The 70,781-nt window shown below is 40.0% G+C and overlaps 1 long non-coding RNA gene across 1 annotated transcript; it reads left to right on the forward strand.

Moving 5' to 3' along the window:
• The first annotated feature begins 11,472 nt into the window (after positions 1-11,472).
• LOC310886867 lies at positions 11,473-50,535 on the forward strand. Its single transcript, XR_014575513.1, has 3 exons — positions 11,473-11,999; positions 41,271-41,381; positions 48,664-50,535. It is a non-coding gene; the product is annotated as an uncharacterized lncRNA (long non-coding RNA).
• The last annotated feature ends 20,246 nt before the right edge of the window (positions 50,536-70,781 follow it).

Raw genomic sequence — 70,781 nt, forward strand, 5'->3', positions numbered from 1 at the left:
CAAGGATTTGTCTAAATGGGAAAGAATGGAAAGCTAAATAGCAATAGGACATCAGCCAGATAATGCTACGACGCAAATTATGTAAATAATAGTTCCCTTGTTCAGAATACACAGTAGACTTCCTAGTGAAAGAAGGATTTGATGCTAGTCTAACAACTGATGTGTTATAAAGGCATCAGAATGGGTTGATGGACAAGTACATACAGCCACATCCAGTTATACAAACTGTGCTTTAAATCCTTCCCCATCAAAACCCAGAAGTGTAACTTATATGGCTGGGCTTTGTCCATCATGGGTCAGAGGCCAACATCTAACCAGCCATGATGATCATCCCCTAAGCTTCTCTTTTCCTAGAAAACCTCATAAAGTGATAGTTGGCAAAATAGGAGATTTATTCTAGCAGATATAACCATACAAAACATCAGCAGTAGTGGGATTGGGTTATAAACTACATTCTCTTAACCTGCTGGCAGAACACTGAAACCCAAGACCAATATTTTAATAAACTGGGTTAAACCCTGATTTAAAAAAAAAAAAAAAAAAGACAAACTCTCCGCCCAGCATGTTACACAACCTTGGCATTATATCATAATTTGCTCTGATTTGCTAATGAAGACTAATTAGTCATATAATTCAGCATGACTATCTGCTCTGACCACTGTAAATCCCACTGTCCCTCAAAATCTTATTTGCTGCCTTTCCCTTCTCCTCTTTTAAGCCCCTGACTGTTACAAGTGCCTTTTATTTAAAGAGAAATTGGATACCTACTGTGTACCTTCTTGCAGGAAGCCCTTCAATATATACTGTCGCAATTTTCTCCAGGAATATACTAATAATTACAATGGCTAGGGACTTTTACTATGTTATCTAAGAGAAAGCATCAAACAATGAGAAGTTACTTGTTAAAGTCCAGAAAAAAAAAAAAAAAGAGATGGTGATGAGGCCATGGGGTCTTCTAAAGCAGCGATGAGCTGGAGAACAACCAAGAACATTAAAAAAAAATAATCAGAGAAGGAGAGCATAGGCAGACACCTGCTGATAGTAGCTGGGAGAACATCTCTGCCATGGAACTTCTGCTATACTGAGCAGCATTAGATGCAGCACCACAGCATTTAGGACTTACTGGAATCGTTCCCACAGCTGGGAGAAACAAGTGGTGTATGTTGACAAGCAGGAGATAGAAAGGGCACAAAAACATGAGCCCGGGAAGAAGCTGAAGGAGCTAAAAAACATGAGATAAGGTTTGCAGTTGGTTTACAGGGGGTTAGAAAGAACCACACTAATAATCAGTGAGCTGTGAAGCATTACACATTCTCAATTTTAGAGCAGAAAAAGTATAATTTTTAATTCAGGTTCATGGATTTACAGGCCACATTAAGGTTATTTCTGCTCAGCAATTTAAAATTTGGAATAGAATTAAAAAACCTGTCGAGGCAAGAAATCCAACAGCTAGATTCAAATTCATGCTCCATGCAAATCCAGCATGACTTCCCCACAATCAAGGATAACCGTCTTTGCTGGAGTTGAGTCAAACAGGAGGTGGGCAGGCAGATGACTGAGAGCACCGACACGTTAGGAGCTTTTCATCTTCGAATTCCGTGTTGCTCAAAGCATGAGCTGGACCACTGCTGCTGACACGTCCTTCAGCCTGCTTGCCTTTCCACCCCAGGGTATCACTGTTTCTGTTCAGAGGGGCCTTTGACTTCCCTGTCCTTGATGTAGATAAAACTTTTAAGCTTCATCCTATTGACTGGACTGACTTCAGGCTTTTGGAATATGTTCTTAGACATTAATTTCCTTTTTACTGCCCACGCCCAGAGACAACTCTGACTTTAGCACACAATCTCAGGCTACTGGAATATTAGCAAGACCACTACAGATACAGGAACCATCACTCTTAACTTTCGTGGTGTACAGACTACTGAAGAGGGCAAAGTGGCTGTCACACGTGCAAGCAGACACAGTTATGTTAGGAAGCCATCCAAGTACTGGCTTGGTTAAGAGGTAACTGTACGAAGGCTGGTAGTGCAGCACTCAGCTAGCACCCCTAGCAAGTAGAGCAATCAGTTCAGGTACAGGCATGATAGGTGCACTTTACTTCTTTATCTAGGGGCCTTTAAAGTTCATTTTTAAGCTTCTCACATTGTTACTCAGTTAACCAGGCTGTAGATTACTTTCAGGTGAGGCCTCTTCCAGTCTCTTAAAACTCTAATTCAGTGCAAAAGGGTATTATTAACAAAGAAAGCAAGTAGTGGCATGACTCACTAACCTAGTTGTGAGATAAGTCATGAGGCAGAGAAGTATTTCACCCCCTTTCTTGCTGAACACTGAGAAGCTAACAGTAAAATATTAATTAGAAAAGGAGCTAAAATTTGCAAAGGCAAAAACATCAGGAATCATGTTCTGATCTCTAGAGTAGTTAAAAAGCAGAACACAGTATCTAGGGAGTAACAATTGATCTGTGGGATCTCTATTCCACTAGAGATTTACAAGGGGAGATGAGAAAAATGTGAGAAGAGTTACGTCTTACTGATGCTGCCTGCAAACACATGACCACAAGAGATTCCTTTCAGTTTTGTCTTCCTGTAATCGCATGTTGTGGAAGGCTCTGTAATTCTGTTTTTACTGAAAGACAAATGCAAAGCTTCAGAGAGTGCCTGAATATGAACACACCATTTCACTCTACTCCAGGATCTGGGAAAGCGATTAGGATCTCATGAGCATAGTCAAGCCTCGTACTAGCTTACTACTGCAAAACCTCAAGTCTCGCTGGAGTTGTAATGCCTCATTTTAACTATTTGAGTAGTGTTACTTGCAAATTGCAACAAGGACTCTATAGAAAATATTTTATAATGTTCACAGAGACTTAATAGCTATTACTCCAGGTGCTGAACACTGCAGGGGAGATTTCCCTTTTCTCAAACATGCAGAATATTGGATTCTATGTAATATTGGATTAATGTGGAGATTCTCTGCTGTCTTTCAGAACACCCCAATGGACAGAAAACCACACAAATTCAACTCGGCTAGAAGCCTATAGAGCAAACAAAGACAAGGTACGACACCTGAGAAATCCAGGTCAACTTCAAGGGCTGGAGCAAAGGTGTGGGACAAGTAAGGAGAAGGCAGGGAGGAATGCTTTATAGTACCTCATTACAAAAACATCCTTGGTATTTTCACCCCCACAAGGCAACCATGAGATACAATTGCTTAGAGCCTTCTAAACAGCCAAATCATTTCCAGCTTGCACTGTAATTTAGTAGGTAGCTAGCTGAAAAATCTTCAAGTCCAATTAGACAATAATTGCATGTTTGAATTTGAGCAATTTGTACAGAATAGGACAATTCAAATCTTTCAGAGGACTTAGCTGAATAGCTACTATAAACCTATGCCCTAGAAACTGTCTAAACCTCCCCTGGCACAGCTTGAGGCCATTTCCCCACATTTTAACACCTGGTGCATGGGAGAAGAGCCCGATCCCCACCTCACTACAACCTCCTTTAAGATAATTGTAAAGTACAATAAGGTCCCCCTGAGCCTTCTTTTCTCTAAGCTAAAATTAAATTAAAAACCTGCCTCCCTGTTTCTAATAGGCTGTTTACACTAGCATGGCTCAAGAAGCACCATGGTCACACTACAGGCACTGTTGCAAACTTCCACCAGCCCAGGCTCTTATTAAGGAACCACAGCAGTGCCCCAAAGCAGCACGAGCAGCACTGCCTTGTGAGGAACCCCAGTGGAGAGCTCACCCTACACCTAACAACCAGGACACCACCAACAGGGTCCAGTCACCCCATATCTGAGGCAAGTCAGACCTGGAAGCAGCACCAAGGACCCCATCCAGCACCCCCCACCCAGCACGTGCTGGTGTGATAGTGCTGTGTGGGGACTTAATGGGGCTGGTGACCAACAGGGAGCCCATGGGGGGAGCAGTCCTGGGTGGGGCTCATCAGAGCAATCAAAGGGGGCACTCAAAGCCCCCTGGCTCCATCAGGTGCCTGGGAGGTGATAGCAGCAATACTAGTCTAGGTTTTCTCTAAATAGCAAATATTTTTTTCCTTATTTCTAAAGGCAAACATTTTCACAGGTAAGATATTCCTATTAAAATCTTCAGTTAATACAAGAGAAAATCAGAAAAATCCTATTTTAAAGCTGTGATTCTTTTTGGAGGGACAACAGTCCTTTATGTGTGAGCCCTTACTTAATAAGTTTGTGAAGTGATTGCTTTAGCTACTGTAGTCTTTAATCCCCCTGTTTGCAAGAGCCGTGTTTGCATTTCAGCATCTTACTTTGCTACAGAAGATCTATGCTGGGAAGCTGCTTCTGTGTCAGTGACAGAGAACGGATGCTCTCAGCTTTTCTGTCCCTTAGCCACTTGCACATTTTCAGAGTTCTTCAAGCAGTCTTTTCACATATTCTCTAGAACAGCTGAAGATTACATGTTAGTGGCAAAGGCCTATCTTCTTATTACCTATGGCAGCTTGAAAATTAGAGTAAGTTAAGTGTGTCACACTGCAGTTGAGCTGGGAACAAAAGGAGAAAGGGAAAAAAAAAGGAAAAATCTAGATCAGGAAGACTTTAGTCAGTCTGTGTGGGTGAATGTGGGCAGATAATGTAATGGAAAAGCAAATATGCTGCTAAAAGAAGATTTAACAAGTTTCTTCTTCAACAAGGGGTGACAGACTCATACCACTAACTCACAGTGAAGAGCAACTCAACAGATAATTCTGAAGAAGATACCTGAGGTTCCTCTTCCTGTGAAAAAGCCAGCATTCCTAACCTGCTTTCTCATGTACTCTATGAGCTCTCCCATTTGATTTTTTTATTATTCTGGTGATAATAGTTCTCCTATTATTCTCATTTTTTTTCCTCAGGGCTTCTTACTTAATTTTTTTAATCAAATCTCCATAGCATTAAGGAATATAAAGGAATAGAAACAGTAGAGCAGAGAGTTGGTTTCCAAGGTTTCTCTTTTTTTTTTTTGTTACTACAATTAGGAATTGCAGAATGATATTCACCATATAATGTATCAGTTAGTGCCAACATTCATGTTAATAAATAGATCTTTTGGCTTCTTCTGTGTATGTAAGGATCTGTTCTTAGTAGAGCTCTGTGGGGCTCCCCCAAGATACTACGTTAAAAATGTCTTTGGTCTCAGGTTGGAGAGGTACGAGATTAGCCTCCCTCTTCTTGCCTTATCTCATACTTCTGAGGATTTGCATCCCTCTCATTTGAGTCTGGATTATAGGTTCACTGTCCAAGAAATGTTGCTTCTGCTGGCAGTTGAATCCCTTGAGATATTCATCCATCATCTTTGTGCTCCTCCCTTTCTTTTAATTTCTCTTATGCTTTGTGAGCTCCTGCTTATTAACGCAGCACCGGGGAGGGTCTTGAGGCTGTTCTGCAGAGCGGCATCGAGCAGGATGCTAGCCAGACGTCTATTCCAAAGAGCTAAAAAGATAAGTTCACATACCAGCATTTAAACTATCTCCCTTCAGACAACTGCCCTTCAAGGGACACCTCGGATGCCTCCATCTTTTCAATGAAGATTACAGGCCAGGAAATAAAAAAAAATCTAAGTAGGTGTTAACACTCAGAAACTGCAGTAATGAGTCTAGTTAGATAAGCTGGGCTCGCTGGTGAGCCAGCTGTATGGGACTGTTTCCAATGAAAAGAAACCTTCCTCAGACACTCAGATAAAGGCATTTTGCAGGCTATGTAGTTTGACCACTGTTATCCATTTATGCTTAAATACTGAAATAAGGGGAAACAATTCTTGTGTGTCAGTCAATCACCGTATAGCTTCCTGCATTATTTCAATTCATTTCAAGGCAACTGGATACAATTTCCATGATATTAAGGATTACACAATTATCAGAGGATGGACACTTTGGTCGGACAGTCTTTCTGATTTGTATGGGGGCAGTTTAAAAAAAATCAAAAAAAAAAAAAAATAATCAGTGAGTTATCCTGACCACTATAGAAGTCTTCCGGGCCACAGGAAGAAAGAGAGAGACAATTTTGAGGTTACTGACCATTTCATTTCTTTGATTCCTAAAGCACCTGCAGATTGCCTTAGTTTAGATGTGGTGTTTATCAGGTTTCCTAACCCTTCTTCAGAGGAATTTCTCCCTTCTTCAGGGAGGGCTTTTCAAACAGGTGTCCTGAAAGTAGAGGAGGCAAACACAGATTATGAAAAAGGGTCTGATACAAATCTCATCCAAGTGTGGATATCCAGAGGAGCAAAGACCGAAACAGGCCCCTATTTGCGGTTGTCAAAGTTTAATTTTAAGAATGCTGCGTTTTAATTTGGCACACAGCAGGCCTCCCAGCCATGGAGCAGAAGTATGAGCAGGGAACTTAGAAGGATTAGCTGGCATCTGCTGTGCCTCAGCTCTGGCTGTTAGAAAATGAAATGCAGCAAGGGAGGAGAAAGAGAAGCACGGTAGTGCTGCATTTCCAAATCTCCTTTATTTTCTAGTTTACCACTAATTTTTCAGTTGTTAGCTTCTCTTTTTTTTCTTTTTTCTTTTTTTGCTCTGAGAGCCAAGAGCCTGTAGGAGAAAGTCAGGGCCTATATCTACCCATACAGAATTCAGCTGTCTGTTGTCACTCACTGTAGAAGACTTTAGGCACCATGTCTACAGGTTCTGGCTGAAAATTTACTGATGTTGCATTGGTGTTACTGAAATTGGAAGAGTTAGTTTCGGAGACAAACCTGGCTTTGAGATGCTAATGAGCATTGAAGATGGCAGTATTTGAACACCTCAGAGTCAATTTGGTGGAGGGACGTCAAGGGAACAATACAGAGATTGGGGGTGTATACTTTTAGTTCATTTTCTTCACTGTGGTAGCACTTATTCTTGGAAATTAATTGCAGACTGTTGCCGAGTACAGAGCACTAGTGTAAATGTGTTCCCTGCATTGAGTGCTTAGTAATGATAATAATTAACAATAGAGACATGCAAACAGTTTTCGTTTAATAGTAGAGTTGCCTGCAAGTGTTTCCATTGTTAAGCTCTTGTCAGAGCTTTGTACTTTTAATTAAAGGGAAGCTGATGCTGGTAGAAAGGTGTTGGATTGACATTGCCTGAAAATGAAATCTTCTGCTTAGCTGCTAAAAAACAACAGACAGAGCTACCTGAGTATAATACATACTCAGCTACTTTTAGAATAAATTTGGGAGAGCCAAGCTCCAAACTCATCTAGAGATATTGCTTGTGGATTTAAAACATTGTTCAAAAAATGACTTAATCAACAGGTGGGAGAGTTTTGCATTACGGACGGGGTTTGGGGAAATCTGGGTTTTAATTCCTGCTCTGTGACATGTGCTAGGTGACACGTGGCAAGTCACCACAGCTCCTCAGGAAGTTCAGGACATCTAACACTTCTAGGATGCCCTGCTTCAGGTCTGAGGAAGGGATGAGCTGCGCCTATGAAAGCATGTGTGTTTCTCTCCATGGCTGTACAGGAATTTGAGACAACTACCTCATCTGTAGTGATGGTTTAGTTCACCAAAACATAGGTATCTGAAGCAGAATTTCATCTTCAAGATGCTTTTCATTGGAATTCTGAGATTTCAGATGTTAAGACTGAATTTTTATGTCCTGAGTTGAAGATCCAGCTTTTTTAGCCTAAAGCCTGCATAGACTAACATACTAAGGAGTAACATTCTAGGGCAGATTCTCAGTGGGGAAGCACAGATATCACTTTCACTGCCATTTTTAAAATCATGGTATGGTATTAAAGCAGTGGATTAGTTACCAAATCTATGAAGGCACATAGTTAATGAAAGAAGTATCGCAGAGATAGTGAACTTCACAGGAAGGGGCAAACTTGACTTTACTCTTAATATTTCATTATGCTTCACGTGTTGGAGGATTTGTCTTTGCATTCTTGCTGTAAGAGATTAAATGGAAAAAAATATTTCCATTAAAACCAAAATAAAACATGTTTTTAAGTTACATCAGAATCCATCTTGCCCCTAAATCTCTTGGCAGCACTGGAGTTTTAGTATTTCCATGGCTACAACTAAATCCATTTCCTAATTCACACTCCAGGTAACAATCAAGATGCCCTAGCAACTATAATCTCTAAACCTGAAAGACATCAAGTTTGCATTTAGTTAACATGTTTAGGAAAAAGTCTTTGGTAGAAGACTTTTCAAAACTCCCCTCTGAATCACATGCTCATATAAATATTGGCGAACAGTGTAGATTATGTGCATAATCTCCTTATATAGCTGAATGCCCTTTTGAATTTTGCCAGTCTGCTTCTGCATTGCACTTGTGATCCCCGGCATGACAGTCATATCTGGATTAAATAAAACGGGATAATACATCTCATCCCCAAAGCAAACCTGATCTTTGCTTTCAACATTCTGTTTTGATCTTGCGTTTTCGTTTTGCATACATATATATCTTTGTGTGCCTCTGTGTGTATGCTCATTTTAAATCTGCATATATTCCTTCATATAATGTTATTCAAGCTTAGTTCTAACTGCTTTGTTTTTTCAAGTCACGTCATCCTTGCTGGAATCACCCTATCCTATTTGATGGTAATCTTCAAAAACCTAGTGCTTAGATATCAGATGCTTACGTAATTTAGCAGTGAAGAATCATTTGCTAGTTCCTCTGACTTCAGTTGCAACTATTGGTAGTATCACATCTGCTTACTTTAGGAGCAGAAGGTGTAATAGTTACCCAAGTTTTCCTAGAATTAAGGAGAGTCAATTGGATAAAAAAAAAAATAAACAGAACACCAGAAACACCAGGAAATATGACAGGCCACAAAAGCCAAGGATGTAGGGAGGTACAATGATCCAAAAGAACTTTCAAAACCAATTATTATGAGTTTATTTAAAAGCAAATCACCGTTTAAGAACCATGTGGAATAGAAATAGTTTCAGTTTCATGATTCACTGTGATGAAGAAGTGTAACTTTTTTGTCTTACCCTATGTTTCAAGAAACAATTTCTCAGCCTCATGCCAGAGACAAGCAACATAGCAAGATTTCAGGAACATGGAAACTGAATTTAACATCAAAATCTTGGGAAAGACTGTTTGAATTTTATAATCTGTATGTTCCAGACAAATTCATAACTAGCACGGTAAAAACAATATATTGGTATAGGTTTTTTTAATTGAAATGGGTTTTGTTTTTAACTAAAACATATACCCTCCTGGTTGTGGATTACTAACAGGTGTTTTATACCAGTCTCTCTCTATTCCTGCTACAGAGGAATAGCAAAGTAGCAAAACCATCTTTATTCCACTCTATCATTTTAGCCATACCCATAAAGTGCTGTAAGCAATCAGATGAATTCTGATACAAGGGGTCCCAGCCTGAACCAGGTATCTGTTACAGCTTTGCTAATTTCCCAGTGAATGATCAACCAACAGTTGTAGCAGCTGTGATAAGAGGATTCTTGTTTACAACAACATTCCAGATAGCCTGCTTTTGTTTTAATAGCACGTTTTTCATCTTCAGTCTAGGAGTCTGTCATAGAGAGGTACTATAAATTACTGCCACAGCATGCTCCTTACCACCTACAGTCTTTCTGTGGCGATATATGACCCATAAATCTTACTGACATTCTTTTCCATGGCTCTTTTAATGCTCTCCCCTTTCTCTCTCCCTCTTCTCCCCTTCTGTGAACAACTCCAACATGTTTTTTTTTTGTTTTAAAAAAAGGACAAAAAGCATGAAACAAAATGGAATCAGATTCTGTGGGGAAACCTGGTTGTGAACACACTAAATTAATCAGCTCCAGATAAAGAGACCTGCTTCTTTACGCACTTTGCAGCCTAGGAATTGCTGAAGGCTTTGGCATGGAAAATAAGCTCATTTTAGCACAACATCAGTAATAGATTTGGTACTAGCATTTCAGTAATCCAGTTCATTACAGATTTCTTTCCAGATATCACTCAGTGTTCTGGGTAAACGGTTGCCACATGTTCCGCAAAAAAAGGAATTACATTAACTTTTTGGGATAACTTCATGTCATTGAAGTAAACTTGGTTGGTGGCCTCTAGAGATCCATTATCAGTTTCAAGCACACTAACTCACAAAGAGATAATACATACACACAAAAGACTGTAAGAATTAATTTCATTGCATTTAGAATGGATAGATTCTTTCCAAACTATTAGCAAGAAATTGCTTAAATGATCTATATAATAATTTCTCCCCAAATCTTCCCATTGGCTCATTGGACAATTTGACAATATCACAGATAGATGCTTCTATTATTTCTTACTTCATTATTTATTTTGCTTTTTGTTCTGTTACATTTATTCTATTTAGAGAGTAACACCTCTGCCAACTGCAGTTTAATTGGTATCTAAGTCCTGGCCTGCATTTACATTTTACTAGAATAATAATGTTGGTAAGGATTTTTTTAATAAAAGAACTATGCTGCTATGAACACTTTTGTGGATGCAATTAGGTTAGTATAAAAGTGATTTATACTGATTTAGTTCTTCCCCTACTCTATGGTAATAGCTATCTAATTATAAAGTATGTTTATACTGACACAATTGTATCCACAATCCTGGTACGCTTTTTCATTCTTCATTTGTCTTAATGTAAATTCTGTCAAAGGAAAATGACACATGCACATACATACACCCACAAGCAAGATCATCAAAGTCCTGAAAATCTATTTGGTCAAATTCATCAGAAGATAATTCTGTCTCTGGGGCTTTAATCTCTAAAGAGCAAGATCAGTTTGCGGTGATCGTAACTGCTTGATTTGCATTGCAGCAGCCATAAAAGACTCCCACAGTGCATAAAAAAACACCATTTGGGGAACTTCCTTGAAGAAAATTGGATCAATAGCACTGTAAGGAGCTAAATTGCTGTTACTGAAAATGTATACTAGATTAACTTAACCCTTTAAACTCTGCATACAGCAGATGTAATAAAACTCCTAAATCAACCTGTACTGATGAAAGAATCAAGAGTATCTGCCACACAATCCTGTGATCTCCTATGGAATAAACAAAGCTCTGAACAGACGGCATACAGTGAACTGATAGTGTTTCTCTCTTTTTTAAAAATATGCTCCTCAGTAGGCACCACCTGGAATATAGTGCTCTGTTCTGCACCTCCCAGTGCTTAAAGGCCAGACTACACGGAGGGAGGTAATCCAGGAGCATTTGGAGATGTTATAAGGGAAAACAGAGCTTAGAAAAGGGGTGACCCAGTTAGGGGGCAGGACTGTGGACACTTAAAAAGTCACCACGGTTGTTGCCAGTTCGCAACAAGCCATAGTGATGGTGGCAAGGAGTGTCTTCCCCCAAAACCTGTGCTGGGCGAAGAAGCGGGGTAGGGCAGGCCCTGCAGGCCTGTTACTGGCTTTACCTGGAGCAGCCAGCAGCTGGCCCTGGGCAAGGCTGCAGGGAGAAGGCTCGCTGACAGAAACCTGCTTGGTTTAAGGTGCTTATGGAGACCTGGGCTTGCTGCGGTGGCAAACGTGAGGTGAAGCAAGCAGCATGGGAGAGGTTTAGTAAATATACGGCTTGCTTAGCTCTCATTCTGCCGAGGGCAAAAGGTGCTCCTCCTGGGCTCTGGCTGAGCTGCTTTTAAACCGTGTTGTGTGGTGGGACTCTTCAGGAGCAGGGAGAGTTCTGTGTGGGGTTAGGGACCTTGTGGGTCTAGGGACCTTAGGGGATTTGTGGGTCCTGCCCCGCAGCCCTGCCTGCGGCGCAGAGTGCAGTGGTGACCTGTGTGAGCTCTGGTAAAACCCCTGCAAGCCCTCAGGGTAGAAGAGCAAAGCCAGCCTTGCAAAGGAAGAGCAAATAACAAAGTTAAAAAGCAAGCAAACTGCCTAAATCAGCCTGTTCTTTACAATGTGGGGTGGGCAGGGAGCCTTGCTGCAGGTGCAGGCCCAGCTGGGCACCTGCCCCAGGTGCTGCTGCCAGCACAGGGGCCATTAACAGAAGGTTCTGGAAAGGACAGGGAGCAAGGAGTGTGCTGGGCTGTGGTGCTGAGCAGAGGTAAGCAGCCTTTGTTTTTTTTTTTTTAAAATGGTATTTAATGTGTATCTTTTAAATCGAATCATCGAATCTGCTGCCTTCTAATGGGGGGGGGGGGGGGCTTCTTGTGTTGAGAAGTGGTTTTTTTTGTCCGTGGCTTGTAGGAGTGTGCAGCTGGGAGGTTTCTGAGACGTTAAACACAGCTTTTTTTCTTGGTGATTTTCAAATCCAAGCCTGTGTTTGTGAAGAAGAGAAACTTTGTATTGAGAATTCTGTGCATTTCAAGCAGTGTGCAAAGGTGGAAGTAGAGAAAAAAACAAAACAAAAACAAAAAAACAGAAGGTCTATTGCGCAGGCTGGTGAAAGTGTTCTTGAGTCTTGCTCGGTAATTTGAAAAGTTAAGTGGATTGCAAGCAGAGCAGTCAGAGCAATTAGCTGAGCTAATGTGACCACGATAAATGTAAAAAGTAGTCAATGCTAGTGAAAGAAATTGGCTGTTGTTGACGTCCAAAAAATAAATAAAAAAGGGCCATTATGGAAAGGTCAATTCAGGGGAGTAATATTCAAGTAGATGCTAAAAGAAACAATTGCACTAATTGATGCTTAATTTTATGAATGCTTCAAAAGCCATGAGTGAGGTGGGAATTAGGCAGCAAAAGGAAAGCTCAAAAACTTTGAATTTAAGGCGTCTGAAATGCTTCTGGACCGGGCTGGGTGAGCAGTTGGATGCAGCGCTGTGGCATGTGAGGTTCGCTGGTTTTGAAGCGTTATGCTTCTGTGTGGAGGAGGAACATGGCAGGCACAAAAAGCCTTCCTTAAAGAAAGCATAAAGCGTCCAGCCCATGGAATAACATTGCCCACAGGCTCCCCGTGTGTATGTTTTATGGAGATCCTTTCCCTTATGCTAACCATCTGTTAAGTCAGCCACAATACAACGGTCGAATTCTTTAGCTTGCTGCCGTACCCCCCAAATACAGCCTTTTTTCTTGCAGGTGTGAGTTTGGTTGGGTGTTGCTTCTGTAGAAGGTGTCAGTTACCAGTGTGGTTTATTTTTTTGGGTGTCTTTTAATAACTTGTTCTGGATGTGGTCAGTGCCAATCAGTTAAATTGGATCCCAACTGACCTATCTGGTCAGTTAATTTTATTTGTTTTGATCAGATTAAGTTCCTTAGTACCATTCAAGATTCAAGCATTTCTCCAGTCATGACTTTTAATAAAGATTAAGCATAAGCAGTCTTTTGGGTCTCTGTATAAAATGTTTTATAGTAACACCAAATTGCAAGGGTATTTAAGTGTTAAGAATGAAGAAGGTGAGTTACGTAGATGAAGTGCTATGGTAACTTTTCATGTCCAAGAATAAAGATTAAAATAAAGGGATTCTAGAAAAAGTTACTTGAATTGCCCTTAAGCCATACAGCATGATCTAATTCTGAGATCATAAAAGGAAAATCCTCCTTGAGGCATGCCCACAGTAGAGAAGTGAGAGAGAAGGAATCCTACTGCCTGCTGCTGGTAGGCAAGTGGCTGAGGATGGAGCAGAGCCACAGCTGATCTTCCTGGTCCCCCCTCCTGTGCCAGGGGTTGTGAAGAGATGGCCAGACAGCCCAAGGTCTTCCCATTGCCTCTCATCCCTTTCCGCTGATATGCTGGTTCGTTCCCCGTGCAGTCCCTGTTAGGCTCTATATTTACTGGGGAGGAAAATCTGCCAGGATCTGGCTGATGCTGAATTGCAAGAACGCAAGAAGGAAGCTAAGGCTTTTCCGAGATGCCAATGGGACAGCAAATCAATATCCTTGTTCAAAGAGCAGAATGAGCGGCGTTTAGAGTGAAACTAATGGGAGGGCCAGGAAAGAAAAGCCTCAACTGCTGTTGCCATGACAAATAATGACAAAAAATGACTGAAGCATTTTAAAGGTAATGTTGCAATAGAAGATAACCTGTGAGTTGCTTGTTTATAATTGGGCTGGGCTCTGTCAGCACTTGTTAAGGCTGAGAGCAAGCGCTCTGCAGGATGCGCAAACAGTGCGTGCACAGGGTGATGCACAGAGGGGGAGATAAAGCTGTTGTGAAAAGGCGCTGAATTTAATTCTCCTGGAAGCAATTTTTTTAATTCGTGCTGGGAGGAGTGCAGGTAGGCAGCCTCACCTAATGCCCAAAGACAATTGGTAATTGGGAGTCCTAAGCTGTTTTGGAGAGGGGAATATAACGCAGCAGACCAGATAACGAGAAGTTGGACTGTCTTTCTGTTCCTTCATTTGTTATTTTTGTAGTGTATTGTTCTGGGAAGTTGCTTTGCTTTTTTGTCACCTTTTAGATGAATAACATCTATAAAATAGGAGTAGTGGTGTTTTGAAACGTGTGAGGGAATGGAAGTTGAGGGGGAAAAAGAGAGAAGAGAAATGGTTGTTGATGTTTGGTGTTTCCCCACTGGGTGAAGGTTGAGGGGTGAGGCATTGCTTGCCGCTTCAGTAATGATAATGAGTCGGATGAAGACGTGCACTTTAGTATTACAGAAGTGCTGCAACAAGTATAACCAGCAGGACTGCAGACCTATCACTTTGCGTTTCCAAAGATGACTTAGGTGTGTATGAATGAGTTTTCTTTTTCTCCCATTCATCAGAATGAATTTTAGATGTAGTCAACGTGGAGCCTTTCTCTTAACTTCTGATCCATACCCAAACTCAAATTTTAACTTTGTGGCACTGTGAGCCTGCAGACCTTTTAAGTTTTGTTTTGTTTTCTCTCTGAGAAGCATTTTGAGATGGATTACTTATGGCTTCTTCAAACAATACTTACACAACGGTAGTTAGCTGCCTATTTATTTACTTAGTCCGTTTCCCCACCCAGAAATACATTTCTCCTGTTTTCCTTTCCCTCCCACTCCACCACCTACAAGAATCGACAGCTTTTAAATAGTACTTCAAAAAGTTAAGTTCCTGTGCACCACTGTGTGGATGAGCAATTGCTGTATGCTGCAACTTGAGTTTGAGGAGGATGCAGAAAGAAACCAGTTGTGGGGCTGTGGTGGTTTTATTTGTTTTAAGTCACACCTGGTTGCATTCTACTTGGTGGCAATTTATCTACACAATATTAAATGGCAGCAGCATGGTAGATTTTTATTATTATTGTTTGTGAATGTACGAGTAACTACCAGAACTGAAATGTAAAATAATATCTAACAGATATGAAGAAAAGCTAAGGGTGGCCAAGTGTGCATGGAAAACTAAAGGCATCCAAGACTAGTGTTTTGGGAGCTACAGGCTTAAAATTTATATATACGTATACTGTTTAAAAAAAAAATCCTTACTTATTGGTATTCTGTTACCATATGCTGTACCTTCCTTGTGTTTTGGGACCGCTCATTTACTAACCCCATGGTGCTGATAGCAGGTGTCAGTACAGCTGAATCTTGTAATCCAGGGAGTACAAAGATTGTCAGCAGAGACTGACCCAAACCAAATCCCTGTTTGTGAGATCACAGACAAGATACCAGTCTAAAGTCAGAATTTACCATTGATGCTTACTATGGTGGAAGCCAACTGAGACCTTAGGGAAGTTCAAATCCTATATGGAGCGCTGTCTGGGTGTTGTTTGAATAGTTGTCCTATTGAGATTTTCTGCAATAAGCCAGGCCAAATTTACACATACAATTTCCAACAAGGGTTTTGATTCGCTTTCTCAGGGCTTTGGAATGAAATTGCTTTGGCCACAATAGCTTTATTAAATTCCCTCCGCTAGTTACCTTTGTAAACTGCCTCTCATAGGACAGTGTTATGAGAATAGAAAACAAGTCATCTGTCTGCACTGGGATGGGGTGGGCTGTTTGTAATTTTAAAATAGTCAGTACTTTCTTCCGTGTGATAAAGGCTTTAATGGCAAATTTATTGCTGTATTCAAAATAAAATGTGTGCGCTTTGGGAATTTTTCCCTTCTTCAGTCATTCCAAATAGATCGTGTATTTTTTTTTTTTTTTTAAAAAGACTGTAGGCACCTCATGTTAACAGGCTGGGTTTTAGGCACTGCACAAATACTGGTAGCTAATAGTTTCTTTTTGCAGGTTTGAAGACTATGCTGTGTTCTTTGAGAAACAGGCTGAATGAGCTAGTACCATTTTCAATGCAAAAATAATCCTGTAATATAGGAAGTGCATAGTGGTTAATACTCGTACTGCTCCCGTTGGCCTGTAATGACCACAGACCGTCAGAATGAAATAATTCCAACGGGGAGTGACTTTACAGCAATAATAGTATATGTGAAGGCATCAAACATTCATGACCATACCTGAGGCTTTCTAGTCCATAAACCTTCTTTGAACTCAAGTAATAGAGTTATCAAAAAGACAGAGCAACTGTTCGTCATAAATGTGCTATATTCACAGGCTTTGCTGGAATGCTGTAGTATATGGGGTACATCGGTGTAATTTGGTCTAGTGTATAACAGATTAGCCAATACCCAACTCCTGTGGTGTTTTTTTTTTCCCTTTTTCTCTTGTTGTTTAACCCTAGCTGGCAGCTAAACACCACACAGCTGCTTACCTACCCCTAAGCAGGATGGGGAAGAGAATCAGAAGGGTTAAAGTGAGAAAACTCATGCGTTTGGATGAAGTCAGTTTAATAGGTAAAGCAAAGCTGTGCACACAAGCAAAGCAAAATAAAGAATTCATTTGCTGCTTTCCATTGGCAGGCAGATATTTAGCAGTTCATAGGATAGCAGGGCTCCATCGCGTGTAACAGTTACGTGATAAGACAAATGCCATAACTCAGATGTATTTTCCCTCCCAACCCCCTTCCTTATCCTTTTGCTCAGCTTCTGTTGCCGAGCGTGACGTCCTGTGGTGTGGAAGGTCCCTTTGGGCTGCTGGGGCCAGCTGTGTGCCCTCCCGGCTCCTCGTGCACCCCGGCCCACCCGCTGGCAGGGCGGTGTGAGGAACGGAAAGGCCTTGACCCTGTGCGAGCCCTGCTCAGCAGCAACTAAAACATGGGTGTGATTCCAACACTGTTTTCATCACAAATCCAAAACATAGCACCATGCCAGCTACCGTGAAGAAAATTAACTGTATCCCAACTAAAACCAGCACACTCCCTTCTGAGGGTAAGCATTTTATGTGATTCTGATTTGTAATCCTTCTAGGGTATATAGACCATGTGGAACTTTGTAATGTCATTTCTATTTTAATTGAAAGCCAAAAAATGCATGTTCTTGTCTTCACTTTTATTTCCAGAGTCTTTCACAGGACACTTTCTTATACCAAGACTGGTATATTTAAGATTTTGTCAATGTGGTAGTTGTCTTCCAAATACTGTTTGGACTGGATCTGTTAGTTGACTGACTTAGTATATTACGTGATTTAAATGGAATGTTACGTTACGTGAAGCTTCCTACAAACCAATTATACAGCCTCATATGCCAGTTGATGAAAATTGTGTTCTCGTAATCCATGTCCTGCTGAACCTTCTGAATGTGGAGAGGAACTTAGTGTGCCATAGGCCAATGTAAAATATCCTGTACAACAGTGAAATCGATGCACTGGGCTTCACTCTCCCTTGTAAGTGGCTATTAGAGAGGTCAGGAAATACATACAGATGGTGCTATTTATAAAAATAGTTTTAATAGAGTCCTATAATGTGAGCTTTTGCTTCAAGTTTTGCCAGTAAAAAGCCCAATGAAGTCAGTGAAATGCGTGCTGTTACTTACTCGAACAGATTTTCAGATTGTGCCTTCAGGAAAGAGATGACAGACTGTGCTACAAATTGTTCTCATACAACAAGGCATTTTAGCAGTACTCTAGGCAGCCTTGAACAAGCTTTATCAGAGGGAAAAAAAAGGTCAAATTATAACACATTGTGTACTTTTGACGCTGTGATTTTTTTATTACATTTTGAAAGAACTTGGGATCCCCTACTGAAATCGTTGTTTAATTGTGTCTCCTATCTTTGTAGAAAAGGGTCAGAAATTGACTTTAAAAGGATTCAGATCTTTTCTGTAGGAAAATACATTTTCTAAAGTCAGAGGGGTCTTTGCAAGAAGCAGGAGTACCTGGCTATCAGTTCTTACCGTTGTTTCTGTGTTGTATGATACTACTGGAATGGAATTTAAATTTCAAATTTCAAATAAAAGTATTACTGTTCAGAAGTATTTAAAAAAGCAGCAACAGCAAAAGCCTGAAACTAGATAAATTTCATTTTTTTTCTATTTTGTCACTTTAAAACAGGGAGAATAAAAGAACATCCCCAAGTTCAGTCCATGTTGATTACTGAATTTCAACTTCAAAGCCACTTTTTGTAACTCAGTAATAAACTTCCAAAAATGTGATGGTGGTGTGGAAATTGCTCGTGCAGACAGGCTCAGGTAAAGCTGTTAGCAATTGTCACTACAACACCTGCAGTGCAAGTGGCCGGCTGATGAAAACAGTGGAGAGCTTGTCTTGTGTCCCTGTTGGGGAATAACAAATCTGGAGGGGATCCAGCTCTAAGTGAACCCGGCACCCATGAGCTCTGCAGCACTTGCAGTCAGATTGTCTATGTAATTAGCTGTCTCAATCCTTTTTTGAAAACCCAGCCACTTCTGTTAGGTACTGAAGTGAGAGCTCAACTGTTTATCAGATACAGTGCTCCCTGCAATTGCTCATCCCTTTTGGGGATGAGACTTCCGATCAGGCGTGTTACCACACCTAGGGGAGCGTGGGGGTTCCTAGTCACTGGCTTCAGTGAATGAAAGCTGCAGTTCCTTAATTAGGCCGCTTTAGGGGCTATTAATATCACACTAGCTCTAGCTGTGAATGCTTTTTAGAGGTATAAGTTAAAGGTGTTTACCAGCAGAATCAGTGTCAAACCTCTACCGTTTAGAGTAAGTGTTAAATTTAATGACCCGTTCTGTGGCTCTGTCCCGTCCTTTAACCACAGCGTGACATCCGCACGCAGGGCTGACCGATCCGAAAGTTCATGCTCTGAAGCTGGATGGGAGCTGCAGCTGCTTTATGTAAGTGGCCTTGACAAGCCGTTTTCAAGGCCAGTGGTGCTTTTTATGATTTGGCGTTGTTCTGGGCAGGGTATTTCTCTCGGGCAGGTTTCCACGTCCTAATATATCCTGAGCAGGAAGCGCCTCTGAGCTGTGCTACTCCAAGGAACTCAGTGTTTCTATCCTATGGCTACGTCTGTCCTGGGTTAATGGTTGCTTTAGCCTGCCCTCAAGATTGCACTCAATCAAGGTTTGTATTCTAGAGCAGACAGCAGTTTGAGCGTGCTGTCCAGAAGGATAATTCAGGATGTATGCAGGCTTGTGGGATGACCATGAATACAGCGCGTGGATGGGGTACAGACCATGCAGTGTTTGTTATCCCCGTTACTCAACAGTGCAGGCATAATGTGCAGCTCTGTCAGTCAACAGAAAAATGCTCCAGAGTCTTCCCCTGCCCAAGTTCAGGCACTGACATTGCTAGCTGGCCTAAAGAAAGGGAAAGGATAACCTCAGGATTCTGGAGTTTCAGCCGACGTGAGTCAGTGAGGAAGTGGGAAATTTCTTTCATTTTTTCCTTTTTCAGTTCTTGAAGTACACTTGAAAGAAAGCAAACCTGGATTCTGGCACTGGGCTGTAGACTACTTACTCATTGTGCTTAGGACAGTCATCAGTTGGCTGAGAAATAATCTACCAGAATAACAGTTGTCTTTTAGTGTGAGAATCCCGGAAATCTGCAAAGATCCACGAGGTCGGAGTCTTTTTAGTGTTAGCATTTCTGAGTCAGGCTCAAGGCCTGGGAAAAATCATAATGGCTTTGTTTCCAGACATCTTCAGTGCTAGAAAAGAAACCAAATTATTCATTAATACTAATAACTTCTGTTATAAGTTGAGAGGGACAGCAGCGGATTTTGATGTAGCTGATACCAAGCGCTAGATGATCTGATGTGACTGATGATCCTGGCTCTGTACTGTCTGCATGTATGTATGTTTCCTATTGGGGACATCTAGGTGGCACTTTAATAATAGTAATCTTAATATACTCCTTGGAAGTGCACTGTAGCAATTTTAAGGGCATTAAAAATGTCCTGATGTTACAAACAAAAAAAACCCACCTATTTGTGTGCTTTGTATCCAGTTAGATTTGTGGGAATCCCCTTGATATTGTGAAATGCAGAATGTGTCTGGGACTTAGCTGCATTCAGAGTCTGTCTCTGAGATCTTTGCATCCACAGTGCATTATGCTTTTCACATCTTAAGAGTGAAATGTGGTTTGAAAGCACTTTGATTAATAGGTCCTGCTCAAAGCCTTGTCTCTGGGCTAGAGAACCGGGCGCCTTGCTGTTTCCATGTCATTTGCAGAGCAGTCTCTTGTTGTGTGTGTGTACTCGTACACGTCAGCGTGGTGCTGCCTGTGGATTGCATTAAATACTTCACCCTACGCCTGTCTAAACTTCTAAGCATTACAGTTGTAGACTGTGCATGTAAATAATTTATGAAAAACATTGTATGGATTTTAAGTCTTACCCTTTTAGCATCTGCCTTTTCATCTCTGAATGTTACTTGTGTATTACACGGCTGTGATAAATTGGCTATTTAGTGAATTGGTTATGGTGGATTTTCAGGAGAAAGCTGAAGTAGCTGTTACTCACGTAAATATGCAAAACTTTGCTGGTAACAAACTAGAAAAAAAGGCTAATTAGTATAATTACTGTCATTATGATTCTAATTTAACTGCATAGACTTGCACTGCAGCAACATCAGAGCTGTCACATTTGCAAACTGCATAATTATATGTATTAAGTTCTGTCTCTGTTGCATCCAATATATAAAATGTGCTGTTACCTTAAATTGCTCCAAAAAAGAAGTCAAAATGTCATTAAAGGTCTAGCTTGATTTTTCTTGATTTTTTTTTCTGATTACCAGTGAAAGGTGAAACAAAAAGCTTTTCTAAATAAACGTTTTATGAATTCTATCGAATTTTTTAAATAGGTGGTGAGTTGAAAATAACAAATCTGAGTGTACAAGAATGTATTTATACATTCATGCCTATGTTTCTAAGTCCTAAATCCTACTGCCACGTACTTACTGGTAGCACAGATCGTCACTTGAGTGTCAGAAATCCTATCCCACCAAAAGTTTCATAATAAGTGTCTTTCAATCTATCTGTTAGGGAGCAACTTTCTCTAATCAGGACAGCGTGAGTACTGTCTGGCTGATGTCGCGTGGCATTCTTCTGGGGAGGTCATATAGAATAATGTCAACTGTGAAATCTTAAGTGGCTGTAAATGTGTTGCGTATTAAATTAAACATTCAGTAAGATATCTTAGAGACTCCTCAATTACTTAGTTCGTATCTGAAACTAACCTGAAGGGAGAGGTGGGTGTTGTCAGTGCTTTGGAAGATAGGATACAACTTGAAATAATTTTGATTCATTGGGAAAATGTCCCTGTATCAAAAGGATGACATTTAATGAAGACGAGAAAGGAGGAAACAAATGTAAAGATATGTAATATGGAATAATTAGTGAGGAGGTAGAGGATGTGGTGTTACGAACTGAGTCGAAATGGGATTCAGCTGCAGAAAAGGCAAATGACGTTTTTGGATATTGGACCCATATTGCATGTGGAACACAGGAGGTAATTATTCCACTCTGCTTAGCGTTGGCGAGACCTCCCCTGGGGGAACGGTACATGCCTCGGGTGCTGTTGTGTGGAGAAGATAGTTCGATGGGGTGGAAAGAATCCAGCGATAAGCAACAAAGAAAGTAAAAGCTCCCAGGGAAAAAATGACTTGCAGGAAAGGTTGAAATTACTGGGTTGATTTATTGTAGTGGGGAAGAATAAGCAAGGACCTGAGAACAGCCTTCAGCTGTGGGCAAAAAAGCACCAGGCTTGGGAGGTTTTCATGTTTACCAAGGGACAGGCTGGAGCTTGCACCAGTGCAGATCTTTGGGTAGATGCTGGTGGACAGATGCTGGTGCTGGTTCCATGGGGAGTGGAATGTGCCCCATCTTACTGAGAGGAGTCGTGATCTTTCCCTCCACTGTAAAATTTTAACATAAACACTCATGTATCTGCCAAGTCTGGCTTAGGCAGGCGTGTGTGATCCTGCCTCAAGAAAAGGTATCTTGAGGTGCCTTCCAGGGCTCTTTCTGTGACCTTTTATTTTAAAAACATATATATATATATATATATATTTAAGAGTAGCAGCCTTGTAGAAGTACTGCAGAGATCTGAGTTCAAATTCCTTGGTTCCTTCCCTGCAGATACTGAAAACACTGCAGCATAAATCCTGCGTTGCACAGCTCTGCATCTGTGCTGGTGGTTCTTAACCTTTGCAGACCTCGTGTGCTGCAAGTGGCAGAAGCACTCCCTTGTTCCCACTAATAAAAACCCTGGAGGCATTTTTTTATTTCCAGTCCTTCAGATAAACTCCCTTCAAACACCAAGTGACAGATGTTGTTCGTGTTGACTCCAGTGTTCTGGAAAAGCACTCAAATGTTATTGTAACTGAGATAACGTGGAGCAGAGTGAAGTCCATTCCTGTTCTGCTTCCACTTAACCGTAACAGCGTTCCAGGTGGCATCCATCACCCTTAGAAAAGATGGACCTTGCACAGGCATGACGAGGGGCTTCGTGTGCCTTGTAGGAGGCTTTAAGGACTGAAGCCAGACTCATTGGCAAGGCAATACACAGCCAATACGAATTGGGAGCCTTTACAAGAGTATGTAAAGCCTAGCGTGTAAGTGCATGTTTAGAATCAAGTGTGTGCCTAAGCATTTTCCTGAAGGAAGGTGAAAGAAAAAGTGCTGTGCCGGGATGATGACTCAGGTCTTTTTGCCAGCACAAAAGAAGATAAAATGAGGCTTTAAAAGTAAGCATGGAAAGGTAGAGCTTAGGAAATGCACCCAAACTTTAGATTCCTAATGGCTGATTTAAGTAATTGTGGTACTTTGTGTTTTAAGGGCTGTCAGATTCTGGATGGGATTATACATAACTGTTGAGGTGTAATGGCTCCATTAGGTGATAATTTAAGGACCATGAATTACATCTGGTGTTCTAGCAGATATGGCAATCCTAAGTCTGTCCCATACACACACACTTCATTTAAAAACAAATGTGTTAAAATGCCAATGCAAATTGGACCTAAATTCACCTGTTCAATTAGTTTGGGTGAGATCTGTGACCTGAACTTCCCAGATAGGTTTGGCTGACTGAGTTGCAGTATTGAGCAAAAAGAAAATATATATATATTTTGGCATTAGCAGGGATGCAAGTTTGGGCAGCCCAATTAATAACAATGTTTGTTTATTCCCCATGAGGTTTTTGCTCCTTTTGAATGAGAGATTGATAGTTTGATTTCACAAAGGTTTTCACATCTAACCAAATTAGCCGCTGAAGACCTAAATCTTTTGTGAACTGAGCTGCACTGTGGGTTTAATTTCTAGCATGCAGATAGTGCAGGTGCCACATTGTGCTGGGACTATGCTGGATTAGAGTTGTGTGTTGATTTTCTGACCAATGTGGTCAGTTTTTAGTTTTTTGTTGTTTTTTGTTTGTTTTTTAAGTAATGTATCATTACAGTCATTTTCAAAAACACGTGTTGTGTTTGTTGTTCCTTCATCATATGTGATGAGGAACCATTGTGTAACACTTTGTCCAGCGGTGATGCAAGTTAAATATATGTTACACAGCAGGTGACCTCATGGATGTTTTCATGTATGAATTTCCATGCAAGAGTGAGCTCTGGAATTGCCTGAAACTGGATGAAAAGTCCAAAAGAGCTCAAGGGATGCCACAAAGAATTATGGAGTTTCTATTAGATTTCTGTATTCAAAAAGTGAAATCCAGATCTGCCCCAGCAAGAATTAAGTGCTCTTCAGCAGTTGGCACTATATTTCAAGCTATTGAGCTTTGTTCCTTGCATAAATGAGTAAATCTTTGCAAATCTGCATGTCCCAGGGTTGTGTACTCTCTGTCCATAGCCTTCTAAACCTACTGGTCTTGAGGAGTCATCTAATGACTATAGATAACCTGGTATCTTCTTTTATCTGAACTGAATCGCTTCAACCACCTACACAAGACCGCGTCACAAACTATCAGCATGCAGAAACTATGATTCAGTGCCTCTAATGATCAGGATATTAGGTATGATGATAATTTAAAAAACACATTTTGTTGCTAGGGGGATTTGGTTTTGTAAAGCTTGGAAATTGAAAGATAATATCTGAGAATCCCACTGATAGTGTGACTTCAAGGACAAAAAAAAAAAAGGCTTTTAATTCTAAACTAAATAATACAAGAGCTTGCCAAAGAACTTCAAGAACCGGTACTGCTGTTAGTCTATAGAAGAGCACCTGTTGGTGTAATGGTATGCTGTAGTTGCCTATCTAATGCGCAGTGCTCAGATAAGTGTGTATTTGGGTGAAGTGGGATCTCGGAGAAAAATAAACACGAAGTTCTCTGCCTCAGTCCAAACCTGCTGTGAACTGCACGATCAGTTTGTTTCTCACGCAGCATTTCAATCTTCAATGCCACACGTGTTTCGGGAATCGGGCTGTTATTTATCACCGAAGTGTGGAAAGGTGGGTGCAGGGATGGTGCCACTTTTCTTTTGTGCATGGCTGATGTTCCCTGCATAACGCACTCAATCAGCTAATAACACAGACAGAACTTGCCGCTGCACCTCAAAGCAAAATCCTCCTGAGCTTCGAAGCTGTTGGGAGACCTGAACCCCCGATTACAGCTCTCACAAGAACAGAAAGAAATAGGAACAGATACGTGTTTTGTTGTGGTCCAAGTCCAGTTTTCATTTTGAATTCTCTAACTGGAGTTCAGGCCTTGAGACCGTGAGATGTTGCACAGCCTTCTGAGCCCCCAGCCCTCTTTCCACAGACCGAGGAAGTGTACCTCTGAGACTTCCTTACTTAATATGTATTTATGCTTCTGGAGCACTCATGACAGTTTGTTTTCTCCCCCCTTCTACATAAAAAATGAGTTGCTTTTGTACTGCTCAGCACTGTTATGAATATTTATCCAGAGGGTTTATTTTTGTTATTCTAAATTTGCCTGTATCCTTTGTAAGAAGAAAAATGGGATATAATTAATCTCTTTGTTAATCTTGATATTTGCATGGAACAAGTGAAACAAGCTCTTCAAACCACTTGCTCCACACTTAAGAAGTATTTACTCTGCAGTTCAGAGGGAAACTTGAGGGCTTATTTATTTATTTTTATCATTTATGATTCAATACACACAGTGGGAGGCAAATTTCCTAATTCCCTCGTGAGTTTTATCTGGTTCACTGTAGCGGTTGGAAGATTTCACAAGTAACCTCCAGAGAGGAGCGGGGAGTTACCAGGTTGGAGGGGGCAGCCCGTTTAACACACGTGCAGTTCACCAAATGCTGCAGGCCAACTGAGCCCTCTCATTACACACAGCCCCTGTGCTCAGAATTGCTCAGAATCTGTGCTAACGGTGGTGGTGGGAATCCACAAGTGAGTTGAATCCACAAGTGCTGTTGAAAATGGTCTCTCTCCTTTCACGCCCATCTTCACTTCTCTGTACTGCCTTAGTACGGAGATGCGTGTTGCAGGATAAAGCCCGTGGCTGCCTGGAGATTAGTCTATGTGCTGTTGTCTTCCTTTGGGATGGAAGCGCTGGGGGTTCAGCTTCAGAAATGAAACCGTAGCCTCTTCGTACTTCGTGGGTTTATGCAGCCTTGCAGTTGGACCTATTCCTCATGCCTGTACTGTGTATCAGGTGTGTGAAACTGATTATTTCTCTCGGGTTGTGTACAGCTGCTACATACTTGGCTCTCACTGATGTGAAGATGAGATCGGGGTTTCTCCAGCCTTGTGCAGCATTCCATAATTCATCGCTCAGTGGTGCAGGTGGAATATGGAGGAAGATATGTCTTGTACTGTAGGTCAGGATGCATTGAATCGTTGAATACAGATGTACTCATTTCACTTATATCACTCCATATGAAAGCAGTATACTAGCCTTGTCTAGAGTAAAATCCAGAGTTGTGTAGAATAAAATAAAATGGCATGCATTACAGCTGTAATAAATCTAACTTTGTTTTTCATCTGACAAGAATTTTTTCAAGACTGCAACAGCAGTAGTCTGTCTCAGAGTGGTCATCGCCAAATCATACATTGTACCTTCCTCTGCTGGGCTTTTGCTGTTGATTACTTAGTTACATTGGCCATCAGCAGAACAGGGCTTGTGTTAGAGCCTTTATAACCTAAGGGGAGGGAGGAAGTGGGAGTGTTGCATGAGAAGAATGAACAATTAATTGAATGAGCAATTAATTCATCCAGAACCACGATGCAGATTGGTGTAAACAGCATGGCAGTGTAGCAGGGAGTGTAAGCAAGGGCAAAGTTGAGATCGTGCTGTCAGCTGTTCAACTGGGACATCTCACCTTGTCTTCAGTGAACGTTAAAAATCTCATTGCCTTCAAGAGCTGGGCGGTGAGTCCAGCTGCAGGGTGGCACAGTGAAGTAATGGGTTAAGTGTTTGTGTGCTGGGTGGCCGCCAGCTGACAGCAGTACAACTGTACTTTCTGTACAATGCCATACGATTAGTAGGTACAGTAACAATTGTTTTCTAAGAAATACCCTTTATATTAAAATTTGAACCAAAGTCAGCTCTGGTGTCTGACTTCAAAAGACTTGAAATAAGGATGAGCTTGGCCCTCCATCTGAAAAATAAATCAGAGCAATATTGAATCTTTGTTGGAAATGGTAACCCCGCTTTGAAGGCTCCTGTTTTGTGAAAGGTTCTTTGAAGGCATTCATTCACTCTGGAATGAATTCATGCTATTCATTCTGCCAGTCACAGAATAAGATATAATAGCAGTCACTCATGATTGCTGTCATCTATCAACAGTTCATTACATAGCAGTTAGACTGAGGATACAGCATTTGTGAAAAACATTACTATACCTCTTGAAAAGAAAAAGCCAGCGACTTCATGTACAAATATACTTGGCCTGTTTCTCTTCAAGACTGGGTGTCTGTTATTTTGAATGTTTTTATCAAATGGTGTTGCTGATACACTGAACAGGTAATACACCACTGGAAAACAGTGTTACTCCAAGGAATCAATTTATCCCGGTTGAAAATTTGACAAGTTCTGGACCATCTCCCCCCAGCTCCTGACAGCGATTCTCTGCTCTGTGCAGTGACTCATACCAGCACACAGATTTCAGCCAAATTTCCTCCGAGTAGGCAGGGAGATGGGAGCTGCCAGTTGGTGTCAGGCATTTCTTTACCAAACAAGTGGGATTCTTTTTGTTGCTAAAATGACTCCTAGTAGTCTGATAGTGTATGTGGACAAGGGGAACCAAAAGCAGCATAGCTGGCTAAGTACTGTTCTTCAGTCACCGCCTGGACAACTGCACTGAGTTTAAAACATTAACTGAAAGGGCGATGTCTCCCTAAAATCTGATTTTTCTGTTAGTTATTGCAATATTACAATCAGCTGAGCAGGAGTAAAGGTGACAGGAGGAACCCCCAAACAATAGTCACTTTGTGCACCGATGTTTCTTATCTACAAATAATTTTAGAATATTTTGCTGCAGTTCAGGAATCATGTATTGATTCATGCACGTGATGGGACTGATAACTGTATGGAAAAATCTCTAAAAAGCAGTATCTAATGCTTATGTAATCATTTTAATCAGTAGCTCTCAAAGAACAAGGTCGCTGTAGCTATTATCGTTTCGCAGGCAGGGGAACTAAGGAGAAGAGAATGACTACATCTGACTCGAGATGCTTTCTTTCACAATTGGTCAAGAAGCACCCTTTAACTTTAAAACAAACCACTAACGTGCGATGTGTCCCTGTAAGGTATAGTGGTGCCACAAAGCTGTCGGGCTGACTGCTCATCTCTCCTCGCCCCTTCTGCTGTATCCTCACCACCTCAGGTCATTGCTCAGCTTCGTACTTCTTGCAGTGCAGCCAGGTGGGGCGGCGTGTTGGCTGCGTGTAGCCCCCACCCCAGTTTACCTGCCTGTAAGATGGACGTAGGAGTCTTTCTCTGCGTAGCTTACAGTGCTTAAGCAGGGTTTGTAGTAAGGTTTGAATTGCTTTATCTTCTTTGTAGGTTAAAGAACATGCAAAACACTAACATACAAGCTAGAATGGACACCTTAGCTGGGAGTGTAATTTCTCCCTAGTCTCTGAAGAATAATTGAGTTAATAACTAGTTAACTACTTGCTAATGTATAATTTTCTCATTTATACAAGTAAATTGTAATTAACACATATGGCCTACAGATACATGCAGGGAAAAAAAATTAATTTTCTCCCTCTTTTCCCAAGTATGGATGGATTAAAATGTCCTGTTTTGTGGGAATTACATTTTAATGAACTCTAATATGCACAGATCCTGTTAACATAGGCTTTTTTATCAGTTCTTTTAATTATGAGGATCAGCTTGAAGCAAAAGAACTTGAAAAGCTTTGGGGAAAAAAAAGGGGGGGTATCCTCACAGCTATATTTGAAAATAAAAGCCTTAGGAAAGTATTGACTTTTTTTCTTGTGTTAAATTCTTGGAACCATTATGTTTGTAGTTATCTTTTGAGTCAAAACTTTACAAACATCAGCTAATCCATGTTGTGCAGTTTGAGAAATATTTAAAGCAGAAATGGTGAGGTAGGGGTAGTGAGAAGAGTGGTCCCTAAACCTGTTACCTCCGGTGTTTGATGTAAAAGGGTCAATACCCGAGGATTTACTAGGGACACTTTTTACATAAGCAACTTTTACGCATACTGAAATTGTGCAAAACTGCTGTTGTGATTTGACGAAGGGCCTTTTTGTCTTTTCCCTGCTAGAGTTGTTTCCCAAGAGATTCTGATAGCATATATTGTCACTCGATCCAAGCCGCAGAGACGGACAAACTTGCTGTCATCTTTTTTAATTAACTGAGCTTTGCATGTGGTGAGAAAAGATCAGCAAAACCTAACCAAATCGGTGCAGTTCTTGGTCCTGCAAGCACGCATCCTGCTGAAGAAAACTCAAAAGCAAAGCACGTTCAGGGAATGCTGTCTAGTTGTTTTTGCATCACTTTATCTTTTGCATGCTTTTTGCTAGTAATAGCAAGCTCTGCAGAGCATGGAATTAGTCTTCTGCCCTTTTTCCCATCACAGGTACGCAGGCAGTGCAATGTGAGCATTGATCTTTGGTTTTTCCTTGGTGTTTTTGTTTTTTTCAGTGCAAAAGATCAGTTGGGCTGCTTATTTTCAAAACAGAAAGCCACATCTAAAGGATTTCTGCAGCGTTGCTAATAGGTCTTATAAAAGGGGTGTGTGGAAGATAAGGCAGCCTAAAAGAGCAGCTTTGAGGCAGGTTGGCCTTTTCTGGCGAATGTGAGTGTTCAAAGGGTTCCTCCCTTTATATGGATAAAAGGAAAAATGGCTCTAATGGCCTTTTAATTACAGTGTCATGGCTGTTCTCCAGTGCGTCTAATGGAGAAGTAACCCCAGTCCGACATGTTATCAGACAAGCATGAAAAAGTGCTTAACGTGCTCCTGTTTGCAGATGCAATGTTCAGTTTATGTATGTTGCAAGACAGCCAGGTGACCCAACTGGATAGGGTTGCCCTGATGCAGTTGCAGTTGAATTCGGAATTAAGCAAAATGGGTATAGTATTTCAGTTATTACCTCCAGACTATCGATCACGGAACCATCACAGGTTATCACATAATACCGTTTGAGGTTCTCTACCTATGCCAACGCTCAGTATCTAAACGTGGGGCTGGTGTTACCTGCCTGTAATGTCCCCTCGTGCCAGCAGGTGTCCCTTCAAGCTCACCAATGCTCTGCATTCAGTGAAGAGCTGCTGGGCGAGGGCTAGTAACAGCAACAAGTTATTTTTGACCAGGCAGGGTAAAACCTCAGAGCTCCCACGTTTGGCTGAGGTTCCAGCGGACAGAAGGGCGCTGTGGGAAGGGTGAGGTCTATCACGGAGATTATCCGGAATCAAACACCTCACGTGAACACGCCCAAAATTTAGGAAGGTCCTTCCACCTGGAAGGAAGAGGTGATGATGCAACAAATGTGCATTTCTCTCAGCTTAACACAGTGCATAATCCTGAGCTGCTCATAGGCTATTTATTTGCTTCCTGCCTGTAAAGGATTGATAACGTTGGCTTCCTCCCAGGATATCCTTATTTGCTAATGGCTGTGATGGGCTCAGATAACTTGAAGATGAAGTCTTTAGAAAACATAGGCAGATTTGTCTTTAAAAGTCAAAGCTGAACACTCCCGAAACCTGTTATCTGAGTTGGTTTGCTAATTTGATGGATATTTTGAAGTTATTTTTAGAGGTGCAGCTTGCAGAGTTCATTAGGGTTTTTGTTTTAGGAAAACAATTCTAAGCGATAACAAAGTGCTGTTGAGGTGACCCATGTTCCACAAATCCGAAATAACAGGTTTTGTAGCTGACGCTCGGGATCTGCCTGTGAGTCAAATTATTAGTCTGTAACATTTCTGGTGTGGGTGAGGTTGCTTAGCTGGTTTGGATATTTTTGTTAATCGTTTAGTAAGTTCTGCTGCTGTGCTGGTCTGGCGCTACTCGGAGGTTGGGTGGTGTGCTGGAGAGGCTCCTGGGCCTGCCTCCACTTGTGGCAAAGGAACGGGAGGTCGAGTCCTGGTGCTCCTCGTTTGTCACGATGCATCAGTGTCTGTGTAGTGCTGAAGGAAACCCAAGGGCAGTAGATGCGTAGGACAACGTTTTGATTGGTGCTGACTAATAAATGACACAAGACAAGTTTGAAACTACTTTGTCAGACTAGGTGACTGACAGACCTGTGGGGAGCAGCCTCTTCGTTTTCTAGAGGGATGTGTGCAATAATGCACCGAAACGCTTCTGGCTCTGATGTGTAGGGGATTGACAGCCGGACTGGTAGATTTAGTGGATTTGACTTTGTGTTTTCACTGAAGGTAAGTCTGAGCACAGTCAGACTGTGCATGCTTCATCATATCAAATAAAAATACTTCCCGTATGTGTGTGTGTGCTCTCTTCACCCCCAAAAAAGATTGTAAGATCTTAAGGGTTTAGATGCCATCTGGACCTTGCTCAAACTAGCATAATTCATCTTACTATAGAAAAATAAAAATGTCATTGGAAAGAGAGAACCTACATTCTTTTTATTCTTTTGTTTCAAATGTAGGCTTTTTTGTGTGTGTGCCTGGCATGTAGTGCCTTCTTCTTTTAAAAGATCTTTTTAGAGGAGTGGTAGTAAGCTACAAGTTTTCTTGAACTTCTTTTACTAGACTGGATATAGGTACTTTTAAGTTTGGTCTCCAAACAAAATGTCTCTATAAACAATATTTGTCTCTATAAACAAAAGGCCTAGCATGGGAAGAAGCAATGAACTGTGTCAATCTCTCTCCAGTGTGACATCTCCCTTCACCCCAACCTCACACCACAATTTTGGGGTTACTTACCAAATAGCAGTGGCAACTATTTCCCATAATGTTGCATTTTGTATAGGTATCTTTATGCCATACTGTTCTTCCAGACTTGTAAATAAATGCCTCGTTGTCAAGGTGATAGGCATTTTATGATAGTCGCTTGAATAAATAAATATGCTGGGAAATTAAGCCTCGTAAGTTTGCCAGTCGTGGTTAATATTTCTTCTCTGCCTGTTGCTGCTAACATGGAGGACGTCTGAAAGCAGTCATTGTTCTACCTTCAGCAGAAGCCTATGTATAAAAAAGCCTACATATAAAACTGACCTTGTGCAAAGTGCAACGTTGGCATCAGGTAGCAGAGATACAGCGGAGGCTTTGGAACTAACGCTGCAGAGGTCTGTGCCAGCACCAGGTATTTCAGGGAAAGATTTAAGAAATCTGTACCTAAATGGAATCAGGTTATTCAGTGTATGCAAATGCTTGTTCTTCACCACTTCATCAGCAGTGAGGTATTTAAATATGCTTAAACATCTGGCTTATTGGTTGGTCACCGCCTACTTTCCGAGTATTCGTGTTGAATCTTATGGGATGAATTACATTGGTCAGGCTGTCATTTCCACTTACCTTCTTTCTTGGAGTGAAGGCACCCAGCTGAAAAAACACCTCTCAAACAATTTCTCAAGATTTTTTTCACTGTCTTATTCCCTTCTTGAATTTAAACACCCCAAGGAAATGAGAGCAAGCCTCAGCTTACCATTATGTTTTTGTTAATTTGCCTAGCTAGGGGTGTTCTGTTTCTTCTCAGATGTGTGTTTATGCTTCCCAGGGTTTCTAGACTGCCCTGCATTACAAACAGTGAACTCATCCATATGATGCTGTCATTATCAGACTTGTAATAAATTCCTACCCAGATGGACTCCATTTCTTCTCTTCAAGCCAGAAGCTGATGGAAACTTCTCCCACTGCTAGAAGCATAATGTACGGAAAGAAAAACTTAAAAACATATGATAAGTTGTTACCCTTGTAGACAACCTGTGACCGCTTCTGTCACAAGAGCAATCTGGTCATCTATTCACGTTGTATTAACAGTTGGTGTTTTGATATCTAATTCGTGATTTTTGTGTTTAAATCTTGACTGCTGTTGACTGCAGAAAGCATACTATGAGGTTATCTTAAATAATGTTAAAAATCTAAAAAACGTTACATTAAAAATTAATTACAAAGTTAATTAAAATAAACAAATATGAAAACTCAGTGGATATTGGAAACAGCCAGCAAAACTATATTTTCTGCAGCATTTATGCAATGGTAAAATTTACTGGAACTTTGATTTTTTTTTCCTTTGTTTTGACAAGCTAACTGCTTTCATTTCTTTTCCCATTGGGTCAGATACTGCTGAACTACACTGAGAAATGTTTCTTACTCTGCAGGGGTTACAGTCTAAATAGACAAGACCAGTACAAAATGAAGCACATAGTGTCTTGCATGGGGTCCCACTACAAATCGGTGACAGAGGCAGAAACAGAATGTTTATATATATTTTATATATAGATATATATTTAAAGTTGGACCCCATCCCTCACATATCTAAAACCTGATCTTTCTCTTTCTTCTTGGCTATTTTAACACTGCCGTAAAACATCACTATGATGCATGTTTTGTTTCAGTGCTGCTCCTTGTCTCATCTTCTACTTGAGTTGTATGTGCTGTGGGGTAATGGTTTGTCCTTTGCTATGTATTTTTGCACAGCCTAACGTTGTGGCTTCTGCAAAAACAAATTTTTGTACACGAGGTATGAACAAAGTTTGTTTAGTCCCATGAAAAATAATTTTCACGTGTTCATCATGATTATCTCTTACTAACGTACAGATTCACACGTGTACACAGTGTAAGAAAGAGAATGGTGGTTTTCCACATCTCCCAACCCAAACCAAACCATCAGGCTCAGTTATTCTGAGAGCCACGTGTTGCATGGTTTAGCAGAATCCTGTAAAGGTCAGCGCTCTGTGGGTTTTGGTGACATTTGTGAATCTGTTGGGATAAGGAGTTAGGCAGCCCTGTGGAGCAACAGGGGCTAGAAGAAGAGGGAAAGTAATTTTTAGAACAGCTTTTGTGTAAGTTTGAACTGATCTGGCTCAGCAAAGATAAACAATTTTGTTTGCTTGAAAAGATTAAATAGAAATAGCACATCAGTGCAGAGGTCGCCGGTTTGACAGGGAGAAGCTGAGACATAGTAAGATATTGTGTAAATTAGTTTTTCTTAATTTGAAGTAACTACAGTCTCTGCTATTTCATGTTACGGCTGTCAGCACCTAGCCCTTGTTTTCCAGTAACCATATATCTTATCTTTCTCTTTATGCTTATTTAAAGTAGTTTAGAAAGTTAATCCCTTATTAAAACTGAAATGTACCTCTAGGCTGAAGTAAGGATGTTCACCCAACATTTTATACCGGTTTAATTGGTGTGGTTTGATATTACACTTAAATTTGATACAAGGCCTGTGTGTACCCTGTGCTGTAGGAAGATCAATCTCATTTGCTCTTTATTTCCTCTCATGCAAGTCAGCACATATTCTGTTTGTGTTCTTTTTTAATATGAAAACATAAGAAGATCACGCATGAGATACAAAGGATCAATATTTTTAACTGGGGAAAGAAGAGGGAAGGAGGGAAATCCATAAAAGCTTTTTTCAAATTTGGAATTCAGATGGGAATCGGGTGTGTTCTGTGCATGAAAGCTGCCAGCTTCTGCTGCTGCCAGAAAAGGCAGTTAATAATTGTGAGTCTTAAAGAATACTCCGGTAGTTACTGTGCATACAGCCTTAGGAAAGGTTAATTTTTCAGTGTATCTCATTGTGGACACATTTCCCGTACTTATTTGCAATTCTTTTTGTTCTCTTTCTTCTCTACATTTGTGAAACTCTTTTACACAGAACATGAACAGAAGGGGAAAATGCAAAAATAAGTTCTTGTGTATTTCTAGAATTTACTCCACGTGTTTTGTCAAGTTTTAATATATTCTTCATGAAATAGCATGATTGCATGTGTTCAAGGAAAAAAAAATTGCACAGAGAAACTGATTTTAAGTCCCCAGACTGTGTGAGTGAGTAGCAGGAAAAAACCTGCAAGTTAAATGGTCAGTTCAGTAAATAACGTTTCACCTCCATTGCTACTTCTCAGTTATGTAAAAGAAAGTAAACCTGGGTTTGGTGAAATACTGTGCACTTAATCTATGTCTTGTTTGCGTTGCACAGGTCGGTAGTTATGTCCATGGAGCCATGATGTTTATTGCTTCCTTGGATATAGTACAGAGTGGGAAAACCTCCTACTTCTGCCAAAAAGGATGGGGGTGTGTGGAACGCATGATTCATGGCAAGCTACTGCTGCTTAGCATCCTGGTGTGCTTTCCTTTTCCTATTGCTGCTCAATGTCTCAAACCCAGAACTTTCTCTATGTATTCGTATATATGAAATTGTATGCCGATCTCATCTCTCACCATTTGAATGAAAGGAAACGTTTTTCCTGCTGCCAGGATGAAGCTTCTTCATGAGCTACTCTGTCATGCCATATTCAGTTAACGCTTTCTCCTTTCAAGGTACTGACAAAAGACACCAGAATGCTTTTAGACTGTGTCGGAGAGGTAACGTAGGGGATCCGTGAACAAGCTCTGAACAAACTAGCTGGCTTCAGCAGTCCAGCTGTGATAGCGCTTTATACGGACTAGTTTGTTTGGAAAGCTGCATTTGGGGCCTCAGACAAGTGATTTGAAAGGAATTCTGGTATCCATATCGCATGGCAATGACCCTTGTGAACATGAAAAATAAGTTACAAGGTCAGCCAGAGTGAGAAGGTTACCTATTCGTTTGGGGTAAAGAAGTCAGAGCTCTTTGCAGCTTACCTGGTGGGGTTTTTGTGCCTTTTTTTTTTTTCCCCTAAGATTCCAACAACAAAAAACCAACAGCAAAACAGTAATGTTTTGGCTTTTTCCCTCCATTAGTCACCAGAAAGCAAATATCAACAGCATGTTACAAATTTGGAAGTGGTTCAGGCATGATCTCTCTCTCTCTATCAAGACATGCACAGTATGCCAAGGGCAAAGACTGCAAGTAACACTTCATTGCAGATTGCTGTCGTGCAGTGTTCCAAAGAGATCTGCAGATATAGCTAATAAAAGAACTTCCCAAAGCCTATGGTTTCAGATGAGGTGGGGAGGAAAAAAAATGGTAATTGATCACATTTTTCTGTCCATTAGTTGGGGCAATGTACTACATAAATAACCAGTTTTGGCCTTTTCTCTGCCCTTTCTTAGTAGCAATAGTCTGCTGTGAAAGATGGAGAGTTAAAGAAGACAGGACAGTCTAAACAAATAGCAGGAATTGGATCGTTTTCCTTGCAAGGTGCTCATTTGCTGTGGGATCTGCAGAACATGCGGTGTTAAGTGCAGTTGTTTTCTTAACTAACTGTAAATGCACCTGTACTGCAGACTGGAGTCTAACACAGAAATGGAAGTGAGGTGAAGGCCAGTCGGTTCTGCTTTGGAATCGTTCTGCTCTTGCAGAACGCTTTGCTATGGGATCAATGCTGTTCTGTCTTACCGAGCTGATCAACTGCCTGGAAGGTTTGGAGGGCAGGAGGTGGCGAAGTGGTGATAGCAGTTGACCTGCTGGGTTTTTGTCTTTTTTTTGTTTTGTTTTCCACCCCCCACACCTAGTTATCATCTTACTTGGATTCCAGTGCTGAATCATAGTGTGTCAGGGTATGTTTATTACAGGTGTTGCTGCTTTATACGTTTTGCTTCTCTCCCCCTTCTTTACTGCTACCCTTTAAGAACCATGTTGCAGGTGGAAAATAATTTCCCGCTGCCTTGTATAAGCAAATGTTTGTGTTGTCTGTAAAGATGCCACAAGAAAACAGAATAGACCTAGGAGAGAAAATAGTACGTGACCTTAATACATAAATAAATAAAAATTCCTGTTGTGGTTGAAATCAAGACCATAGATTTATGGTTTAAATCAGTGGCAGTTCCACTGGTATTTGTGCTCTGAAGTGGAGCTAGAACATCTTAGCACAATTCCATTTAAAAATCAGTGTGTGGATACAGTTCCTCTGGCTTTGCGGAGCAGCTGCTGGCTGGCGCTATGGGTGAAGGTAATTTGGTAGCTTTTTTCAGAGCATGTGCCATCTGTGATGAGACTGGGTTCAAAGTTAATACAGCCCATACGTCGTTCATACAGCTCCAGGATTAAACTGTGAAAGGGAAAAAGGAATAAGGCGAGAAATGAAAGAAGTATAAACAGTTTATATACAGTATTAAATTGTGTTAATGTCAATAAAAATGCAAACTAAAACCAGCCCTGTTGAACTAGAATACCTGTGACCACCTGATATTTCTCTTAAACTTTTCAGTCACATTGATGCAGTTGCTAGAAACAGTCAGGGGTTTTCCAGTCACTGTTCATTTTAAATGGTTTTAACAGCTCGGGAAGTATTCATGAATTCAGATTTCCTCACTCTCCTGATCATGTTGCTGGCTTAAAATTCACATTTAATTAACCTCTTTGCCCAAGGCATAAATCAATACTAAAACTCCAAATACTACCCATACTGATAGTGATTTTCATTTGGAGGGAGCCTGCTGAAAATTAGGAATTAAGATGCCTGAAGGAAAGGAGCAAACTAGTTGTGTGAAGCACAACTAACTCGTAAACTGCAATAATGAATGTCCTTGGATGGGATGGGAAATCCATTCATTAAGGTTCCCAGGGAAGAAAGTGAGAACCAGACTAAGGTGAGCATGATGCTGCATTCAGGACAAAATTCATTTGAGGGGCTGGACTTGCATTAAAACACAATTGCTCTGTACTTTAGAAGTCCTGAGGTTCCTAGAATGGTATTTCAAGTAGCAACAGCAGAGAGCAAAATAAACGAGAATTCTATGAATTCGCATGTCTGCAAATTTTTGTTACAAAAATTGTGTATGGTGTTAATTACTCCTTTCTATTACTGCCACCTGGTAATGCTATAATGTATTTTTAGTATAGCAGCTCCTGGGAGTGCAGATCTGTGTAATTGCATTGTGAGAGGTATGGGAGACACCTAATGTGACTAGGTAACACATACAGAAAGAATATCATGATTAGGTTCCCTAGGGTTGGGGAAATATAGTACTCCTTAACTGTTACACAAATACCCTTGCACCCAACATAAAAGTGGTTGCAAGTACTGTTACAGAGACTAAACAATCCATTTAATTTTCATTTTGTTAGCGCATTTTGCGGAAACTTAATTCTTACCGAGTGATCAGTAGAAGGGGGTTCCTATCTTTTTATCTTTCAAGAAGAATTTCTATATAGTTCTGAATTTTTTACTCTAAATTTCAACATCAGATTTATTTGCACAATTGTTTTGCTAAAGATAAACCTGGGGGGGAAAGGGGGATGCGTTACTGCAGTGAGTTTAAAATTCTCCTTGATCTATTGCTAAAGCTTGAGTACCCCCTGAAATAATAATGAATGATAATTGAATAAATAATTAATTATTATCTGGGATTTAATGAGATGATGAGGTAGTAGAGTGAGGTTGTTTACTGAGATATGATAGTTGTCACACCTGCTGTAGTCAGTATTATTTTGCCTGAAGTATTCAAATCTCTGTGTTCTAAAAATGTAAGAGCTGCTTTCTGTGCCGGTGAATCAACTGTATTTTGCAAATGAGCTGTCAACTAAGCAATCTCAAAGCACTTTAGGCTACGTTTCAGGAGGATATTCTTTTATATTCTTTCCTGTAAATATGTGAGGTGAGTATTGGCTTTACTCACAGTATATACATAGGAGTCTTAAATCAATTTGGGTCTCGAACAGTAGTGATGGACAATCTATTGGAGGCAAGCATGCCTACACAGGAGGTTATGTTTGCATTGTGGCTCTCGAGGTTTTTCCAGCTTTAGTGCAGAGGTTTTTTTTCAATTTAGCAACTAATGAAATGGAACCTTTATAGAATTTGAAGTTTTCTTAGAGCAAGGGACCTCATTTCCCTCTGTCAGATAGTTATAAAGCAAGGACAACTGTTTTTTGAGGGTATATGACATCTTTATTCCAATGTGCTAACACGGAGTGCAAAGACTGAAGCAGAATTTGTTGAAAGTTAAATTCAGCTGCGGTGTCGTTTTTGAAGTTCATTTATACCAGGATGGCATGGGATATTCTCTTAGCAAAACGGTATCACTGCAAAACTTTTTTGTTGTTGTTTTTGAGTGGTGAAATCGTACAGGGAATCATTTCAAGGCTAGTTCTGCAAAGGCTTTGAGGGCTCTGTGGTCAGCTTTGCACTTGCTGTTTGCAGATGTTATTTCAGGTGGACCTTTGATTTACAGTAAATGCAAATCTACATACTTGAACCTTCAGACTACTTGAATTACACACCTCATTTCACTGGAATCAAGTGGTTGGTATATCTTCAGCAGAGCCATTAAATAAAGTCTTGGCTCAGCAAAGTATTTAACCACGTGGTTAAAGCTCAGCACACTCTTAAGTCCCTCGATACTTGAGGACCTTCAGGCAAAATTATGTCATCAGTTATACGCATGTTACTTCCTTGGCTATGATGGGATTGCTCAGGTGTAATGACAGCAAAAAGGGGGCAAAACCAAGGCCATTCTATGTAGTTTTGTTCATTTGGCTCTTCACTGATTTCAGATGTTCTGGTACAAAAACTTGGATAGAGTACAGGTTCAGGTTATGTTAGCTCTGCTTATTTCTAATGCTCAGGTTGGACGAGGTCTTTAGGTCTTAAAATACAAAGCTGAGTTTATATGACCGTGTAAATGAGGAGCAGAGAGGGGAACCCACCACGCTTAGGACATACTTAGCTTATCAGGAATCAGAGTACCAGTAACTATGGAACCTCACAGTGCTCTTTGCTCGGAGTCACTGCTCAGAGCGTGGCAACTGTTCTGCCCTGGCTGGCCAAGTACAGTAATTAGTCCCATGTTCTTTATTACCTCTCTTCACATGCAGGTAGGTTCTTTTACCATCTTCCCTTCTGTTTTCTTTAGACTGAACAAAAGGCAAATAGCAATGTGTAACAGCTTTCTGCCTGGAAGTTCTGAATATTTTTTAGAGTGGATATGTAATATCTGGGGAATAGGATTTTTCTTTTCTTTAAGAAGAGTGGCTGGTGCTGTTAGGCTTATGCCAAAATCTACACAGTTTTCACTTTAAAAAAAAAAAAAACAAACAAACAACCTTGCTAGAATCAATACAGTGTTGCTGTTGCATTCATCCAGCGAAAAGAAAATAGGGGGTTGAGGAACACTGTCATGCCTTTATCCTTTAGTGAGTATCCCCGATCCAGTACCTGAAAAGTTGTTTGTAGGCTGAAGTCTCTGTGCTACCATCCCAGTTCATAACAACAAGGTGCTTCAGAGCTCAAAGAGCAACAGTTAGAATATAGCTTCCTTACGTGAGAATGAATCGTATTCTGTAATAGTCTGCTTCGAACGCATTTCTTGTTGAAACAGCCTCACTTGCATATGCTGCTTAGGTATTGAGTATTTATTGCTTATGTAAGCAGAGTTATTTTGCTTTGTATGTTGAGGATTTTTGGTTTTCTTTCATTCTGACTCAAATGTCAAAGCCTTCTGTTGTTTCAAGACTCACCCTACAATTCTCTTGTTTCTGGATACGTGTAAGGAGAGGCATTATGATTATTTTTGAGGGTGGAAAATCCTGAAAGGATGGTAGACAGGGAGAAAAAAAGAAGAAAAAGAAAACAAAACATGTGTACTGATCAATTGACTAATTCTATATGTCATACATATAGTATTAGTATTCCCCTCCCTCCAAATCTCTCTTGGGGGGAGGAAAATAAAGGAAAGTCAAATAAAAGATACATTTAGGGTTAGGGTTAATAAAACTAAACTATCAGGTTAGGATTTACTAGAAGTAGGCCGGTTGTTATTGTAAATGGAACTCCTATTTTTTTAGGCTTCTAACTCTTGGAAAAGGGTTTGCAGAGATGGTTTGAGGTCAGTCAGGTAGGAGTAAGGAAATTTGCATCATTTCTGTATTTTGCATGCAAAATATATTATAGGGTTTTATCAGAGCTTCCCTTATGTGCTTGCAGCTGCAGAGCTGCACAGTGCATTCGCATATGATAGCCATCACTTCAGGCTCTATTTCACCTTGTCACATCCCATTTATAAACTGAGGTTTTTAATAGGACAACAGGCAGTCACTGAAGAGGGAAGGCCTTAGAAAATAAATAAAGACTGAGAAAGTCAGAGATCATTAAAGCTGGCACCACCTCACATGTTCATTAATTATGAATCTATTTGGAAGAGCTTTGTTAAACTGCTGGCAGATACATGTGATAAAATTTTTGAAAGCTCTCAATTCAGCCCTTGGAACACCTAAGCTAGGGGAACCCAGAAGTGAAATTCAACCCTAGGGTATTTAAGTTCAGGTCTGTACTCAGCCTAAGGTTTGCTTAAGTTTAGTTAAGGCTGAAATTCTGGCCATGTGGGCTTCCTCTACAAATGTTCCTTCGAGGTGCTTTCTTCTTGCAGAAGAGAATTTCATTCCGTATGGAAGATCTCTTCGCCCTGCGGTCGCATGGCCTGTGCCATCTGCAGCTTTTACACAGGATGTACTGTGGCTTTCCTAATAAAATCCCAGCTGGTCCCTTGCATGTTCTATATAGACAACCATACTTAAATGAACGTTCTGGTTACCACACATGTTATGAGGAAATTTAATTTTTGACTGCTGTTCTTCAGTAAGCAAAGGGGTAAAGGAAGGATGATACCTCTGTGTATCCGTACCTACTCACACGTTGTCCTGCACATCGCTCTGCTTTTGTTCCTGAAGGTATCACACTCAGTTTTGTCTGTTCTCTGCTGTTCCTTCATAGGTGTCTACAGGATCTCTAAAGAAAAACTTCCTCCTGACATGAACCACGATCAACTTCTGTTCCTCCCAAAAGGAAGACATCAAGCATCCTACAGACTGCACACCACAAAAAGTGAGTAGACGGTACAAAAACATGTATATGATCTGGGCTTCACTCGTTCTGAGCACTGTGTAGTGCCACCTGATGCACTTGCAAGACAAAAACATACCTTTTTACAGATGTCTTTCTGACCCTCTGTGTAGTAGTCATAAATAATAACTTTGTAATTACCTTCTTTAAAGAAAAGCAGATGCTGAAAAGCAAAAGTACCCTAAACTAATTGAAATATGAAGGTAGACCAGCAAGCAAGCACTGAGGAGCTAATATGTTTCCTTATCCTGACTCCTCTGAGCCAGTTTCTCCTTTACTTTTTCTTGCAAGGACAGCTAGAAGAATCCCTGAAGTTTATTCCAAATGCCAGTCTGCAACATAAGCTAGGGAAGGGTGGACTTTCTGTGCTGCAGCTGCTGTCTGACCCTGGGTTGCTTACTTAGTGACCTCAACAATATGCACAGTCTCCACAGGCCGCGAGAAGGGAGCCTGTGGTTAGCTGCCATCTGGTCTGGTTTGTCGGCCTAGTGTGCAGCTTTCAGGTCGTGGAGATACCTCGAGATCCTTTACTCTGTGTATGTCATAGAGGCTCTTAGGTTCCCACCCTCACATTCTCAGTGATCTCAGATCTTCCTTTCCTGTGCATGAACTCATTACAGCTGCAGGGTTAAACACTTATTGCCTTATAAGCAAAAAGCTTACTTTCTTATTGCTTTTTGCAGGTTGTTTCCTTCCATGCTTACTGCTACTATCTCCTTAGAGCAAGTGTTGCTTCAGTATTGAAAAATAAATTTCTTTATGCAATAACAGCTGATAGTGTTCAACTTGCTCAGCACCTTTCAGCTAAGGACTCTGGAAAACATTTAAAACATTAAACTCATGTTAAAAAAAATACTAGGGAGTCAAGAAGCTGGTAATACTTATCCTAGATGAAAAGGGCATTTAAACGGAACAAAGAAATTTGTCTGAAGTCAAATAGCCAACGACTCATGAACTAGAGTCTGAAGCTCAAAGGTCTTGCTTGCCTGCCCTTATGTATGCTATTTGCTATGGTTGCTATAGCTCAAAATCTCTCCAGAGGTGATAGTAGAACTTAGGAATCCTGACACTGACCAAATAAACAGTAAATTAATGAAGCCTGGTCGCCATATTCTTAATGTGCTACATGTGTACATAACAACAGAGTACCTGTATAAAGCCCAGGATTCTTTTATAAGAGCGCAGCGTGCTGGAATTCTCATGAAATGTGCTGTGGATCTAAAATAGTGTTTGCCTCGGGGTTTGGATCGGCATTTAAAAGTGCCAGACAGCTATTCGGCTGGAATCTTTAAGGTAGTTCTGATGCAGAAAAAGAGAAGGAAAGAAAGGAAACTAGGCAGTGAGACTGGTAACTCTTGTAATCATTTGATTTCTATGAGGAGGTGGTTGCAGTGTCTTAACCAGGATGCAAGGTAGAGTACATGAATCTGGATTTAATTTCATAAGCATGCAGATCTTGTTGAGAGTATCAGTGTAACAATTCAAACTAAAATGAAAAATATTCCACAGTTTAAACACTATTTGTAATTGCATTTTGACTGCAAAGATATTATCAGAGCATCTTTCAAGCTCCAATTAATGCAAACCTAATTCTCCTTTAATAACAGTATCAGGAGGATTTTAAATAATGAACATAAAGACTTATTTTTGAGCTCTAGATAACTTTCAAATGTCTTCTGTTCAATTTTCAGTGTGTATGTAGTCTGTGGGCTGGAACTATACTGATGTAGACATCAGCATAAGTTTAGGGATCTGGCTTTACTGGTCGCTATTATTTGCTCTGTACTTCTTTGTACAACAGAATTGTGACCTATGGAAACAATTTTTGATTAATAATGCCAAATAATTAAAGAGAGACTATTAGAATTAATGAAGATTCTTGGACCTCTGTTTTTAGATACTGCTGTTAAGTCAAATAAGTATATAGAATTACTGACATTTCTATTTACAATCCTGTCTCAGAACAGGGCAATACTATTTATTTCCTTTTGACTGCAGGGTGCAGCTTAGACCTGTTTTTGCGGTGGGCTTTTTTTTTCCCCCTAAGATATTTTAATATTTTGTTACCGAGAATGTAAAACTTAAATGTGTATAGCAGTCAATTTTACATATTTCAGTCATGTCTTAGGTTTCATTAACATTAGAAGAATTTTTTTATGGGTGCCCATGAAATGAAAACAGGTATAAAATTTGTATTCGGCTTAAAATTTTATAAGCGAAGTTACCCCTAACATTAAGTAGGTCATTTTCTAATACCGTAAAACATAGTGACAGGAAAAAATCTTGAACTGCTTCTGCAGAACTGGGAAGATGTGGATCAAGAAAGAAGCATATATCCCTTGAGAGGTAGCCCAGTTGAGGTGTTGAGAAAACACAGTTCACTCTTTACATTCTGTCTTCGAGACTAAGGTCATTCAGAATCGTACCAAGTTTCATATTTAGAGCTTGAGTTTGCATTTTGGGACAAGATAACATCTCACATGCTAACCTTAGCAAAGCTAGTTCTGAAATTTGAATCTGCCAACACCATCCCTGTGCTTCTGTAACCAGGCTAATGAGCCTGCTAAAGCAGGATTACTTTGTCAAGATGGAGTCTAGCAGATTATCCCCATACAAGAACTCATTATTAGTACTGTCACCAGGTCCTAAGTTAGTATCACTACTGATTCAGTGACCAGCCCAGTACCTTTCCTCCTGGGTTGCCCTGGGCCGGCAGTGGCATGTGAACTAATGAAAGTGCAAAGGGGCTTTCCTCATACAGTAGCGTTAATTGCTTCTGCATATTCATGTTGTATTCTCACACGTTAGTGTTTTTCACATCTTTCTTCTTACAGTACAGAAACGGAAATGTGTGACGGTGAGGAGTGGCTCGTATGCACACATACGTGCGTATGCACAAGCAGATATACATGCGCTGTTCTGTACCATGGCTGCAGAAGGCAGGGGAATACAGTCGAATTTAGCTGGGTGATGAAAAGGCCCTTCCTGGCATTCTGCTCGTCTTGACCAAGTGGGACTCCACTAATTCCAGAGTCCTCACTGTTCCACGGAAGAGGGATTTATAGAATTGAGCAGGATTAAGGCAGCGGCTTTGAGGTGCAGGATTACAAGAAGGCTGGTTATACGCAGGTAAATGTTGACAACCGTTTTCTGAACTCTGCATAGAATTCAGGTGGAGAGGAGTTTTAAAAACCTGATCCAGTTGTGACACCTACAGGTCTCTTTGTATCAGAGACCTTCCCAGCATTAGCTAAACACACAAACAGTGGTGTGATTTCCTTATCCCCTACAGCCAACTTAATTATCTGGCTATTTCTAGCTCAGACAAAGCATAAGTTTGTCATCGATGTCCTCCTATGCATGGAGTCTCAGTAATGGAGAGTGCATGGAACAGATCTAGAAATACATGCCTGTTTTTCAGCAAACCAACTCAATTTTAATGAGGTTTGAAAGATAGGCAGATAGTACGTTATGGGTGGTGTATTTTTCAGCAATGTGAAGGAGAAGTACATGGAGCTGAGTTTTACTTTAAATGTTACTGATGCTTTTGTTACCACTTTTCTTAAGCATAAAGGGAGTTTAGATCACTTTAAAGTCATAGACCTGTAATCTTAATGTTGTACTTGACCTTCATATAAGATTATCAGTGGGGAAAAAAATCACAAGGGGTTCTGTATCTAAAAACAATAACAGCAGGCAGGAATCTGGAGCAGTCTGTCACTTTGAGAGTCCGTGGTTATTGAGCTGAAGGGTGGGTCTGTAGAAATTTGAAACTAGCCATGAGTTCAGCTTGAATTGAGGAGGTCATTAAAAGATGGCCTAAACATCAAAAACCTCAAAAGAAGGATCACCATAGGGCAAAACTTCCTGATAGTTACCATGATGTGAATTGTACTGCAACATTTAAAACTCCAGAAAAGAGATAAAAAAGATCAGGCTGAAATGTAAAGCCGGTAAAAGCAAATTTATCTCATTAAAACCCTTCATTTGCTGTTTTGAGATCTCCAAAAGCCTTGAATAGGATTAAGGAAAGGGCATCAAGATGAACAGAGTCCAGCCATATCAGCAAGGGGTTTTGCAGATGGCATCTCTATCTTGCGAAAAGCTTTTTATACCTTAAAATCACGTTCAGACAGCTTAATATAAGGTAATAAGAAATGTGGACTCAGAAGGGTGAAAATGCAGGAAAACAGTATAGCAGGTCAAGCTAGGCACAGAGCGGGTGATCTCTTGAGGCTGGAAGGATTTTAGAAGCATTATGATCTGCTTCAGAAAATTGTCCTTATTCTAACATTGCTAACTGGTGACATTTGGTGTCTCCTCTTCTTTTTCTCTGTAACATAGGCACCTGTCCATTCAAATTCCAGGGAAAAGATTAAAAGTCTGAACTCTAACAGACATAACACGACAAAGAAAACCTCAATTCTTACGACTTTTTAAGAGATTTAAGCACTGGGGGAGAATGGATACAAGATTTCTTCGGTATTCTTAAGTATTCACAATAGCAACCTAACCACTATTGGAAAGGGATGAGTATCAGTTGAGCAGGGTGAAAAACAGTTTTCTTCTGTACTGGACAACTTGTAAATGTTAACTTTTTTTTTAATTGCACCAGAAAAAGATAAATGTTGATGTCCTCTAGTAAAGAGCAACACTAAAGCAATACTGTTTGCAGATGCTGGAGAACCTGATTCAGGTCCATCTCTGTGTGTTTTCGTATAGAAACATGCTGAGCAATGGCTTATTTTGATAGACTACCAGGACATTAGATTGGAAGCTCTCCTTTGCAGAGGATCAGTTTTCATTCATCTTGTAAAGCCCAGGCATACCTCTGTGCTAAGATGAGTGGCAGCCATTTAAAAGTAGGTGACCTTTGAGGCCCTGCTGGTGCAATCAGGCATCCAGATAGAGATTTTTGGCATAAGAAGTTACACTAACCAGTGAAATAAGTGGATTTTTCCAAGTATGAAGTTTGGCATGAAAGAAGGTACAAATTAGGTAACAAATCATTGTAACATTTCTTTTTTTTTTTTTTTAAGTTTCTAGATACAACTTTACAGATCTTGATGCTCTGTTCTCAGTTGGCAGAAAAGTATTTACAGCACCAAAGGAAGGCCTGCATTACATCCTCTTTGGCCCCCATAAGGAACTGTTACTTTGCTTTTCTGCTCTTTTAGTGTCATTTAGTCATGAGATTCTTAAAAGTAGCTTCCAACTGAACGTTATTTATGCCTCTTTTCTTAGCTGTACCCAGTAACTGCTAATTAAGCCTTTTGTAGCATGACTCTGAACTAATTAGGGTTAATTGAGCCTGCTTGTGCATTAGCTACTCCAGCACTTGTCCTGATAATCAGGAGGTTTGTGTGCATTGAGTATTTTGTGATTAGCTAGCTTAAATTCATGTTCTCTGCTGTTTTTCTGGCTCATGTAGCCTTTGTGACTACTCTGATAGTAAACATGAATATTCCTTTTCTGCTGGGGGTGGGGAGCATAAATTACTGGTCCCTACAGCAGGGTTTTTGTCAGGCTGCTGGTTGCAGTAAGGACTGGATGAAGAGGTAAGTTAAGTTTCATAGGTGTCCAGTTACGTGCTGAAAGTTGCTGAGGTACCAAGCTGCTGAAGTTTGAGCTTATCTGGAAGAATCCTCTTCTGTGTATAAACATTGCACAGTGCCGGAGGTTGGCATTGATAAACTGCTGGCCTGGAACGAAAAATGTCAGCACCTGGATTGGAATCATCAATTGCTGCAGTGTAATGTTGTCTTTCCCCTTGGAGGTCTTTCCTTCCAAGTTTTGGATCCAGTCTGTCCATCCTTAGCTCTGCTGAGGTTATTACTGAATTAGAAACAACAAAGCAGTCTATCAGGTGACAGCACCTCTGCTGTCAGTGTTATCTATGGTTAGTCACTGATAGACCTGTGAGATTCTAATCAGGCTCTCAAAGACGCTTTGATTTAGGAAGGTAGGCCGGCACCGTATCAGTCATCTTCAGAAACTGCAAGCCATGGACCACCACTGCAGAGCCAGGTTAGGCCACAGAAATGTACATTTGGAAACAGATCCTGTGGTGAAGCCCGTGTTTTCCTAAGCATGTGATGCAACAGCATTGCTTTAATATAGGCCTGATGAGAGGAAACAAACCCTCAGGCTCAGAGGGTTCTCATGCAGTCAGGCTTTTGAGAGGTTTTAGTCTGTCCTGTTAGCATCAGCAGGAGGCTTCCCCAGCTGGTAGTGGGACCCCACCACTTACAAATACATTGGATTTCAAACTTCCCATCTCTAAGTACTCGTAGAACATACTGGAGTGGCATATTAAGCAGCACACTGTATATGAATCTTCATTTTTTTTATCTTTGTTTACATAAATTTAGTTCAAGAGAAGTCTTTTTTACTCATACTTTAGCTATTTTGATGATACTAATATAGGCACAACTGTGTACTTCCTTGAATTAAAGCAATACCTTGTCTTTTTTCTCTGCCTCTTATTTAGTTCCAACAGGGAAAAATGTTTTTCTTTACTTTTTTAATGTTAGATTTGGAACTATGTGGTAGTTTCCATTTTAGCTTTCCTTTAATCCAGGAGGGGGGAAAAAAAGTAAAAATAAGTGCCTAGGAACTGTCAGAGTAATGAAAAACAAACAAACAAAAAAACAACAAACAAACAACAAAACCAGAAGTGTGCTCCACACAGAATAGAAGCTGTGAGCAACTCTATAGCAATCAGGAATAGTCAGAAAGCTGATTTATGTAAAGGTGAAGGGGTATACACAAGGCAGTCATTCCCCACAACATACGTGCAGCCTTCATTAAACAAAAAAAAAAGTAAGCACCGAAGCTATTTAGATTAACTACTCTGGTTTTTCTCCCCAAATCCATTCAACCTCCTAACCTAGCGGGAATAGAAGAAAATCATTATCAGTTATCGCAGAGAGATTTAAATTAAGATTTCTTCATAAAACTAAAGTTCTAAAACAAAATCTAAGAAGTGGAATTAATTGCTGGATCTGCATTGAATCACCAAGAGATATTTTATTTCTGTGTCACAGCAGAAAGTGCTTCATCAGTAGGAATTCGTATGGAGGAAGAATAAGCATGTACCGTACATTGAAAACAAGTATGTCTGGGATGTTTAATTATTTCTTGATTAATTCATTTAACATTAAAGTAGTCAAGGACTGCAACATATTCAGCACTACACCGTTTGCTACTGGTATGTATCTTCAGCTCCTCTCATTTAAAAGCACCTTGTGTTTTTTACCTGCAGCTGTTGTAAATGAATTACTACTACTCTTCTAAGCTACCTTCATTACCCCGAGGAAATGCACAGAAATGCGCTGGAGCTAAGATGATTTGCAGCATCTGTGGTTAAGATTTAATATAATGTACTCCATGTTTTCAAGGATAAAATGAGGAGTGGGGTGGGGATTCAGTTAAAACACATGTAAGCATTAGATTAATTACTTAGAAACTGTTCAGCTAAGCAGTGTACTTATTCAATGCAAGGAATAATAGGAAAATATTTTTGTTGTTCTTTGTGCATGTTTCATATGAACTTAATATAGATTAAAAAGTAGGAAATCGATGCACAAAAAGCACTGAGGTTCACAAACAAGATCTCCTAGTGATCATTTCTTGACAGCACCAAACTAAATCATCATCTTCTATTAACACAGTCACAAAAACTATCAACCACAAGTAAGCATCCTCTTCCAGGATAACCAGCAAGTGTGACTAAATAAGCATGTGCTAAAATAAGCCTGATGGGCCTTCAAGGGCTTGTATATTACATTAACAGTAAAATACCAAAGTGGAATAAAAAGACCATGACAGAGATAAGGCACTGACTGTTCAGATTTTGTAATGTTTTATGCTTGCTTTAAATCACAAGATGTATCAACGAGCTGTACTCTCTTTTAAATCTTATCTGAAACTTAATCTTTCCATTCTGTGATCATTACTGTTATCGTTAACTCTGTAAAAGTGCACAACTGGAAGCACAAAAGATGAGAAGTACAGTGCTGGGAACTGAGTTTGAGTCTCCTAAAGCTGCTCAACTACCGTGTCATTCATGTTTGCATAATTTATATCTGCATTTATCATTTATTGGGTGGGTTATGGGTAAAAAAACAAAGTTCACTAGCTAAGTTTCATCTGCTTTGGAGAAAAGTACGTGCTCGAAGTTATGTTGTGTTTGGATCAGTAGCGTAAACAGGGCCAATTTTGTGAGGGGATAGATCACCTGTTGAAGCGTAGCATTGCTATTTATGAGTAGTCGACAACTTGTTATCAGGCTATGTTCCAGAAACTCTGATCATCTGTCAGTCAATTGATATTGCTGGATTGGTGGAGAAAGCTTTAAACTGTTGCTGTCATGAGGTTTAATAAAAGTTCCTTTGATTCTGTTAATTATATCAGATGATAAACTGCCAGGGAATGACAGCTTCAATAAATCTATATTAAAAAGGTGTTAGGAGTCACCAGTCCTGGACAAACATCTGTTTGTCACGGAGTGGAAGGTAGGGTTTCCTAATTACTTGGCTGCTTTGGCGCTCTCGTTCTCCAGTAGCATAGTCCGTGGCATGAGGATGTATGTGGCGCACGTAGCTGAGCTGGCCAGAAAGACTTGCTGACCACTCTGCTTAATAAACAAGGTGTGAGGGGTTAGAAGAATCTCCAACAAAATATAATGCAATCTCATCTGGATAGCAACACGTATTTCACAGAAAGTGAAAAGACTATTTTAATGGTAGGCTGTTACGGAATAACCAGCACCTGTGGGATTAGTGTCCTAAACTGTCAGTCTGTAGATGCTTTTTTGCCTTGCAGCTTGAAGGCTTTACCAAATGATTCTGAATCTAATGTAATATTTTATTATGTATACAAATATGTAGCTCTTTCCTTGAACAATCCTGGCATGAACTGTATGATGTCTTGTGTCCTGAATTGCACAGACTATGCAGAAACATTTATTTATCTTTTGAAAACTGTGTTCCCTCCTATGTGCAATTTCAGAATACAAATGAGATGGTGAATGAGCTGTATTTTGCCATGTGACATGCCGCTTTCCCCATCTCCATTGCTACTCTTTTTTCCATCTTTTCTCTGAAATAACCAATTATTTTGTTAATGTGTTCTCATACAGAAGTTTTTCAAGGACTCTTGTCACTTGCATGTTGCTTTACTAGCCTGGCTAAAGAGAGTGTGGTGATGTAACAGATAGGGTTTGCTTTAACAACTATTTTCTTTTCATTATTAGTTCTTACCATATTTGTTTCATCTGGAAGATAAAGAATTACCATACTGAATCAGACCAGATCAAAGCTAAATGCTGTCTTGTATTCCAGCCTCTATTCTATGTACATTGTACAATAAGCTTCCTCGTGTCTTTGATGGACTTCAAAGTTATTATACCTAATAGGTATTGATGAAGCCATTGTACTCCATTAATGAAACTCCGTTCATTAATGGCCCTACAGTAACTGGTGTTGAATTCTGTGATTTACTTGGTTTTCTGGGAGGGGAGGGGGAATACTTTGGTACTCTTCAGAAATGGAACAGGAACTGAAGCTTGTAAGCGTTGTATACCTTGCATTGCAGTTTGACTTTGGGCCCTGATTCAGTGGAGTTTCAGACATATCCTGTGGAATTCCTAAGAATGTAAATTTTCCTGAAGCAAACACTGAACTCTTTTGAAGCCAAACCTAATGTTTCAGTGTTAGAACACTGCAGACTTTGCTATGCCACTGCGGTAAATAAAGCTTGCTACTTCCAATAGCTCTTTTCCCTGAATATTCTCTTAAGAAATTGAACCAGGTTCTTTTCGCACTAGCTCAGATTTATTCAGAGGGGACCACCATGGCTACGTGGATGAAAACCATCATAACTAGAATGGATAGTCTTGCCTAGAGCATTTTCTTCTTCTCCATACCTTCTAAACGTTGCCTCCATTTGGCAAATGAGACCAATCACACAAGGCTTTTTGCTGAATTCTTAGTAATTTCTTTGCAGGCTTGGAAGAAAAAAAGCTAATTTAGAATATAAAATACTGCATTCTAGTGCTGATTTTACCCATTAGCCCAGTGACTAGACTGAAACCTTCTGCTTCTCTAATTTGGTCTGGATCATTAAAAACTTGTTTCTTTTAATTAGCATCTCTCCTTTGTTCTTCTCTCCTTTGTTCCCTCCAGATTAGAGTCATTCTCAGCATGCTGGTTTGCATGTATATTCTGATGTACATCGAGATCGTTTGGGAGGAACCCTCAGGTTTTACCTGCCAAAATGCCCCTTAGAAAGTTGGGTACAACCTAAATCTGGACTTCTTTTTCTGGTGCCATGAGAATAATAGGCAGCTGACTTCATTAATATTTAAGTCCTTGTAAACAGAGATTTGTAGCCTTTATGAAAGGACGTGGTCTGTTCTGAGTTTGCTGTAATGGCTGCCAGATTGCTTCCCCATTGAAAAGAAAACTGTGCCTGGATATAAATAATTACTGCAAAACACTGCCAAGTCCAGGAATTCCTCTCTGTGGATCAGTTCCACAGGGTTTCAAATCTACATTTATAATTGTTTATTTTCAACGGAACTATCCTCAGAGCCAGAATTCAGACATGCAACTTTGGGGTTAAATTTGGCTTCAGCCAGAGTTGTGATTGCCATGTCTATAAAGGAAGTGTGATGGTTTCAGATGCTTATCTGCACTCAAAACTCGTCGAATCTCTTCACCATTTCCTTGTGCTTCTTAAAATTCTAATTAATCCTTACAATGGAAATAGGAAATGCCAACATAATGATTTTTATTTTTGGTATCATTTTGCACTCTTGCCCAGCATTTGACAGGGTTCAGACTGCTGAATCCACTGCTTTTGAAATATTTTTTGGGGGAGGCTGGCTACTAACAAGATGTTGCTCTTATTTTATTTATTTATTTATTTTACTTCTTAATTTCTGCTTGTTTGCTTTCTTAATTTTGCTGGTAAGAATCTCATCAGAAGCAAATAAATAAATAAAACTTAAAAAATGGGAAGAAAATGCAGAGGCAGATACTTTCCTTGAAGTAGTGAGTCTCCCTGACACAGCGTATATAGACTTCAGTGCTATTACGATTATCAAAAGTTTAAGAAACATATGGCAAATAATTCTCCCAAGCAATTCTAGTATTGAACTCCTTGCATTCAAGCATGTCTCCCTTGTATGCATGTCTGTTTTCCACAGCTCACTGTAGCGCTTTGTCCCCTCAGTTCTTGTGCTCAGTCTTTCCACTGAGTTCCCTCCTCAGGTTGAATTGCATCAGGGCTTAAATCTGTAGAGATCCTCAGGTGCTGAGAACAGAGGTGTAAATCAAGTATCTGTGTACTTACTAGGCTAAAATAAATTATAGTAAATAAACAAAACAAACAAAAACAATGCTGTAGAAGTATTAAGCCAGTCTGGGATTGAAATCCACTGTGTAAAGATGTGGAGACCTTTTAGAAATCACAAGGGGAACAGAATGACACAATCTCTTATATACAGTAAATGTTTATTTCCCCCCTTTACAACTGCTTATGCTCCCTGTTTAAAATCAAGAAGGTAAAGACGTGGCCATTATGACCTTAACCTGCAATAGCTCAGCTGTGATGGAGCTGGGAGAAGGTGCTCTGTATTGCCCGGTCATACCTCCAGTTCTGCTTCGTGCTGCTTTGCTGGAGTTCACCTTGCTGCTACGTGCTCTGATGTGAAAATCCGTTCAGAGGAGATAGTGACAAGAACAATATATTACTGACAAACCTTGAGAGAATGTTAGGAAACATCATTCCAGCTGTTAGAGTCAATGAGCAAAACTGTGAGTCTTGTCAAGTCCTTTTGCTATTTCACAGCATAAAACTGTCACCTCATTAATCAGAGGAGCGTGTTACCATGAGGCTCCAGTGTGAATAGCATTTATCGCTGATCTTGTCAATTTCTTGGAATAAACCCCAACTCGATAATTCTCTCCTCGTGCATTTGAAACTTTTTTTTTTACAGTAAAATTTCTGTTTGCTAGTGATCTACTTGATTAATCAGACTGGTGAGGATTTGAATGCGTATGTTAGAAAGCATAATTAAAAGGTAGATAACTAAGAAGCTCGTGCAGTAGGTGACTTATGCGTGGGGGGAGCTCCATTTAGTGCAGAACAGTCTTGGTTGCAGCTCTGACTCACTAATGACTTACTACAAGAAACATGACAGGGATGTTTTGGAAATGTAATGGGATAGTAAAATGGAGTGGTTCTGTTTCAGTAGGTGCATAGCCCTGACAGAACTTCCCAAGTAGGGATCTCCGTCCATTTCCTACAATTGTGCCGATAACATTAACTATTATCATTTGTAAACAATTCACAACCTGTAAGGGAAGTACAGTTTTTTCAACTTTTCTTATTTTAATTCTGAACAAAACATAGCAATATGGATAGAGGCATACTCATTAACTTAAGAACCCAAGAGGAGAATTGCAGCGTGCTCAATTTTCAGCCTAGAGAGCAGGTTTTTAGGTAGCTACGATGTTCGGTCTGAGGTTGACAGAGGAAAATGAGAGATTACAGAGATGAAGATAACTGCCCATACTGGATCAGCTGCAGAACTAGTGCTAGCAAGTAGTCCATAGGTGCTGGAGAGAAAAATGCAGAAAGCTTGATAACACCGCCTCAGCTGTGCTTAGAATGTTTTACAGGGATAATTGATCATACTATATCTGTAATATCACCCTTTCTTTGGAGTAGGCTGTTAACAGTAATCGAGAGATCAATCTGCCTATAAAACTATTAATTTGTATTCTTCCTTGGAGACTTCTAGGCTCTGGCTTTGTGTTCCTCCACAGCTTTTGATCATGTCTTGCTGAAGTAATTCTTTTCCCAATACGACAGATTCCTTCATCATGATCCCATTAAAGAGGAAAGAACAACTTAAAACTACATGCTTTTAAACATGTCACTTCTCATAAATGCCATTGACTCTATTGTGTTATAACCACACCGAAGCCAATAAGTTATTAATAATTTAGTGTGCAGTTACAGAGGCAAACATAAAGCTATGCTTTGATCAAAAACACGTAAGACCATAAAAGCACAGAGTATTCTGCTCAAGAAGTTAAAAGACAAAAGTTAAATACTTGGCACTAACTGGACTGAAGTTGTATTACACTAGAGAGGGTTTTTTTTTTTAGAATTTGATAACAAAGCTCAAACATTTCAGAAATATCCTAAATCACATCCTTTACAGAAGCTTGTATCTATGCTCATTGAGCAGGGTGTCTTTAACTCAATACAAGAAGCTGAGGCTTAGAGCTGCTAAATCTGAAACCTTAAATTGCAATTCCAATTTAAATAAAATATTCTGTCTTGCGTACACATGCACTCTGTACACATACAAGACGATGAGGATCTTTTATACATGCAGTTATAAAACTTATAATGTATAGGAAACATTGAAAGCAGACAAACGTAGCTGGTTTTAAGATCTATTAAACAAACTTTTCATTGTGCTAGAGGACAGGTTTCCACTGCACTGTTGTAGTACCATGTTCAAGCCTGTAGTGGTCTTCCTAAGGTTTTAATTTCAAGGTCTTCCGAAGGATTTAATTTCATTTTCTTTTCTCTCCCAGTGAAAGCTCCTAAAGGAAAAGGCATGACCACACACAAGAGCTGCGAGCTCTGAGCAGCAAAGTGCCTGCAGCTGATTGAGTGCAGTCCCGGGAGAGGAACGTGTAACCACGTGCATGCACTTCAGGGGGAAATCTGCAGGCTCTGTAAAACCCTAGCTGCAGGAGGGCTCTGCTTATTTGGTGGAGATTTCTTTCAGGGTAGAGATCTGGCATAGGCATGAAATGCTACTTGATATCAGATTTATTAGTTTGTAGTTGAGATATAAAGTATTAGCTCTCTATTTATATTGTTCTGTTAATGAGCAGTCTCTGATAGAGATAGTATTTCTGCTTCTGGGCCTTCTTTAATATCAAAGGACAGATTTCTAGCTATAATTACATATGCATTAGGCTCTTCTCCTTTCAGCAGATATTGTTAAGTTGTTCTGATAGAGATACAAAATAAATACAAATAGACCAAAAATAACATTTTGATCACATTTTAATTCAGTGTTTTTAGTTTTGTCAACATTATAGGAGATGTCTGAGGCAACAGAGTAGGATAATTACTGCAGCAGAAGACAGGACAAAGCTTGCATTTCCAGGAAGCATCGTAACAGCAATATTGTCTTTCTACTAGAGAACTTTCCTAATAGAAATGCATAAAGACTTCTGCTTGTTTTTAGCAAATACTATACTATATTCAAAGTCCTACATTAGGAAAAAATTTCATACTGCTGAAGGATACGCTCTGGTTTCCACAAAGCTTCTTAGAGTTGAAACAGGGAATATTTTATAAGACTAGAGAGATTGATGGCTCAGACTGGTAATTTGCAATACCTAATTAGTCAATCAAGTCAATTTGTATTTAGCAAGCATGACACAACCATGTTACAATGGAAACACAAAGGGAATTCAGTTTTTACTACCATACTGAAGATTGGTAGCTCAGAAGCAGCATAGTGTTTTATTTGGAAAACACAAAGTGGGATTTCTCAGATAGTTCTTTACTTTGGCTGCACTATTTAGCAAAAGGTTTGTTCAGTGGATCTCTTCCTTCCATTCATAATTTCAATAAACAGTGAAGCAACAGGTAGGAGAATGTTTTATTATTGTTCTAAGTTGGATAGAAGCATTGACAAGAAAGCAGAAGAGCAAATGCCTTATAACCTGTGATGGTTGTGTGCGTGTTGCTAGTCATCGAAAGAGTACAACCCAGGAGTGTCCTTTGTTGAAGATCAAGCAAAGATACCTGCTTTGGTCCCAATGTCCTACTCAGATTCCAGGATGAAAAGAATTATTTTCTGCTTTTACAAATCCCCACTGCGCTTTTAGATGGGCAGAGGTTTCTTTTTCCTTAGCTGCTCTCTAAGAGCCCATGGCTTTTCTGTGATACTCCACCCCAGCACTGGCTATCTTTCAGGTCCTTCATTTGTAATGACTGTTTGCATGGTGTTATGATTGTAATTAAAAACAATTCTCTAAGCTATATTCCTCTGTACTTCCCAAAACGGTCTGAAAAAAATGGAGGGGAATGGTGAAGGCAGGCATAATTTCATAAATACTTGAGACATTTAGATGTAAAATGGTCTTTAAAGTCTGTATTAATCAGCTGATCAGCTCAATATAAAGTATAGGAATCTTGAAGCTATAGTTGGTATAAAGGGGTAGGATCCAGGGAGCTGTGCTGTGCGTGTACACTGATGCATCTGACATCTTTTTCCTGCTACTTGGAAGTAATATTTGTTGATTCTTTGAACTTCCTCATGTAGAAATGTAGACACTTAAAAGAAAATGAAATGACAATGTAGGTATTTTTTATCTTTTTCTTTGCAAACATTGATTCACAGGGTTCAGAATTAAATATGTATGCTATTAAGGATGGAGAAATACACTTACTGGTATGTGAATTAGAGAAAGAAACCGCTATATATTTCATCTTTCTCTGTTGGAAGAGGATTTTAGTTTCCTATCTAAATCTGGCAACTTAGTAATAAAACTTAATTTATAAATCACAGGCAGTTTTTCTTTCTTTCTTTTTTCTTTTTTTTCTTTTTTTTTAATAAATGCTTAAGTATTTAAAATATTCACCATGCAGGTTTGGTACTCAGAAGAATTAATCAAACTGTCAGGCTGTAGACCAGACGCTGCAGAGAATACACAGTGGTGTGTCACGGTTACTTAGCAACTACAGCTGAAGAGGTTAGGGTGGAAAATACTGTCATTTCCTATGTTTGAGATCCACTCCCACAGCCCCCCTACCCTCTCCACCCCCATTTAGATACATATTTTTCCCCCAACAGATAACGTCTTTCGTATGTTTAAAACAATCTTTATGATATAGCTTTCAACAGAACCTACTGTTTCTGTAGACTAATTTGAATCAGATGAAGAATGCTGAGGATTCAAGTGTTGTTCATAACAAGAAGAGCAGTGAACCTAGAATATGTGTAATAAATAAATAACCGATCCTACTCTTTGAATGGGAGGGAAGTTGTTTAATTTTACTCCAGTAACTTCTTCCTTAAAAATTGAGATCAGTCGAGGCGAGGGTGGTTTTGACTAAATCATTGAAACAAGGTTCTACCACAGTGGCAACAGAAGTGGGAACTGTTCTGCACTTATGTTATTGGTGGTAGTATTTATTACCCTGATAAGGAAATTGAGTTTGCTTACTAGGAGGAAATAGATGACCTTATAGCTGCGTTCTCTTAGAGGATTTGCCTCTGGCAGTAGGTTAAAAATAATAGCAGTTCTGAAAATTTTATGAAAGCTTCAGGGTAAGTGTTACTTTAACATCAGCAGCTATAACACAAACAAGCCTTAAATCCTACAAGTTATGAAATGATAATGAGAAAAGGATCCAGAATTTCCACTGTATTCATGAAGGGTGTGTGTGCAAACATAAGTGTGTGCGCATATGTAATATATACAATGAGAGCCGCTATGGAAGGAGCAGAAAGATGGCCAGGAGCCATATGTAAGGTTTTGGGGCCATTCAGTATTCTTAACCTTTAGCTCTTTAGCTCTGCATTGTACAAAACGTGTATTGGCCTAGGTCATAAGAGCCAACAGAAATTGGAATCCTCCTCTGCTACCTTCTTGCTACAGGATGGGGCTGCATAGATGCTGCCACGTGCTAGAAGACAGTTTGTCACACTGAGCATCGCTGATTGGAAGGCCGAAATTGAATTATCTGGAACTCCCATGCCTTTCTTCTTGTGGCAATACAGCTGGCAGTCAGGAGGTCTCTGGACATGCTGCAAAATGAGCGTATTTTGTATGGATGTAGGAAAAAGACCCAACGTAGTCTCAGTCTGAAGTCTGTCAGCTTAACTGGGAAGAGGCGTTCAGGAAGCTTGAACCTCCGGTTTGCTGTCCTTCGTGGGATGAGCAGTGGAGGTCCTGTGTGTATTTACTGCAACGCTATGACAGCAGTCAGGTAGTCAGTCTGGTGATGCTTTATGCAAGTGCCTGGGGAGGTTTTTTGGCATTTTAGTAATTCAGGAAACAATCTCTGTGTCGTAGTCCGTACAGTCAGTGCATACGCCAGCACTCACCGTGTTTCCACATAATGAATGTGCCTCACGATCCAGGTGACATTCTTTGCATCAGTGAATTTTTATTACTTTTTAGGATTTAGATTCTGAATATTGTTAGCTTCCCTAAAACAGTACCTAGGCATAGAACAGATTATCCTTGGGGTAAAAAAAAAAAAAAAAAAAGACTGCAGCCATGGAGCTGTTCTACGTATTCCTCCAGTGCCTCACTACCTGCTTAGGAGATACAGATCTCAGTTACAGGGCTGAAAAACACAGGCAAAGCTGAGCTCCTTAAAGCTCACTTGTTACTTCTGCTTCCTCACTATCATTTCTCAATTATTTTTGTGTACGTGTTATGTTACAACTTCATAAACTCTGTTTCTTGATGGAGCTTGCAGAGAAAGTTGAAAAGGAAGCCATTCACAGTGCCTAACAGGAAGTTTGCTATCTTTTTGATAAGTTCAGAGGTTTCTTGGCACAATTTACTAGCAATAACCTATGCTGAGCTGATGTGCTCTTGTTAACACACCTGTCCTTTTGACGATTTAAAAGATGATTTTTGTCTTTTAAAGTCAGGATCGGGCACCGAGAAAGCAAGAACTGTATTCTTGTCCCGTCTTTTGACTTACACTCCTGTTATGTACATAAGGGCAAATATCTGCATTAACCACTCTTACTTTTGTACCAATCTCTGAAGGGGAGGGGAGAAGGACTAAAACCAGATTGTTATGTCAAATGCTAAATTCATCAATCAGGCTTCCAAAACAATAAATAAAAAAGTGATAAATGTTAGATTTATTTGCCTTTTTCTTTTGGGGGGAGTCTTTATATAGTCACTAATTTTTTCCATATCTGGAAACATTTCTGCTGTGGGTACTGACTTTCTCATAGATTTGCATGAACGTGCCCCAGCACTGCTTTAGACGGTTTGCTATAGATAGCAAGACAGTCCCTAAATATGGGTTTGCTTTATTTATTGTTTGCAGAATTTTTATATCCTAGTGTTACATCTTGTGGTTCCATTGATTTTTATGCATTGTGTAATTTAACTGAGTATTGATTCATTGGCTTTCTAGAACTCTACATCTGTTTCTGTAATCACCCAGCTTTGGGGTGGGTATGTGTGAGAGTGATGAGGAATAACTATGAAATGCACGTCTGTTCTTGCCAGGGTTATTCACCAATTGCTCTTTCATTCCTGTCCTTGCCAACTTATGCATTGCATTTAGTTACTAATGATGATCCTTGCCTTATTATTTCCTTTTTCACTATATCAGTGTGGATGGAACTGAACCGGAGTTAGTCATGCGGTAAGGAACTGCGAACATCGGGTTCCTTGTGTTTCTCTTGAGCTAGTACTTGAAATAAAATGTTCCTTTGTGCAGGTACTGTGCGTGTTGGCAAGAATCCATGTAGTCCCCAGATTTGGGTGAGAAATCCTCAACAGCTGGCTACTGATTTCATTGCTTATCCAGGCAGTAGCTTGGTTAACCGTATAACCCGTAGTGGCAGGTGGAGCCTGGCATGGTAGGATCCTTGCCGGACCGTGGTTTTGCTGACTGGTGCCCAAAGCAGCTACTCCCCAGTGAGCCCAGCCACAAGCCCTCCCAGTTTCTCCAGTGCACAAGGAGCAAATGAAGCGGCAGATGGACAGTGGGAGGAGGTCTCAACCCAACCCTGCAGGCTTCATGGCACTACCAGAATTGATGGACTTGTGCAATTTATGTTGTTTTTTTTTTTTTTATCAATCTTACAATAAAAAATGCAAATCAATGAAGCTTCTGGGTCTCTGCCTGCCTAAATGCAGAGTTACTGGGTTGTTTTTATAATTTCATAGCACTTCCGAAATGCTTTTTCTTTGTATAGCATCCAATTAGAACACACATTGCCAACGGCAAGAAAGAAAAGTTTGTCTTAAAACTGCAACCAGAGACTGACACTATTAAGCATAATATTACTTTGCAATTATAAAGAACTAGAAGTGGGAAAAACTGTGCAGGCGTATGCAGTACACATAGAATGGGTGGGGATGCTGTTAAGGACGGAGCAGTGAGGTGCAGCGTGCTTCTAGAAGTCTGGGTTCTAGGAGCTGATGATTCTGCGTGCTTCCTTGCTCATACAAGGAGCGTGCAGATAAGTGTGACCCTCTTTGTCATTGCTTAGCATTCACTCTGTCGGAACAGTTTCTAAGTATGAGGCTGTGTATGAACTACATAGCATATGACACAAAGGATGCTGGTTTTGTCTAGCTGTAATTGCAGTGCTGCAGGTACCTCATTGCAGGACACCGGTGTTTACGATGAAAGTAGTGTACGATTAAGTTTTCTTATTCCTTAATAGTGCAATCTTTATTTGCAGTCTCGAAGAGGCTTACTGGGTAACAAATAAAATTTATCGCTTTGCAGAAGTGAACTCTTGAATGTTAAAGTACGAAAAGCATTTGGATGAACTCAGATCATTTATACTAGCAACACAAAGTACATTTTTCAGTGCTGTTCCTAGTGACTTGCTCTTAAAACAAAAAATGTTAACGTTATGAAAATGATAGAATTAGACTAAATCATGAAACGTTTTTTTTAAAGGTGGTTAAAGATTTAAGCACTAAAGAAAACATTCTAACATGTTCAGTAATTCAAGATAAAGCCTCGTCCGTGTCTTTTGATTCATTATTTATTGCGCTGTGGCTTGACCACAGATCGATTCCTCTCCACCCTTCCCTTCCCCCCATGGCTCAGGTTTTACTCTTGCCTGTCATGGCTTGTGGTTATGGGTGATACATGAAAACACTGTATGCAAAAATGAGAAACTGCTCTCATGGAAAAAAATCCATGCTAACTGATTACTTGTGAAAGATGAAACTGGGGCATTCTAAAAATCTTCCGCTGTGCAGGGAAAATCAGCTCATAAGTAAGGGGGAGAACCATTTGTAGCAGAACAAGTAATCTTGCACAGTATATGCAAGAGAAATTAAGTGTTAATAGCAACAGGTCTGTTGAGATGCCATCCCTTTTAAAAGAGGCAACCTCAGATTAACATGCTAGCCATTAATAATTAAGGGAATTTCTTTATCGATATTTGATCTATTGGGCCAAGTTGTTATTGTGCAGATATATATCCTGTAAAAGCTGTTGTATCCCAGACAAAATATAGCTACATGACAATAGCTAGTAGCTGGCAAAGTATGTAGGAGCCTGTAGTTCTCAGATACCATGTAGCCTGTGTGGGGGATGATCAGTCTGTTTTACAAAAGGAAGACTAACTTCAGTGAGATTTAAAATATGCTTTGAACATTAGGCATATGCTTTAAATGCTTTCTCCAGTTGAGTTTATCTTCACAGTTTATCTAGGACAGGGACGGTCACAGTTGCATATTCATGCAGCGCTTAGCACAATGGTTTGCCTATACAGTAGCATAAATAATGCATTAGAATCTCACTGGGTGATCTCATGAAAACAATTAGACAGTGCCATCCTTGTAGATCGTATTGTCTAAATACTGTGCATTACCTCTAGGAAATCTGAGTAAAGTTTTAAACAAAATTGTAGTGCAAATGTCATCTGTTGTCAGCAGCCATTAAGAGAGAATTTCCTCCAGTGGAATAATTCACTGGTGTAAGGACATCGTATTCCAAGCCTGAAGAAGAAATTGCATCCTATTGTGGGCCTATTTTTTCTTATTTATTGATTGATTATTTTTTTTTAAAGCATTGCTTGCACTCAGTTTATAAAAGTTTATCATGGTATGTTTATATCCTCTGAAGACTTCCTGACAAGAGAAAGAAAATCATTGTTTAAGCATTTCCTGACTGTTAAATGGTTTTGGAGGTGTTATTATTGATGTGATTTTTATTGGAGCTATTTTCCCAAACAAGTTCTCAGCAGCAGTCCACTAGAGTGCAGTTAATTCATTAGAACAAGAAGAACTTGAGTTAAATGCATTATAGATGAACTGTTCATATGTAATAAGGTCAGCTCATACAGGGCAAACACTCTCCTGGTTATTCAGTGTTTGTTACAGGATCTCAGCAACACATGCTTTTGTTTTACCTTAGCTTGAGATAATTTCTGCATAGGTATTTACTGACTTTGCTTAGTGCTTAAAATCCCTTAACAGATATTGTTTAAATGTGCAGAACATGGTGTGCATAAAATTCTCAGCTAGGTAATGTGAGATCAAGTATTAGGCTCACACAGAGGTTTCTGTTAAAATATTGATACTATATGGCAGTGTTGATGTAGGTAAGTTTCTGCATTTACATCAAATATTGTTTCGTTTCCACAGCCAGATGGAAGAGCAATAATCCTTATGTAGGCTGTGAAGTCTCAACTTCCTATATGCCATCTTTTTAGAGGCATTAGCTGCATTCTCAGTATCTATACATTTGCCTCTCCAAGCTTCCTGGTAAAATGTGAAAGGCACTCAATACTTCCTATAGTAGTACTCCTAATCATGTTGTACATGAATATCTGTGACCCAATATAGCCATGACCTCCACTGGTGTGAATTAGCAAATGTCCCTTTGCTTCAGTGAAGCAGTGCTGGTTTAGACAGTCTGACCCATTAGACTGTACAGGATGCCATGAAGAGGAGGATCGGATCTCCAGTGCTAGGAATGGTGTTTTTTGTGTTGTACTGGGGGGGACAATAGGTTTAACTAGCTGTTTGTAAAGGACTTGACGGAAGTGATGTGTTATAACAGTGTTTATGGCCAGCCTGCTGTTTTTCAAATCTCATCTCTCCTTGGGAGAAGAGCCAGAAGAATAGGGATAGAGGAAATCTGAGAGATAAATTGTGAATAGCAGAAATGATTGCGTTAGTGCTACTTAGTGCACTGCTTGTATGTCTGTGGTTAAATCCATAGTCATAGGCTGGCAAAGATTGCTCTTAAACCGTGTGAATATCGAGATTTGGTTCCTAACCAATCATTAGAGCCAGTACCATTATGAGTTTCTTGCATCCCTTGTTTCCTTATTATTTACAAAATTCTATGGACTGCATAGTTCTAGCTAGTTCTGACAATACTGGTATCCATGGGGGGATACACGTAAAGGATGGTTAGGTGTTTTTTTTTCGGATTTTTTTTTCTTCTTTTCAGACAGGATAGCAACCAGTTAGTGTAATCCACTTACACTCCTGACGTGTAAAAAGTGTTTCTTTAGTGCCATGGAAATGGCCATGTTACACTACCAAGTCTAGTAGTACTTTAATTTAATAACCTCTCTAATATTGGCTAGCACTAACAATTATGTTGCAAAGTGATTTTGTGCACTTTTTAATTAAGACCTGCTTACAGGAAAAATCTTAATCCATTAGAGGTCGATTTATGCCTTGAAGCAAGGTCAGTTTTTCCTTTCTGTTCTTAAATCTCCGTGCAAATGTAGATTTTTGTCATTGCGCATACGTTAAATCATTTGGTTTTGCTTTTTTATCCTGTTATTTTTATATCTGATTAATGTTTCTTGGCAAATAACATGTAGCATAACAGAACATTTCCTAGATTTTGTAAGTTTTCTTTTTTTCTGGTCCACTGATCTTCCTGGCTCTGGAATAAGGAGAGCTGGAAATGGAAGTGTCTGATCTACCATTTTCTTAAGAATTTTAATCTAATCTCTCTTTTACATATATATATATATATGCATACATATAAATACCTATATATAAATACATAGGTAGGTCCCAGTGTCTACAGTTCTTTTCATTGGTGATCGTAACGTAGTCATAAATTTGTTGATAGAAAGAAGAAAAATCTTATGTAGTTTTATACAAAAGTTGTAAACCTGTAGTCACCCCTGAAGTTGTGAAAATAACTGAACAGTTGACACTGTCACCACAGTTGACACCTACAGTAGGTGAGCTCCATTGTTTTTAACTGCTTAAACTATAGTGTGATGAAGAAAACAGTCTGTTTTTCTCTTGCTGCATTTTCCAGCAAGATGTTTTTGGAATTTCTCAGCAGTGCTTTCGGGCCCTTAGAGATGTCCAGTCATGTATAATGTGCTATAGTGGAGCAAGCTGCTAAACTAACCCTGATAATCCAGGCCCTTAGAGACTGCCACTATGCTAGTGAGACATGGATTAATTCCCTATCAGGTTCTGCTTCCACAAGTGCTGCCAAGGTAAAAATCATGTCCAATTACTAGAGCTGTATGAGTACAGAAGCTGAACGGCAAAAATGCATTTAGAGATAGAGCCTTGATAAAAATTCTGGATGTACATAAACCCAGCCTAACCTTGCTGTAGCCCTGTTATGATCCTATATTACTTAGAGCTGGTTGGCTAATATCTGACTATGAAGCCTGCTGTTTCTTAATTATTTAGCAATAAAAGCTTACGATTTTTGCCATTTCAGGCTCTCATTTGGTAGGGCATTTGCAGGAGCAAGGCAGATCATCCATCGTAAAATGTGTCTACAAATGGGATTTCCTCAAAGAGGAAGAAAATGACCACACGAAGTTAATAGTAGTGACTCATGCCTGGGGAAAATACACTTTCAGATGTAAGGCTTGGAAAGAAAATGTTTTTTCAAGTAGTTTCTACTTACAAAGTTCCACTTGCGCCCTGCAAACACTGGTCCAAATGCTCCTGACTTGAACAGATTGCACGCAGTACTGGAACAACAGACGGTTTTGCAGGTCGGGTGCTCTAGAATGAGGAGAGGCTGCCCAGCTCCCATTTATACTTCGGTAGTCCTAAGATTCTGTGTGCTTTACAGCTGTGAATTACTGTAGGATCCTGACATGAGACATTGCTGCAAAATGGACAGAACACTGTCAGTGATCACAGTGCTCCCACGATCAGTGCATCAGAGTTACCTAGATTGAGATGGAGATTTTCTTCCAGTCTGACTTCAGATACGTATGCAGACCATGTACATTTATGCTGTTATCTGCATTGTGAGACCAATACATTGGAAGGGTTGGAGCTAAAAATGATGGGCAAAGAAAAAAAAAAAAGCAGAGAATGAACAAAAAATAAAAACGTTTCCTAGAGGGTAAGATTCTTCGAATTGCGTTAATTTTAGTGCTAAGAGATTAATAAGGGTGTAGAAAGCTGAGGAGGAATTTATGATTTAAAGTGCCTGTTGAAGAGGAAAGCAAAATTTTCTCAACCTCGTAATGCTCTGACTTTGACTAGGCATCTCTTTGCCTGACAGGCTGGAAAATATCCATCTCTGAAGAGTTAACATTGTATATCCTTTAGGGAGTGCAGTCACAGCTGGTGGGGGGCTTTGCTGAAATAAAAAGCCTCTGGCAACTTCCCGCTCGGCAGGCTGCAACGTTCTTCAGAGCAGGGCAGGCTTGAAAAAATGAATGAAAAAGTAGCAGTTGGTTTGCAAAGACAGATAAAGTTGTTCTTCTGAAAAGGAGCTGCTATTTTCTGTCCAGCTTTTCCAACTGCTGGTTTATCATTCACATTCACTACTTCTCACATAATGATATTGTATTCTCTGAAGGTTTTGATTTTTTTTTCTGCTTTAGCTCTCCAAAGTTCAAGTTGCTCTCCTGGAACTTGCACTTAACCTTTAAGAAACAAGCTGAAGTCTCTGTCTGTGACCTTGAAGGGTGGGGGCAGAGAGGGTAAGAAATATCACTGTGTCTCACTAAAGACACCTTTAGAAATATCTAACAAGGCATTTCATCTAAAAGGGGAGAAAAGGGCACTTAATGTAAGTGACAGTATGGGGGACGGGGGGGACTCTTTCCATAGAGACTAAAAGTCACATCCAGGACAACCAATGACAGACACATGAGCTGGAAAAGTAGTGTCTCTTCTGTCATGTGAGGCTGTTCCTGAAAAAGATGTCAGAGAAATGAAGATATGAGCAGTGCAGGTAGGGAAGAGAATGGAACCCAGTTCACATGGCAAGATGACTTTTCATAACAGATGTAAAGGTTATCAGTCCAAAGCTTTTGGGTGATAAGCCTAGGAGAAAATACCATTTTCCTTCTCACCTCATTTTTCCTTCCTTTCCTTTTCTGTTGATCATTCAGTGCTGTGGTACAAATCTGGGAACATCGCATCTGCTTTTGAAATATCTGCATCACTACTGGAGGCAGAATACTGATTGTTAGATGCAGACCTGCTCTAATGCAGGAACATAATTAGGTCTTTGTGAGACTTTTAAGTCTTCTCTAGTGTCCAGTCTCTGCTGCTTATTAGTAATTCTAGCAGTAATTGACAGGAGAGAGTACTGGCAATAAATCGTCCATCTTTGACACCATGAATCTGACTGTAACCTTAAAACAGACCTTACACATTCTACATGGGAGCAGCTGATAATCATTTTTGGGTCTGTAAATTGCTTATGAATCAGGAGATACTGTCCTGATTTTGCAGACTGACGTACAAACAGCACAGATTAAGTGACTTTTATAGTATCAGAGGGAGAATCTGTAGTAGAGCAGAATGCTTTCATTAGGTTCACGTAGGCGAGCTCTGCCTGTTACGGTCATGCTCTTCAGCCTCCTGTGAAAGCTGTGTTCTGCGGTAGCTCGAGGCCCTGTGAGTTCACCCGTTCTGTGAAAAGCTGCAGTTCTCTCACCAAAACCTTCTTCCTCTTTACCTGCCACCTTGCCACTCTGCTTAGCTCAGGGTGGAGCCAATGAACTCAGCTTTGTTTAGTCAATTAGTCTGGCATAAACCTATTGATGATGCTCCCATGTGGAATCATCCCTCCGGAGGCTACAAATTGGGTAGAATCACAGCATAATTTAAGTCAGTAGTGACCTCTCGGGTCACGTATGGTTAAGCCTAAATCCATTGTATCCGTTGCATACCTTCTGACAGTGACTGCACAAGGTTTTTATTTTAGCCATACCTGCTCTCTACTTCAGTCTCAGCACAAGAGTTACCTGCTTCTCTCTCATAAATACACTGCACCTCTTTGTAGAGCCATAATTGAGTTAGGAAGGTTACCATAGCAACTGCTGCGATTAATTAAAGCACTTGGGCATGGGAAGTTTATAGATGCAGAAAACATTTTCATGTACAAATAGTGCAATCTGTTTATGCTCGAAGGATTTGCCCCTTCTCTCTTTTTCTCTTCCAATCTCAGCTGAGAAATTGGGCTTTTTTTTGTTCTTTGGGGCATTGATAAATCATTGTGTTATTCCCCATAAACTCTGCAAATAAGTCTTTGCAATTAATGTCCACTGAAGACCTAATGAATGCTAAGTGAGAAACACAGCACTGTACCCTTCATGGGAGTGAGCATTTCCAGGGCTGTGAGGACAGCAAACCTCTCCGCTGTCCACACGTATCTTCTGTTATCCTGTGGTAACGTAACACGGGCAAACTGCTGCTGCTTCCGTCTTGTCGGGTCTGCAGTTCCACGCCAACAAAATAAGCCACTAGATAGTCTCTTGTGGGCCTGTTCCCAGCTCTGTCACAAGCTAGATGTGTGACCTTGGATAAGTCCCTCGCAATCATACAGTGATCCTAGCCAGCCTCGCTTCTCGTCAGCTTGCACATAGTGACAGCAGAGCCTTGTGTCCGTTGGTAACAGGCTGATTACCTCTAAAGATAAGAAGCCAGTGTTATTTTTTCTGCATCTTTTATGGGCCGTTCACAACAACTGGACATTTAAATCTCTAAGGTATAAAAGAAAAAAAAGGAGGGCGGGGGGAGATTCTGACAAACAAGGCTTGATAGTCAGTTGCCTCTTCTGATCTCCGTCAGTAGAGGAGAGGAGGGGAGCTTTTCCTCCTGTTTATTTTTCTTCTGGAAGCAACTACTTCTTGTCAGCTGGAAGCATCAGTCAGAATGCAATTTGTATGCAGTGTGGTGAGTGCAGCAGGAAATGTGGACAAAGCGGAGGTGATGTTTCTGAGGAGAGCATCCAGTTGGACGTGGGGAGCTGCAGGTTTCATATGTGATGAGGAAAAAAGGATATTGAAAGACCAGAAAACAAGGCTTTTTTTTTTTTTTTTCCCCCCCTGGATCTTCTTAAAATGCTGCTTCTTCTACAAGATTTTTCTTTATTCTTGCTCCCAGGTCTATCAACAAGAGATGGTGATTGGCTTACTCTGTAAGATGTTGTTGTTAATAGGGATTAATTCCCCCTCAGTGAATATTACATGTCAGCACTGTTTTGTATAGAAGCACTACTATTATTTAATTTTTTACTGTCCAACAACTTATGCTGTTGTAGACAGCCTGACGGTTTTAGATAGAAGTCACTGCGTAATGAGAAGCGGTTTGAGTCTTTTATTTTCAGTCTGCCTTACTATCAAAGTTGAAAAGGTTCCAGGCATCAGGGAATTAATTCCCTTCTGCTGTGGTTTTTATGTAAAGGGGCATCTGAAATCTGAAGGCAGTAGCACTGATAATGGGAGTATGTAAGCACATGACCTTGTCTGAGCAGATATCCTGCTTTTAGATATTTATTACATACTCCATTTTACAAAGGAGGAAATTATATACAGAAAGACAAGGCATTTCCCCTTGTAACTTGCACTTAGAGCTGAAAATGAAACCTGTGAGTCTTAGCAGTATCACTCTCAAACCACTAAAATCAGACTTCATTTTCTTTCTTTCAATGACATTACTGTTACTCTTCCCGGTTGTGGGGTTTTTTTGGTGGTTTTTTTTTTTTTTTTTTCACACTCTAAAAGACAATCATTGGCTATGTTGAACTGAGGACAAACTTCTGCCTTGCAAGCTATTTGTGGTCAGATATGTGTATCCTGTTGCACTGGCAGCTGAGAGATTTTTTAATACCTTTTTTCTTTGAAGTACTTTTAACTAGTCAATGTGAGAAACAAGGTGGATAATGAACAACATACAGCCAGGAATAGGTCTATATTTCAGTAACTGAGATGAATCTGTAATATCTGACTATCTGACTGAGATGGGAATCCTGTCCTGTAGGTGGACAGTCTAACTGTGAGAGGCCCGTGAACATTTAATACAGTTTTTTAATCAAATGTGTTTCATCAATAGAATTGTCTTTATCAATGGTTTGCAAAATCAAAGGAGCGAAGGCAGAAGCGTTACTGAGAGGCCGAGCTTCTGCGCACTCGTCACTGGAAATTATTTTCAAAGTCCATTGGCTTCCATCTCGTATCTCTGCTCCTGAAAGTTTGTTCATTACAGTTATTATCAAAGCACTAAGTATAAATAAACTCCTCAGTAAAGTACTTTCAGAATCGCACGTATCAAATTGTTTGGTATAACATAAGCAGATGTTCATTTGCAGACTGAAACCTTCCCCGACAAGGGTGGGAGGTGGTGGTGGATGCAAATGTAGGATATTAGGAAGGATATTAGGAATCCCAGGTAAAGTAGAAACCACTGAATAATGGGGTCACACAAACTCAACTGGCACCGAAGTTTGTGCGTGATGTGCAGTCTCCAAGCCAGGCCCTACAGCAACAGTTAGATAAAAATGACTGCCTGCAGTTATAGCCTGTAAGAAGTAATCAGCATTCATGAAGAAGGTGGAAGCACATACGAACATGCAATGCAGCAGCTGGCTATTTCCATCGCTTTTCTGCTTAGGGATCTACTGTTGCATTGCAAAGAACTGTGTGCAGAGCCTGTAAGATACAATGATAGAATGATAGATCTCTTTTAAATACTGGGGCATTTTGTGGTTTTATGATGCTGTAAAACATTCTTGAGGCATGACAAGCGCAGACTGACAGGGACAGTTTTATCTGTATCACATTAAAGGATAAGTGCCATATTGGACGAGTATAATAGAAGAAAAAAATAATCTCTAAGAAGGCAGAAGAGCTCCAGAAGCAAGAGGAAAATAAAAGAGAGATTACTTAGTGGCAGAGAAGGTAGATTCAGATTGGTCAAATATCGATGTTGGGATGGTTTGTGAGCATGTTTTATGTTCCTTCAAATTGTTTGCTACATCTTTGATGTTGGAATCTTCAGATGCAACGTGGGTGAAGTTGATAGAGCCATCTGTAATAGTAGAAGTTCCCAGTAGACCTGTTAGAAGTTCCTGAGTTAAAGCTGCTGCCATATATATGCTGTGTTCTCAGTATAATCTTCTGCATGCCTGTCTCCGTCCATTTTCATACATTGGAAAAGTGCAAATTTCACTTTCTAAGCACTATTCCATTTCTCCCTATTATTTAGTCACTTTATCATCAAGTAGTCAAATGCACTGGGGGTTTCTAAATTGTGTGTAAAATGAACATCTGTCTAGTGGCAGAATTGGCACATCTGGATCCATTAATTTTTCATTATTTCCCAGTGTTGGAGGTCAGATGTTCGCAATGTGGTA

This window comes from Anser anser (genome assembly GCF_964211835.1).
Source record: "Anser anser genome assembly, chromosome: 26".
Lineage (NCBI taxonomy): Eukaryota > Metazoa > Chordata > Aves > Anseriformes > Anatidae > Anser > Anser anser.